Source organism: Mytilus galloprovincialis, chromosome 6 (genome assembly GCF_965363235.1).
Source record: "Mytilus galloprovincialis chromosome 6, xbMytGall1.hap1.1, whole genome shotgun sequence".
Classification (NCBI taxonomy): domain Eukaryota; kingdom Metazoa; phylum Mollusca; class Bivalvia; order Mytilida; family Mytilidae; genus Mytilus; species Mytilus galloprovincialis.
The window spans coordinates 757,703-829,791 of NC_134843.1; the positions used below are offsets into that span (position 1 = coordinate 757,703).

General features: G+C 33.4%; 1 protein-coding gene across 2 annotated transcripts; it reads left to right on the forward strand.

Annotated features, from left to right (window-relative positions):
* The first annotated feature begins 5,454 nt into the window (after window positions 1–5,454).
* LOC143078653 (uncharacterized) lies at window positions 5,455–41,493 on the forward strand. Of its 2 annotated transcripts, none has more exons than XM_076253523.1 (21): window positions 5,455–5,603; window positions 8,750–8,849; window positions 10,102–10,224; window positions 10,884–13,169; window positions 16,672–16,872; window positions 18,901–19,112; window positions 20,182–20,367; window positions 20,926–21,061; window positions 21,916–22,103; window positions 22,533–22,737; window positions 23,055–24,774; window positions 25,125–25,240; window positions 26,048–26,197; window positions 27,248–27,400; window positions 29,746–30,008; window positions 30,677–30,907; window positions 31,277–31,407; window positions 32,872–33,020; window positions 33,886–34,188; window positions 35,528–35,674; window positions 36,406–41,493. In XM_076253523.1, exons 2-21 carry the CDS (start codon window positions 8,774–8,776, stop codon window positions 36,612–36,614), a joined length of 7,185 nt encoding a protein of 2,394 aa, XP_076109638.1. In that variant the 5' UTR covers window positions 5,455–5,603; window positions 8,750–8,773; the 3' UTR covers window positions 36,615–41,493. The 2 variants fall into 2 exon arrangements, with proteins under 2 accessions (XP_076109638.1, XP_076109639.1); XM_076253524.1 differs by having other exon boundaries at window positions 31,277–31,383.
* The last annotated feature ends 30,596 nt before the right edge of the window (window positions 41,494–72,089 follow it).

The window sequence follows — 72,089 nt, forward strand, 5'->3', positions numbered from 1 at the left end:
ATTGAGAAAAAAGAATTTCTTTTTGCAGGTAAAAGGTAGTTACATTTTGGGGTTAATGTTTCTTATGATACATCAATTACTTCGTCAACTTTGGAAGAAGCATTTTATAATTAATATTTAAAGCCAAAATTTTGAGAAAAAAGATCGTACATTTTTCAGTACTGCACTGTCAGACTTATCTTTACTAAATATTTAACAAACGGTCTCTGGTTTTGTTTAGGGATCTGTCCTTTGATTTCGAGGGGGAAAAAAAGGGGGGGGGGGGGGCTAGGATGAAATATGTTATTCTGTAATTTTTTTAGTTGTAATCTCTGTCCTGCCTTTGTATTTTTTTTACTTTTTTCGGTCCTGCCTTTTTTAGAAGAATATCCGGGTTTTTTTTTGTTGTTTTTTCCTGCCTTTTTTTGCCAAGTTGATCACCTTGCCTTTTTGTTTACTCAAAACTCCTGTCCTGTCTATAACTTAAATGGTAGCTTCCTTAACTTTGAAACCTGCATAGATGGTATTGAAACTTGTGCAGAGATCAATATTCCAGATTAAGAAAAAATATCTTTAAATAATGATTGATCTTTTAACTTCTGCATGTAAAGGACTGATAAATGGATTCACTTTTTGCTGCAAGAAATCTCAGTCGAGAACCAGGGTTCTACAGAACCCTAAAAATGCAAATTTTAATATTGCACCTGAAAATTTCTGAAAATTAATTTTCAAGTTCATTAACGAACCCTAAAAATGCAAATTTTAATACCCCACAGCTCCTTTTACTCCTATTTGAAAGTAATCTGTTTGGACGACTTCTCTAAAACCAATGACCGTTAGATTCCAAATTAACACAATGAATAGATCAAACATAAAAAAAAAAACATTTTGTCCCTAACTTGGACCCACTTCCGTGCGACAGGTCCTTAGACTCCTCGCCGAAGTTCGGGCGTACACGTAAAAATGACCTAGCTACGCCACTGGTTGTGGGGTTAAACATGTTAGCGGGATCCCAATTAACCTCCCCCTTACCTTGGACAGTGTTGTAACAGTACAACTCCACCATGGAGTAGAAAACATTCAAAGGACATGAAGGATTCGTCACAATACAGCAGGAAATTTCCACACCCGGAGGTGGGTTTCAACTGGCCTCTAAACATTATATACTAGTTCAGCGAAATGGGTACAACGCTTAACAAACAGAACAAACTGATGAATCAAATAAAAAAAAAAACCACAAAAGACTTACAAAGTACTGAGGTTCCTGACTTGGGACAGGGGCAATCAAAGCGGGGTTTTGTGAGATCTCAACGTTCCCCTAACACCCGTCTAGCCAATGTGGAATCCGAATAAACAAACACACAGCAATTTGCGCAGTTAATCAAAGTGCTCAAGTTCACCAAGTCAGGAATAGTACAGTTGTTTTCTATTCGTTTGAAATGTTTGGGCGTTTGATGTTACCATTTGATAAGGGATTTTATGTTTTGAATTTTCCTTGGAGTTTGGTATTTTTCTTATTTCATTCTTTTCAGAACTGTAGTCGATATTAGAATAAGAAACCGTCTAAGCAAAACGACAACGGTCAAATGAAAATTCAATTCAATTCATTCAATTAAGTATTATATATTTACGTCTCACCATATGTATAAAATTACACAATACATTTATATAAGATGCATTTAGTATACATAAGCAGGGACTTTCTATACTAAGTATTGAAAGTCTCTGACATATGCCAGTCTGTACAAATCTATGAGAGACGATAACAATTAAAACAACATGTATGAAGATGAAGAAGAAAACGAAGGATGTTTATTTCCATTAAAAGGGCTCACAAGGAGCATAGTTACAATATAAGCCATATAAATAAGACAATAACAAAAAAGAAACAGCAATAGTCTAGTATACATAGAGTTTGAACGTTAATAGATCATATTAAACAGTTACACAAATGGTAAAATTATACAACATAATTATTCAATTATTACTTTTTACGATATAAAACTTCTCGGCGTCTTTTCAGAATAAAAATACTGGTTTTGGCACATAATCTTATAATATCTTAATTCGAAAATAAATGCCATTTTCTGACAATCTGTAAAACTATTAAAATGTTCATCAGTTTTAAGAGATTCAGTTAAAAGAATTTGTCTAAGATCATTATAAACAGGACAATATAACATGATATTTATCTTCAACAGTATACTATGCGGTATGGGCATTGCTCATTGTTGAAGGCCGTACGGTGACCTATAGTTGTTAATGTATTTGTCATTTTGGTCTCTTGTGGACAGTTATTTTTTTTGTCTCATTGGCAATCATATCCCATCTTCTTTTTTGTACGTAATAATAAAACATATAGATTGTGTAATATTATTGTGTCTTCAAGTTGTTTTTACTGAATAAATAGTTGTGTTATATTATCTTCAATTCAAACAAATTCGACAATTCAAACGAAAAAACTATAACGGCCTTATTTAAACCAGGTGCTCCGCAGGGCGCAGCTTTATACGACCGCAGAGGTCGAACCCTGAACAGTTGGGGCAAGTATGGACAAAACATTCAAGCATGATACAGCTCTGAATTTGGATTGTGATCAAATTTTTGACATTACATGGTTTTTTCTTACACAAAACAAATGCCAAGATTTTACAAATCAATTAAAGATTTCTTCTTCAAACTTTTTAAATCTAAAATTAAATAGTTGACACAGCATAGGTTTCTGACACAGAATGAATGTGGTCTAATGAACTTAAAAGTTTTTTTTTGCCTTTGAGCAATTCACTATGCTGTTGAATATTAATCCTCTCAAAAAAATGTTTGAAGAAATTTTCTTTTTATTTATGAAATCTGAAATGAGAAAAATTTAACCCCCCCCCCCTTTTTTTTCACATCCCCGTTTCCCTTTTTCAAAACTGATATCAATTCAAATTTCTAATGGAGTTTGCAACAATAACTACTCATTTAAATACATCATAAAATATTAAGATGTAAAAAAACTGCTTGTTATCACTGAATGGTAAAGATTATTTAAATTTATCAGTTGGTAGTAAAAAGTGTATATACATTGTATATTGTATATAACAAAGATTTAAGTTGATTCTGGACAAAGAAAGATAACTACAATTAAAAAAAATTCTTGCTATTGCAATATTGTGCAATAGGATATTTCTTGCTTACTATTCTGGACAAAGAAAGATAACTCTAATTAAAAAAAAATTTGCTATTTCACAATATTGTGCAATTAGATATTTCTTGCCATTGCACAATACTGTGCAATTGAAAAGACTTGCTATTGCACAATACTTAATATAATAATTTTAGATCCTGATTTGGACCAACTTGAAAACTGGGCCCATAATCAAAAATCTAAGTACATGTTTAGATTCAGCATATCAAAGAGGCCCAAGAATTCAATTTTTGTTAAAATCAAACTTAGTTTAATTTTGGACCCTTTGGACTTTAATGTAGAATTTGAAATTTGAAAACAGGACCAAAAATGAAGAATCTACATACACAGTTAGATTTGGCATATCAAAGAACCCCAAGGATTCAATTTTTGATGAAATCAAACAAAGTTTAATTTTGGACCCTTTGGACCTTAATGTAGACCAATTTGAAAACGGGACCAAAAGTTGAGAATCTACATATACAGTTAGATTCGGCATATCAAAGAACCCCAATTATTCAATTTTGATGAAATCAAACAAAGTTTAATTTTGGACCCTTTGGGCCCCTTTTTCCTAAACTGTTGGGACCAAAACTCCCAAAATCAATACCAACCTTCCTTTTATGGTCATAAGCCTTGTGTTTAAATTTCATAGATTTGTATTTACTTATACTAACGTTATGGTGCGAAAACCAAGAAAAATGCTTATTTGGGTCCCTTTTTGGCCCCTAATTCCTAAACTGTTGGGTCCTAAACTCCCAAAATCAATACCAACCTTCCTTTTGTGGTCATAAACATTGTGTTTAAATTTCATAGATTTCTATTTACTTAACCTAAGGTTATTGTGCAAAAACCAAGAAAAATGCTTATTTGGGCCCTTTATTGGCCCCTTATTCCTAAACTATTGAAACCAAAACTCCCAAAATCAATCCCAATCTTTCTTTTGTGGTCATAAACCTTGTGTCAAAATTTCATAGATTTCTATTCACTTAAACTAAAGTTATGGTGCGAAAACCAAGAAAATGCTTATTTGGGCCCTTTTTGGCCCCTAATTCCTAAAATGTTGTGACCAAAACTCCCAAAATCAATACCAACCTTCCTTTTATGGTCATAAACCTTGTGTTAAAATTTCATAGATTTCTATTCACTTTTACTACAGTTAGAGTGCGAAAACTAAAAGTATTCGGACGCCGGACGACGACGACGACGACGACGACGACGACGACGCCGACGCCAACGTGATAGCAATATACGACGAAAATTTTTTCAAAATTTGCGGTCGTATAAAAATGAACGAAAAACAAATATGTAACACATAAACAAACGACAACTGAGCCACTGAATTACAGGCTCCTGACTTGGGACAGGCACATACATAAATAATGTGGCGGGGTTAAACATGTTAGCGGGATCCCAACCCTCCCCCTAACAAATGCTAACCTGGGACAGTGGTATAACAGTACAACATAAGAACGAACTATAAAAATCAGTTGACCAAGGCTTTAAAACTCATGATCACTCATCAGATGGACAGTAAACTACTAGCTTTCTTTTCATTAAAATTTTGTACAAGTTTTTTTTTTTTAAATAATGGATAAATGTATTTTGTGTACTGTAGTGAACATAAGAATATGGATATTGCGTAATCGTACAAAAATAATACACACATATTGTGGTTCAAGACAACAATGGATCGGAGGCCCATAAACTTGTATGTTGGATTAAATTAGGTTTGTACGGAAACTTTTCATTAGTTCATTGATGAAAATAGGCGGGGCTTTTGTGCATTTTCTGGGTATGACGTATAATCTATGATTGAAAACAAATGCTGCAAATTACTAAATGCAATGATATTTTAATTATCGGAAAAAATATTTTAGCATGTCGAAGGTTCGAATGCATTTCGATACAATGATTTTTGTGTTTTTTACAACATGTTTTTAAAGTATCAAATGTTGGGAGAATTAATCAATTGACAAAATCTTTAGATGTTCTTTGTCCAATCATCTTGGAGGGTTTAGTCGACGTCATTGATGATGAACTTTTGCCCAATCGATGAGCTTGTATCTTAGGTCACGTTCTCATTCACCATTTATAGAAGTGTGCAGAATGAACCATAATAATGTAAAGAAACTGTATTATTTAGATACACACAAAAAGTTTACACAGACAAATGAAAAATAAATATAAGACAGAAAGCAATGAGTTAAATTTAGTAGAATATATCTTTTCCTTTCCACGTAAATTCTTCACATTAATAAAATTTAGGTCAATCTCGTAAAAAATATGTGCCCTTAACTATGTACACAGAGTCGTAAGCTGCGTACAACACAGTGTTGTCAGCTAGAATTTTACTACACACCATGAACGACCAAGACTACGCCACATACTTTTGTCGCCATACAGCAGTTTTACGCAAACTTTCTGGAATGTGATATCCGTATAGTAAAGCAAGGTAAAGCTTACTCAATTATTCATCTGAAATTATCATTTATGTGTCCATCGTTTTCCAAATTTCAGTGAAATTCTTTGACTTCTTGTGACATTTCTCCCTCTCGACACGACTCGACGTAGGTTACTCAAGACCTTACGGAATGTGGTCGAGGAAGTTGGTTTTATTCACTCTTTATTTTATGTGTAAATGTTGAAAACGAGAAATGATAAATCTGATTTAGAAAATAAAGAATGATTTTACTATTAATATTGCTTGTATCTTCTCACCAACAATGAATAATATGGAGTATCATGGTCATGGAAGTAGGTCACAGCTCTTAGAATGAAAAAATAAGCATCCTTACTCTTTGCTTGAAAATAGTCAGCATGTTTAGTTGTTCATGTGTTAACGTACAAGTTATCAAAGCATAAAAGTAAATCTGACATATTTTGAATACACAAATTCTCCCCCTATTTTTCATTACCTGCAAAAGCAAAAATATTCTGATGACCTGCAGATGCTGTAAAGCATTTGGTTTCACTGTTCAGTAAAGTTTATGTCACTGCATCAGCCCTAAATTTCTCTGTAGAGTAATTGGGTGTACTCAGTCAGATTGAAAAAAAAACCAGAAACTTACTAGTCTATTGTGAACTCGTATTGAGACCCTCAAAATTTCACTTTGGGCGTTGATCCATTTTATTTAAATTCACGTGCTCGACCATTGGTATCTTTGTAAATCCAGGAACAAGTTTTGGCCTACAATATATTGATCACAACTTTTACAGCACCTGCACTTGATGACACAGCATCAGCGTGATGGTATATTTTTCGTTGCTGATAATTAACAAAAGAAGAAAAATAAATATTTACCCTGGACAGTGATCCAAACCCAACAATTTCAAAATCTTATCTGTTAACAATGAGTCTGGTTCCAGTATTCATGTACCTTAAAATCTCAAAAACAATGTATTAGCTTTGGTAGGGAAATCTTTTTATCTTTTATATATGCGCCTGAAAGACCGATAAGTCGAAAAGATTTCTTGGCTTCTATGGAATGGAATGAATTGATATTTGGTCTTCAGTTTGATAGCTATGAGTTGTAGCCTGTAAGAAATTATTATGTACCTGCAGTGCAGCCGTTTCCTGGTTGCCAATAGTTTGAAATTTTTCCACATTCATTGTTCACAATAGTTTGAAATTTTTCCACATTCATTGTTCAAAGTAAATTTTCATCAAACTTTTCTCAACTTCAGTAAATGGGAATGATGAGTTATGCTGCTGTATACATGATCCTCAATGACCGGGTATTGGTATTGTATTATTTGATATTGTAATAACACAGGCACTTGTCTCAGAAAAAAATATATGGTATATAGGAAATTTTTTTCTTAGACAAGTGCCTGTGTGTAATAAGTTACATTAGGAAATTTTTTCTCCATGCATAATTTGAAGAAAGGTACTTTTGAAGGAGAAACAAATACTAGATTCAAGTACTTTCATGGTTTGCATGCCTCTCAGAAATTGCTTTCTATTTCTGATTTTTTTTCTCTCACCCAGACACTTTTCTATAATATACAGTGCTCTAATATTTTTAAATACAAATTTTATTAATCTATCAACAAACAGTTAGATATGAGAATGCCAACAGTTGGTGTATCAGCTGATTGCTGTGGACTGACAGTTATTAAGCAAGTTCATTGATGGTTATCAAACAGACAATATTCTAATGTGATCTTCCAGTTTTAAACTTATCACACTGGGAAATATTATTTCAGAATATTTCATATTTATTTTCACTTAAATAGGAAAACATCAAAAAAATTAAAATTAAATTACATAAGAAACCATCTTCTCCAAACCAAAAAGGCAATTTTTCAGAATATTTCATACAAATTTTCAAAACACACGAGTTGGAGAGAGGGGGGTACAGATTAGAATGATTAGGGTCTGACTTGAATTTAGTCCATACAAATATTTTTATTTGGGCTATATGAGCAGTTGACTGAAGAACTAGAACTTAAAATGTGAAATTGTCAAGAGTAACTGTTATCCTTCAAGGGTGAATTGACTTCATCTCCCGAAATTTGATGAAAGCTATATTTATCCAAACCATAGACCATCTATTATTGTCTGGATCTTTTTTTTAGTTTATAACATGTATATACATTCATTTAATTATGATGAGTTAGAACTCAAGTTTCTGTTTCTTCCCGGTTGACTGACTTTTAACAAAATAACAACCCTTAGACTTGAATGATGTACATGTTTTTGGTGACACTTATTTTTGACTTATGCCTGCCAATTAGGATCTGATATTCCTATTATCATGACTTTACACAAGTGGAAAACTGAAATAAATCAAAATCATTGGAAATATGTAAATATTTATTTTCACTTAAATAGGAAAACATCAAAAAAATTAAAATACATGTACATAGAAAATTAAATCATGCAAATTGGGGCTAGAAATGGTGAAGAATATAATCAATATTAGCTATAATAAGTTGGTTTACAATATAAATGACTCTCAGATTGAGTTTGATCTACCTTTTGGTGGAAGAGCTAAAGAGAGGGCAGTCGTCTCAAAAATCATAAACATCATGTTTTGTTTTTAAATAAATTAAATCGTCAGATGTATACACATCTTTTTGGAACTTTTGGTCCTCGGCAATCTTCAACTTTGTAGTTGTTATTGCTTTCAAACTTTTTACATCTGAGCATAGTTTTGTGTGGACGTAGCGTGTGTCTGGCGTATACAAATATTTTTTAACCTGTTACCTTTTGATTATTCGTTTGTTTCTCTGTCCTATATTTTCTCCCATTTATCTGTTTATTTATTGTAACCCTGTCTTGTTATGTTGTCATTTTAATGTTATAATTAACACTGCGATTAAAGCGGGAGGTTTGGCATGCCACAAAACCAGGTTCAACCCACCATTTTATAAAATGCCCTGTACCAAGTCAGGAAAAGGGCCATTGTTACATTATAGTTTGTTTCTGTGTGTGTTACATTTCGGTGTTGTGTCTCTGATGTGTCAGAGTTCTCTTATATTTGATATGTTTTCCTCAGTTTTAGTTTGTAACCTGAATTTGTTTTTTCTCTAAGGATTTATGAATTTTGAACAGCGGTATACTACTGTTGCCTTTATACATCAACTCTTTTCTAGGTCAGAATTTGAGGTGTCTATACTATGAGCAGAAGAGAGACTAGGACAAAACGTGGACGATCGGGCAGCCCTCAAACAGGATTCAGGTCTGCCAGTACAGGTTTGTTTAACTACTATAAATCACCATTCTTTCAGACAGGAAGGGGGGGGGGGGGCACAGGGGGTAAATGATTAGACAGCCCTCAAACAGGTTTCAGGTCTGCCAGTACAGGTTTGTGTAATAATACTATTATTAATCACCATTCTTTTAAGGGGGAGGGGCACAGGGGGTAAACGATTAGACAGCCCTCAAACAGATTAATCGAGGCACAGGGGTTTAAGTAAGATTTCAAAGAAGAAGGAAGTTTATTATGTTTAATTAAGAAAATTATTATTGTAGATTCATATGTCTTTGATAGAATTTCATTATAAACTTTTACAACATGTAAAATTGAGAATGGAAATGGGGAATGTGTCAAAGAGACAACAACATGACCTTAGAGCAGACAACAGCAGAAGGTCACCAACAGGTCTTCAATGCAGCGAGAAATTCCTGCACTCGGAGGCGTCCTTCAGCTGGCCCCTAAACAAATATATATACTAGTTCAGTGATAATGAACGCCATACTAAACTCCAAATTGTACACAAGAAACTAAAAGTTAAAATAATACAAGACTAACAAAGGCCAGAGGCTCCTGACTTGGGACAGGCCCAAAAATGGGGCGGGGTTAAACATGTTTATGAGATCTCAACCCTCCCCCTATACCTCTAGCCAATGCAGAAAAGTAAATGCATAACAATACGCACATGTACGTATATAACATTGTATAACATTTGGTTATTGACATATAAACATGAGAATGATTATTTAATATATATATATATATATAAACCTTTGGAAGTGCAGTGGTAACTGAATGTAATGAGACATGATTCCTATGTTTGCTGATTAAAACTTTCTTTCAGTAACTGGAATTATCTGTAGTTAAACAATTTAATGAAAATGTTTTGTAAACTGGTGAACACAAATGAAATCAAGTGTTTTGGTAAACTGGTCACTTCAAACATATCAGGGGTCTGGTCAAGTTGATAGAATAAATTGAAAACTTCTTGAAAAGTTATGATAAATATGAGGAATATTTTTTATATGACTGCAAAAAACTTTTAGATTTTGGTAAGGTTTTCAAATTGGTCTTAAGGGTCCAAAATAAACAGTAACCTATGCTGTGTCAAACACTTAATCACAATCCAAATTCTGTATCTAGCATGATTGTTGTGTCAATATTTGCACCAACTGTTCATGGTTCCATCTATGCAGTCTTCAAGCTGCTTCCTTCAGAGCATTTTAATTAGTTATACTATTTGTTTTTTAGGACGAGGAAAGAAGAGAGCTGGACAGAATCAGGAGGATCCAGCTGAGAAAATAGATGACGAAGTAAAAGATACCAGGTCGGAGCAGGGAACCAGTGCTGCTGTGGGTAGTGAGGCCCCTAAAGGTAAATTGACAGATAACATTGAAGGAAGAAGACTTTCTTATCTGTTTGGTCTTTAGATAGATCTGTATCACATGACCTAGCTTTCTTGTAACCACTGAAGAGGTCTTCGTTAGAGTAATTTTAATTCCAAACGAATGAGGATGCTCTCAATATTTTCATCAATATAAAATCCTTGAACACTGTTTTCAAACAATTATTTTCAAAAAATAAAGTGTGTGTATGTCATGGACATTTATGTAGAATGATTATTTGTAAGATAAGGGCCACTAGCAGTTATAAATTTATTCAATCAATCTTTTCAAACTTTATTTACTTACATTGTTGTAACATGGAATGAAGAAATCTAATCCAACCATAAAAAACCTAAAGACATCTTGAGGTAAAATGTAGGAAGTTAGATAAGTCAGGGTCCACCAATCAATTTCTCAATGGAAATAACATGAAAAACTGCATAAATTTCACATTTTTCAAAATGTGATGTCATCAGATATGAATGATTATATTTTTCAAATATTTTCATTGTCCCTATGCATTTTCAAACATTGGCCTATGTCTAGAAAAGTTAATATTTCCATTCATTTGTTATAACTTGTCTAGTTGAAGGGTTACTAAAATTAATACAGGTTATCTCTAAATAATCGCATTTATCCTTATTTCAGGGAAAACTGGGAAAAGTGTAAAACCAGTTGAGGAAGGTAAAACTAAAGAGTCTGAGGGTTCATTTCAGCAGCCATTACCACCACCACTATCACTGCCTCCTCCAAGTCCTAAATCAGAGGTCTTACCAACAATGCAACGGAAAAGCTCAGATGGTTCAAATCATCCAAGTGAAACTGGTATGAAAACTCCAACAGAAGAGAAATTAATTGCTATTCCTCCTAAGAAAAGAAAGAGCAATGATATGGAAAAAGAAACAGTACTGCCCTCCAAACGACCTCTAATTGACTTCAGTGAATGGATAAATCAGAGAGTGCTAGCTCGACGTGATGGAGTTTATCAGCCAGGTGTTATTAGAGATATCAAAAACAATCGTCATATAGGAATATTATTTGACAGTGATAAGAACATAGTGTATTATAATGATGTTGCTGACCAGAGGAACTTCTATGACATCATCAGTGATCATAGTCCAATGGCTATTATGTTAGGTGTAGGTTCACGTGTCTGTGTGCGAACTCATCCTGAGGAGAAGGTATATCATGAAGGTCAGATGGTGGCTAAACGTACCCATCAAATAGGTTACAGAGTTAGAACGAGAGATAATAAATATGATGATTGGGTGTCCAGGGCAAGTCTCAGGCTTCTACAGCCACCATGGTATGAAGATTTAGAAGAAGGAATTCCAGAGCAGGAGACCCCGCCTCCACCACAGTTTATATCAACGCCCATTTCTGTACAAGTTCCAGTACAACCCCAGGCTTTGCCTCCACACATGGCACATCATTCTGAAATATCTCCGTCCAGTGTACAACGATTTGAACGTTCTCCATCATTGCCTCAAAGTACAAGTAATGAAAGAGGTGATTCATCGGAAGATGAAATGAAAAGTGAAGATTTCTTTGATTCCTCAGGTCTTAGTACACCAAGGTCTGGAAGTGCAACACCTGGATCAGGGTCAAGGTCACAAGGAAATAGACAGCCACCAAAGAAGCGAGAATCTGCAAGAAGTCGAAGTGCTCAGTCTGGTGAGAGTAGTCGATCCAGTACACCTAGGTCACCCTCTACATCACAGAAATATAAAAAAGGCGATGTAGTTTCTACTCCTAATGGAATTAGAAAAAAATTCAATGGTAAACAGTGGAGAAGACTTTGTTCTAAGGAAGGATGCACGAAAGAATCTCAAAGGCGTGGTTATTGTTCTCGACACTTATCAATGAAAGGACAAAAGAATGGGCGGGGTTATCCCAGTAAAGGAGATGATGGACAGATTGACTGGGAGACCCAATCTAATAGGGATAGTGAATACGACACGTCAGCCACGCCAGTACGCTGTGATGAAGCTGAGGCAGCAAATATGTTATTATCTCTGGGAAATTCTCGATCCACCACGCCTGCCTACTCACCAACACCTATGCAGAATCCTCTATCACCGTTAACAGGAAGTGGACCATCGCCTTCAACAGGAAGGAATTCTGTATCGTTCACTCCTATATCTCCACTTCCCAGGTCACATGCACAAGTTTATATGAATTCTCCAACCAGAAGTTGGAGCTCAAAATCTGGGAGTTCTTCATCAGAGCATGTATCCCCTATTACACCAAGGTTTCCTTCAGGGTCTAATGCCTTAGGAATGATGCAGCCTCATTCATTAGAACATTTATATAAAAGTACTAATCTTTCTAAGCAGGATTCATTACGAAGTGAAGATTCTGGTATTGACATTCACACCCCCACTGGTCCAGGTTCTCAGAGAAGTCTGCCTTTTAGTGCTTACCCAAGTCCATTACAACAACAGAGAATGGCAAGTTTATCTAACATGCCAATGCAAGAGATACAAAATAGGATCAAATCAACTCAGAGTCACTCGCTCAGTTCAATGCCTTCTCCTAAGTCTGTCCAGGAGAGACAAGCAGAGAAAACATATCATCAGTTACGCAATGTGCCATTCGCTATAAATAACAGTCAGGTACCAAGGGAGGTAAATGTTACCTCAAACAATCATCACATGACAAACATTGCTATAACAACAATGGCAACTCTTAAAAGTTTAATTAGTGCTAGTCCAATGAGGACACAATCTTCGATCAGCCCAGACCCTAAAACAGTTTATGTAAACAATCACAGCCATGCTGGAAAGCCACAGAAGGTGTCCATTATACAGCAACAGTTACAACAGATTACGCCAATGTCATCAATGATATCGGCACCTGTCACCTCATTACTACCTGTCATGCCTGTCACCGATGGTCCACAGAAAGTACAACAAATAACAGACATTTCTACAGGTAAGTCTTTAGTCTTAATGGTCCTCAGAATGATTTCATAGTTTTTAAAAAGACTACATGCAAGCTTAAGCCTAGTCCAAATTATTATCACATCCTGAAAGGCTATATATTTTTTTGATGCCTTAGGTCGCAGGAAGTTGTCAAAGCAAAAATTTAAAATAGCCTTCCAAGACGTCATAATGTTTTGGACTAGTTTAAGCCTACATGTATTTCAATAGGTATTTTGTTGAATATTTCAATTGATGGTTTACTTTTACCAATGAAATCCAGGAAAATTGGTATCCCATGAATAAGGAAAAAGACATAGTAGTTCAACAGGTATGAACTAGATATAAAAGTGAGTAACTGGTCTATACAATCTTCAGACAGAAAAACAGGTACAAACTACAATGTAGTTATACATGTGCAGGTAAGAAACTTGTCTTGATGCATATATGGTCCCCATAAAGATATTTAAATTTCTAATTAGTTAAGAAATGGTTCATTGATGCCCACAGAAAATATATTTACTCAGTAGTCATGCATGTTAGTAAAATTTTAAAGAAGGTTTTCTAATTTTTATTTCAAAATCTCAAATCACAAGAACCAACTTCTCAAATCAATCTTCACTACCTTTCTTTATGCTAAATGAAATCAATTACAGAAGTACATTTGAATTTAAACACCAAATACCAATGAACTATTATTACATCTTATTATTGTTTAGTACATGTACATGTATATATGCATCTATAGATATAGAGACAATTTAAATCTTGGCCATGTAGCTAGGTGATAAATGTATACATGCACATAATACATGCACTCGAATGTCAACGCAAATATTCTGGAAAAACCCACTTATTCTATAAATAGTTGATTAATCAGCTGAAGTAAAAGACTACAAAATCTGTACCATCAGTTCTGATCAATAACTGCTTAGATTTTGTATTATATATTACAATGCTGAATAAGGTATAGTTTGTAATAATCCGAGGATTTTGACCTTTATATCATTGACATATATAACAACAGATGAGATATTGTTCATGAAGAAAGAAGGCAAAATACACAGTTTTTCATTAAAAATAAAAATTTATGAATTCTGTATTTATATTGTTGGTCATCTCATTGAGATTGATTTTCTGGCTTGACCAGGTACGGCAAAAGTGAGGAAAGCAATTGAGTTGAGATGACCAATGATAATCTGTTTATTGCTATTTTATCTATGACAACGTTGTTGATTTCATTTACAACTGGCACATGCACTTTAGTTTCTTGCGATAATTTTTCATATTACTCTACTGTGCTGCAAGGAAATTATCAGTTTGTATATAAAGATCAAAGGAAAATTTTGTTGAATAGCAATAATTAGTTTTATTGTTTGGAAGAATGTCTCCAATATTTTTTTTTTACTGGATTTAAAGCAATAATTTCATTACTTTTTTTAAGGTCTTTCAAATTCTGAAACCAAAAGTGCAGCAACCTGGTTGTTTTTGCCTATGACCCATTTTACAATTACTTAAATTGTTAAGTAAAAAATGTTCCCCTGTTTATTTCTATGGTTACCTTGAGACTTGCCTAATCATTTGTATAATTCGATAAATAGTTATGGTAGGCCCATTATGCTAATAAGTTTGTAATTTTGGATTGCTTGCAGTTTTGTGGGATTAATGAACTTTTGGTAATATGTTCTATTTCTGACTTGTTAGATTTAATTACCTTAATTTGGTAAAACTTTGTGGAAAAGCAATCCTAGTAGAATGTGTATTGGGATCAATAAATATATTGATTTCTTTTCTTTGATCTTTAATCTAATTCTCAGTACAAAGTTTGTTAACGATTATCATGATTATTAATTTTCTTTATTTATTACCTAAAGTTAGGTCAAATTACTTTACAAAGGAGTATAATTACATGAATTATATGTACACCAAAATATACCAAAACCCTATGTTTATTGGGGAATTTCAATATTTGAACAACATCTGATTTTTTTCCTACAATTACATCAATGTACTTTTCTGTCAAGTTATCAAACAAAGTATATAACTAACAATGCACTCCCTGCATTGCTCCCTGCATTCTAATTGAATAAATCAGTCTTAACCTTAAAAAATAGGGGACAGCACTCTGAATACTGGTAAAGACAAAGTTTTCTTAGAACTTGATAAAGAATCAGGGTTAAGCAGGATATAAAACTGAGTACATGATGTCCATGTCCAACTATCCTTAAGATGTTTTTAAAACTGCATTTGTTAACATATATTTGTTCTGTTTGACAGAAGTTCCCCTGGAACCTTTATTATAATCAATACTATAATATCTGTTTCAGTTGGAACAAATATTCTATACCCCTTATTCTGTTTATCATGACACATAAACTTGCAAGGTAATTAAGAAAGTATACAAAATAGTAAACTTTAATGAACAGATTTTCCTTTAAGGAATCTTCAAGCAGTTCTATGAATAAAATGAATGAATATAAATGTTGATGGGATTATATTATTTAGCAAAGTGTTAGATTGCACATGTTGCATATTGATTTAAAGAACAGTCTTAAAATTTTCCATGCTAGTACTCCATTTAAACTTTCAAACACAGACATATTTTTATTGTGTGCAATAATATATAGTTTAAAAAAGTAGAAAAGACTGAATATTATAAATGAATTATGGCATCAAATGGATATTAAATGTACTATAGTTACAGTAAAATCTGTGTTATAACTAATAATACATTATAATTTTACATACATGTAATATATTTAACTTCCAGATGGAAGGAAGTCTGGCAAACTAAGGCCTTCTGAATAGATATATAACTTAACTGGGGAAGAGGAGTCAAACTTTTGTTCTTACAATAAATATAAAATTCAGGGGAGGGAGAAGAGTTCAACCTAAGGTCTGGCCAGATATCTTGACTTGCTGATGGAGGAGTTGAATTTGAGTTGACAAATACCTACAAGGCCTAGATTAATATATTGTTTGTTTCCCCAATCCCGACCCTGCCGAGCCAGGTGTGGGTAGGTAGGTAGGGAAATAATTTTATTTTCCAAAAAGCTTGAACATTATCGGACGATCCAGCAAGCCTGAAAATCAGAAATGAATAAAATAATATTTGACTTAGTTTTGACAATAAAATTTTATGAGTAGCACCATTTTTGCAGGGTCGGTCGGGATTGGGGAAACAAACAATATTTTATTTTAGGCCTAATATAACTTAAATGACAGCTGTCAAACTTGGGTTTTCTGGACAGATGAGTCTTTTGTAGACAAAACATGCTTCTGGCACAAATACAAAATTTCAATCCTGGTATCTATGATGATAAAATTGAGAATGGAAATGGGGATCTATTTATTTATATATTGACACATGTCAACGTATATTTGTTCCGCCTACCAGAAGTTCCACTGGACACATTGTTACAAACAATGATATAATACCTATTCCTTCATTAATTTAGTTAAAATGGTTAAAATAAAAGCCTTGTCATACAACTGTATATACATGTATATTTCAGGAGAAAATTCAAATAAACCAGTGCCAGTGTTTCCCTGGCATTCACTGGTTCCCTTTCTGACTAACACAGGACCTAGCAGTGGTAAGATGGCTCCCCCTATGGAACCAGTACACCAGCCAGGAGAGTTGAAGAGACTGTCACCTGCACCACCACCACCATCACAGAAGACCAATGAACATCACCATAGTATTTCAGAAGCAGGTATAAAATGAGTTCTCCCTTACAGCAAGGAAGTTATATTGTAATTTCTCAACAAACCTCCCAGTACAAGTATGATGAGATGTGTATATAATGGCTTAAAACAAAGGTGCAATAAAAGATAAATTATTTTACAGCAAACTATGAACAACTTCATTAATGAGCTAGGGTTCAATTCTTATTGTCTTTGGCATAAATATTTTGATAGATCAGTTCTTTCCACCCTCAGTGTAAATTTGATTAAATTCGGTTCTTGCAAGCTAAATATAATTCAGGTTTGCACTCCATCCTTCAATCTTTTCATCCGTCAGTCTGGCAAATTAGTTTTCCACACTTTTTGGGGAAAGACCCCTATGGTGTTGACCAGAGTGACATTCCCTCACATCATTCATTTTGTTTTTATAGTGTGGAAACCCCCCCCAACAAATCTTACTGAGATTGATGAGAAGGAAACACACAAACGATTAGATTGACTTTAAACTCTTTTCTACACATTTCCCTTCTGTTTCTTAGATAGCGAAATTATTGTATTTTGAGCTCTCTTTTACACTATTTACGTTTCTTTTACAATCCGGAAAAACAGTATGACGAGATATTCTAAATATATCCAACCTACATGATATTTTATAATGACGTCATTGTTGGAATGCCACACCATGCAGAAGCAGGGATATCCTTCACTGGTTATTTAAATCATTCTCAGAGTTAGTGCACTAATTATAAATTGGTATTTGTTAAATTTAAACATAATTATGTTTGCTGTAGATTATTCAAACATCAACATGCAATACTTTAATTGGTAGGTCAACAACTTTCAAAGTAAACAAAGTCTGTGGGGATACATGAGATTGGGAGAGAAACGATTTTTTTCATTTTTTCTGTAAAATTCTGTTTTGTGAATCTTCCTCCAAATCAGGAGCACCTCAATTGATGAGTAATTATCCACTAAAATAAAACTTGAAAATGTGACATTTAGTATATGATTAGTTGTCTTCCATTAAAACTAAATTGTGTGTAGCAACAAATAAATCATTGTAATGGTAAAAAAAAACATAAAATAAAAAGTTGCATTTTATAGTTTAAATTTATTTATTTATGAAATTTACAAATATTTCAAAATGTAGGATCTGGAAACAAGCTTCACACAGTTTACATCAATCATACTTTTTTTTGTATTAGTACCTGTATCCCTGTGATGAGAGTTGTAACTGGGAACTTTATCAATGGAAATTTAAAATTAAATGGATTTTTCAGTCCTAACTTTCTTAATAAAAAAATTAAAAACCTTAGAGTACTGTCACAAAAAATGGAAAATGGCCTAGCCTGTAGTTCAGTGGTACACAATTAAGATTTCAGAAAACATTGTAGTTGTTTTAAATGTAAGAAATCAGTTGAATTTTACATAATTAACTATCAACTATCAATCGAATGTTTAGATTTAGAAGATGCAGATCTCTTGACCAGTTCAAATTGAATCCTATCCTTAACTAATATTGTCAACCTTTCTACATAATCTAGCTGTTCTTTTTTCATTCTTTATTTGAAGACTATCAAAAGATAACCCCCCCCCCCCCTCCAAAAAAAAAAGATACAAGGGCCGTCTTTCCCCTCAGAGCTATTCAGCTCTTTGATTTTCATTATGCTTAAAGATATAATTTGATATTTGGTGTTTTGTTTTATCATGACAAGTTAAAGATCAAGTATGAATTTTGTTCTGGTCTGATGATTTGTGCAGAGTTATGGTCCTTGGACTTAAAAAAATATTCAGTTTTCTGCTTTTTAATTGCTTTTCCTTAAAGATATTAATTTAATAATTGGTATGTAGTTTTATCATGACAAGTTACAGTTCAAGTTAGAAATTTGTTCTGGTCTGACTTTTTTTGTGCAGAGTTATGGTCACTTAGAAAATTCACTTATATAATCTTGTTTTCAACACTTTTTTTCGTATATTGACTTGATATTTGTTATATAGTTTATACCTTGACAAGTTAAGGATTATTAACCAGAATGCTTGTTTATTTTGATTTTCAGGTCCTTCAGCTTTGGAAGAAGATGACAATGATGACTATGATGATGATGTGTTTGATACTAACGATAAACTTCCTGTCCAGGCAGAATCTCCTCAGGCTGATGGGTCAGAGAAAGCAACAGGAAAAAAAGATAGCAAAGCAGCAGTAGCTAAAAGAAGGACACAATCTCTCAGTGATTTGAAAAACAAAGACGAACCTAAAAGTCCTAGAAAAGTAAGAACTTTAAATGTCACTGTAAGATATTTTTCAATGTTTCAAATTACTATGTTGACTTTTCACATGATCAGTTGAAAGAATTACAATTTTTGTCACATGAACTTAATAAGCAAGGCTGTGAATACTTTGTATGACTATTCCCAACATAGAGGTATTCCTATAACCGTAATGACAACCACAATACTTATGTTGGTAATGATACTGAATCATTTATCTCTAACTTGTTTGTCATTGGCTTTCGATAACAATGATTTTATGCTCACTCAGTCTGTCAGAGGCCTTCCAGTGGGGATTTAAATAGAATATAAATGTAAAGTTCATGCATATGCATGAGAAGACAAAAAGAACGTTAAAGTGTTTAACATTAGAATCAACAAACAAGGTTTAGTCCTCTGCTAGTTATTCGTATTATTTGATTTCTGCGTTTAGAACCTATGGCGACCCCACAGATTGAATGTCTATAACAAGTACGATGTGATAATTCAGCGTTCCAGAGGACAGTTTACCTAAACTGACCCAGTCAGTTGATAATCTGAAAGCATAAAGAAATGGTATTATCCACACTGTTATGAAAACGATACTAAAATAAGATGTTGTATAACTGCTAATGAAGATAAGGTTTTCTGTGTCTGATTTGTTACATGATCATCTTATATTAATGGAAATTAATTTCTATTATTTCAAAAAGGTTTGACTGCATGAAATCTTTTTACCATACATTTCTATATGAAATAAAGAGATGTGGTATGATTGAGACAGATTTCAATTGATGGGGGGGGGGGGGGGGGAGTCATCCAAATTCATGAATGTTCGTTACTATTTAGTAGGTATTCTGTCCGTAAATAATACACAAACTAAACATGCTAAACGACTGTGTAAATTTACAATTCCTAAACAATACATTTTTTGTTCAAATCCATTAGAATTCCTTGCAAAGAATTAATTAAAACAGCAATATAACTGTATCCTTTTTGTCTTCATAAAGTAGAATAAGATCCAACGTTTAAAACTATATATTATGTTTTAATAAGAACCAACGTTTAAAACTATATATTATGTTTTATAGACCAAAGACAAAGACCATATCAGAAGACCAATGAATGCCTTCATGATATTTAGCAAGCGTCACAGACATTTAGTTCACCAGAGGCACCCTAATCAAGACAACAGAACTGTTAGTAAAATTCTGGGAGAGTGGTGGTATGCCTTAGGACCAAAAGAGAAACAAAAATATCACGATCTAGCTTACCAGGTAACAATCCACCATGATATTTATATTTTGTTCAAAAACTGAAGGAGAGTTACTTTAGAAATAATTGTTGGTAGGCTACAGAAAAAAAGGAGATAGAATAAGAGTTACCCTATTACATTAGAAAACTCTTATTGAAATCCATTTTGAAGTACAGAAGATGATATTATTGTTAATACTAATAATGTTGAAGATGTACACTTTTATTTAAGTTGTGTCGTTCAACTGGTATTAATAACAAGGGAAGATTGAATATAAAAACCCTGATTTACACACCTTACACTCACATTTTTATATCCCGAATATGCCTCTGAATTATACCCACCGACAAATTTATCAATAAGTAATGACTGGTTCCTGTCTTGTCTCAACTAAGATATTGATCAACTTTAAAGCCAGATCAATCAAAGAGGCTTAAATTAAAGGGCTGCAAGATGTTGGTCTTCTTCTACAAAAGCCTAGCACTTTCTTTAATTGCAGTAAAAAGGGCTAATTTCAAAGGTCTTAAACATACTTGTCTGTTCTGATTCATTTCTGATATGGTCTTATTACAATTTGTAGGTGAAAGAGGCCCACTTTAAAGCTCATCCCGACTGGAAGTGGTGTTCAAGGGAGCGTAAAAAGTCGAGTACGATTGCTGAGAAGTTAAAACAGCGTAGTAGTGCAAGTCGTATTGATGATGATGTCTTTGAAGAAGGTAAACATCTTAAATAAAATGAACTGTGTTGTATGACCTTATGAATAATGAAAATAAATAGACTTCCAGATTACTACACGTCTGAAAGTGAACTGATAAGGGGAAACTGAAGAAAAAAGGTACTTATTAGTAGAATGTAATTGAAAAATAGAAGCCTTAGAACACCTGGAGATTACAAAGGATAATTTCCACTATTATTTGGTTTGCTTGTGTAGAACTACTGTGGATTCACTAGTATTGGGTGGATACACATTCTTGTGGATTCACTAGTATTGGATGGATACACATTCTTGTGGATTCACTAGTATTGGGTGGATACACATTCTTGTGGACTCACTAGTATTGGATAAATACACATTCTTGTGGATTCACTAGTATTGGGTGGATACACATTCTTGTGGATTCACTAGTATTGGGTGGATACACATTCTTGTGGATTCACTAGTATTGGGTAGATACACATTCTTGTGGATTCACTAGTATTGGGTGGATACACATTCTTGTGGATTCACTAGTTTTGGGTAGATACACATTCTTGTGGATTCACTAGTATTGGTTGGATACACATTCTTGTGGATTCACTATTATTGGGTAGATACACATTCTTGTGGATTCACTAGTATTGGGTGGATACACATTCTTGTGGATTTCGTGGGGATAGGTGAACCAATGTATTAAATGTTGTACCAAAAACAAATTTTCTATAAACTGCAGACTTCGGCAAAAACACAAAGTGAATATCCATGAATATGTAAGTTTTCCTCAATCCAAGAAAAATTGGTACCCACAAAAAAATAAATACACAGTAACCGTAAACATATTTAAAAACTTTAACATTTGTCAACATTTTTCAGAAGAGACAGTAGAAGGTTTACCTGATGTGGATATGGCAGATGATGAAGACCTCAATAAAGAATTGTCATTGTTTGAAATAAAAAGGGGGAGATCTCAAAGTTTATCAGCAGTGCCACAGGACGGAGATACAAGATCTGCATTCTTTCCAGCAAGTCAGACGGGAGAGGATAGACAGAAATTTGCTGAGGTAAAATCATCAAAACAATCTTTTTCCCTTAGTCAAACAGAAATTTACTTAGGTAAATAAGATATCTTGATATATAACCAGTTGTCAATTTAACTACTGTTTTCTTCCTGCCAAATCAGACTCAGAAACTGGACAAAAATTTGCTATGGTAAATAATTAAAAGGGGAGATCCCAGTTATTAAATTTAGTTCTTTGAGAGGGAAGATCTTCAAATATTGTTTTTATTTCTTGGGTTACTGCATTCATCCAGCCTAATCAGCCCAGCAGAACACAGACATGAAATTGCTGCATTGAATATTACAATGAAGAGATCTCAAAATATAGTTTATAGTTCTTAGATTTGAAAGCTGGGTCCTAATGTGATAGCTCAATCCATAGCTTCAGTATCATTATTGACTTGAGTGATGAGAATATACTTATCTTTGACAGGCATTAAAAAGACAGTTGTCTCAAACATTTGGTGAGCAGGATTACCATCAATCTGAGGACAATAATCATCCCCCTCAACCAATGATGCAGCCACAACATCTACCTAGGCCACGCCCACGGTACCAATCTGTTACCAGACAACAGGACCAAGAGGAACCAGTCAGTGATGATGAAAGAATGGTCATAGATGAATCGAACAAAGAGGGTAATTTTACTGAATAAAATTTATGTTTAATGTAAAATACAATATTATGTTTAAAAAACAGTTTGAATAACTGAATCAAATAATCAATGAGGTTTTTACAAATATTTCTGTAGTAGTTTTGCTTTTATGACTGTTTTATGCATACAATTTAAATAATTTTGAAATGGAAAGGGAAAAATAACTCAACACTATACAGTCAAGGTAAATAAGAGATAAAACCAAAATAATATTTGATGAGGTTTAAAACATTACATTTTACATAAAGCAAAACAAACTACATTATTTAACTAATAATACAAAATTTTATGTCTTTCCAGCTGAAGGTAATGAAAGTGAGAATGAGGCTAGTGACCTTATTTGTAAGGAACATGTATCTGATAGTGAAACTGACAGTCAAACAGAAGAAGACAACCTCATTGAAAACAAAGCCTTTCCACAGCAACGATTTTCACCTGTTAAGCATATCAATCCTGCAGACATCACATACCGTCCGACTCCTATACGCAAAATACCTGAATCTCCGGTTAAAACTCCAACAAGGACAGTGGGTAATGTGGATGTGGAGCAACTAATTCCACGTCCTTCAAGTGTTGGTTCTAGTTTTCAACCAACCGGGGCAGTTTTCCGTGCCAAAGTGAAGCCCAATCGTAATATGTCTATTGGTAGTATGCAGGAATTAAAGCAAAACTCTCGCATTCAAATTACCCAGCATCCAACTGTCAAAATGGGGCAGATGAAAATTCACAATATAACAATGACAACAAAGCCTAATGAACAAATCTTAATGTCTTCTAATACAGAAACGATACTTGGTGATCAAAATGGGCAAGGAGCAATGATGAGGAAAACATCGCAAAAAATGAGAGGGAAACCTGCTCCCTTACATCAGAATGTAACGATGGGTGTCAACAGTAATAATATGTTCCCTGTCACCTCCAGTAATATACAAATCGTTAATTCTAACCAGGCGTATTTAACTAATGCTCATTATGCCATCAGTACGGTAGCCTCTACTTTTTCAACCATGGGTAAACCCATCTCAACTCCAGTACCGATAGCCTCTAAGCCTATTGTGTCAATGCAGCAGGGAGCCATGTTAAAACCTACAACCCTTTCTGGGATGAACCTACAGCAACAACAAGCTCTTTATCAAAATTCACAGAACAATGGTACCATAGTCTTACAACCTTCCAATCAGCAGTATGGCATGACCATCCTGAACTCTGCAATGCCTAAAACATCAGCTATACAGACTAGTATGGGAGGAGGATATATCACAACGTTACGTAACATTGCCCCTCCACAGAATCACCTAGCTCAACAGCCACACACACCTACACAGAGTGTAGCTCCACAGACTGTTCTTACAAACGTTGTACTCAAAACAACCCAGCAACAGATGGCAGCACCTCTTACTGTGCAGACATCTCAGTATCAACAACATCAGGCATTCACTCAGGCAAATCTACAACCTGCACAACTTCAATATATCCTGCCCTCAGTCAGGGTGGCTCCTTCTGGTGGAGGCAAAGTTCAGAATATTTTACAGATGGCTCTGCCAGGGACACCAGTACAGCAAAGTAATATTCAGTTGACATTTACAGGGAACCAGTCTCCACTTCCTCAACATTCACCATCCCCACATTCAGCACAGGCTGGTAAATTTCAAATTGCATCAGGAACAACTGGACTGAGATTAGTAGGACAACAAGGGAAAGTTTATCAACAGGCAAATCTCATGTCTCCAAACCCTAATCTCAATTCACCCATCTTACTGAATACCATGGCCAATAAACAACAGACTGTTCTCACACAGTTCCCAGCTCTTAATCAAGGTGTTGCTAATGTGATGGCATCACCCTTGACAACAGTATCCTTAGCTCAGCCAGTAGTCTCCCTTGGGGCTCTCCAACAACAGCAAGCACTACATACTCATCAGTCCTTACCAACACATATACAGATACAGCAAGGAACACAACAACAAATATTCCAGCAGCCATCAACACAACAGAAAATACTGTTGACTTCTACTCCTAAGTAAGTACCACAGCACCGTATTACTGAAGAAAATTCTGTTGTCTTTTAAAAAAAAAAAAAAAAAATTTTTTTTGTTGGGGGGGGGGGGGGGGGGGAGTTGCTGTTTCATTGAATAAACCACACAGCTTTCTTAAATCTTCAGTAATTCAAATTTGTGATATTCTAAAATCAACTTTCTTTTCTGTGTAATTACTTTACAATAATTCTTCTAATATTTTTTGTATCTCGTAAACTTGTCTTAGACTTGTGCACACTGTTTCATTCAAATTGACAAAATAAGATATATTTTTCTGAAAGGGAAATGAAATAATTCACACAGTTTTTAATGGTGATGTTTATTCTAATTTCAGATCACATGATACTGTGCAAACAATAAACAATGTTACCATGGTAGCAGGATCTCCCTCTCCTGTATCGAAGAGTATCAGTTCTCCTGCATATGCATACGTTGGATCTATACAACAAGGTGAGTCACATGGTACACTAGAAACAATAAACAATGTTATATAAATAAGGAGATGAGATAACTATATACATCAGAGTTGAAATCATCAGGATGCTAGCAATTATAAGTCATCATACAACCTTTGGTAAGAATAAGTCAGCAATTGACCTATGGTTAATCTTTGTGTCAATGGTTCTAGTCACAGAGACCAATATACACTATAAATATTGTACATTTTATGGAGAGACCTTCTGTTTATTGAAGGTGAATTAGTTCATAGTAAAGGTCATAGCAGTTATTTATAAACACAATTTGGCTTGAAACCTGAACATACTAAAACATAAAACTGTACACTACACACAAAACTGCCTTCTTCAAGTTAGCTTCTTTGCATATCTTCTGTACTTAATTATTTTTATGCCCCACCTACGATAATAGAGGGGCATTATGTTTTCTGGTCTGTGCGTTCGTTCGTCTGTCCGTCCGTCTGTCCGTTCGTCCGTCTGTCCTGCTTCAGGTTAACGTTTTTGGTCAAGGTAGTTTTTGATGAAGTTGAAGTCCAATCAACTTCAAACTTAGTACACATGTTCCCTATGATATGATCTTTCTAATTTTAATGCCAAATTAGAGTTTTTACCCCAATGTCACGGTCCACTGAACATAGAAAATGAAAGTGCGAGTGGGGCATTCGTGTACTGAGGACACATTCTTGTTGTACATGTTTTTATATGTGATATTATGTGTGAGGTATCGGTATAAATTTTTTGAATGGAACTTAAAACAATGTATGGCAATCTTCATTACATTGAAAGATCTGACTGTTTCTAGGTTCACAAGGAGCAGTGCAACAAGTGTTGATACAGCCTCAGGCAACGAGATCACCGGCACCAAGTCCAGGGGTTAGCCAACATAATATAGCCCCCAAACCTATCACACAACAACAGACAGTTCAAAGTCCACCTCAGAGTCAATATCAAGGTAAAGTAACAAAATATTTATTTTTCTCTAATTCTTCGTCAATTTATCCCTTTCTGCACCAATTGTATAATAAAAAATTAATCAACATGTGGTTTGTTTGATCTCAGTTCTTCATTGGTTAAAATCCGATTATGACGTCGAGTTTTCTTGCTTTCCTCTGAATTTCCTATTGTGACGGCATGAAAAAAGGCGACCATGCCTGATGACGTCACAAAGAAAAAACACATGTTTTACAGATCATTCAAAAAAAAGGAATACGTTTGTCTACATATTGTTTGAAAAACATTAGAGAAACAGATTCTACCACCACATCTTGTGTAATACAATATTTATCCACTATTGACAGTTAAATTTTAAATATTTAAAACGCTTGGCAAGCCTTGCGTTTTAAATTTGAAAATTTAACTGTCTCTAGTGGATAAATATAGTATCACACTCGATGCAGTGGTAGAATCTATATTTACCTGAAACTCTAAGCATTTAACTCTAAGCAATGTGTATACAATAATAGATTATGAAATATGTAAACAAACAGAGGATTAATAACTTTGAAGTTCATAGTTGTATATTGAATCCATGTAAGTTGTGACCACTCTCTTCATTTATATCATTTTCCTTAAGGTGGTACCTAACACTACAGGGAGATAACTCTGTAAAATCAGCCCGACGTTTTAATTACGTTGTGTTGTTAAGGGAATATCAAGCTTCTCAATGATCAAAATAAGTGTTTGGCAAACTGCTATATAACCAGTGTAATTTTTTTAAAACGGTTGGTTCAAATTTTTTGAAATTTTTATATTTTTGTAAAAGGGTCAAAGTAAATACTTTGTCAAAATTTTAAGAAAATTAAACGAGCCAAATTAATTTTAGTTAAAAGTGTTGGGTACCACCTTAAGAGAGGAATTAGGTTTGGTTACTGTCTGCCTAGGCCATAGTAAGTAACAAGCACACAAACCCATCTACAAAAATACAACACTTTGAATGGCAATATCTTAGTCACCCAATTCATTGACCACCGAGGAATATTAATATTTAATTTTGTTTTTCCAGGGACTTTCAAGTCACCCAATACAATGACCACTGAGGCCAAAGGAGATATAGGTTACATCTCGGGTGGCAATCAGAAATCTCACAAGATAAAGGCCACCATTGCCACTATTCCTGTTGCCACAGAAAGTTTACAAGTTACCACCACCATTCCAGGTTTGTTTTAGGGAGAGAAATAAAAGTTCTACTTTATGTTCGAAACGAATAAATCCAATCAATCTGAATGACACAGGAGGTCAAGATTATGTAGGATTTAATAATGTCCTCCATGAAAAAATGTCCACCGGACACATTTTGACAACATTTACTAATTTAAATGTGTCCTGGACACAATTTCCTATGAAAACATGTCCTCAGGTATGAAAAAGTGTCTCTGACCATGGACATTATATACTACCATAATGTTGTCCAGGTGGGCAGTTTTTTCACAGAATATTGTTTCCACCAGGGCATTTTTTGATATGATTAAAGTATTACCGGGTAAATGATATCCATTGCCTTGTTAATACTGGAAGCATTTTAACTTTAATTACAAACTTGAATTAATTGTTACTTTGACATAAAAATTGTCTCATTGGCACTCATACCATTCTTATCTTCATATCTATATCTTTTAATATAATTACATACATGTATAATTCAAACTCAAATAAGTAACAGATGCTGTTCAGTTTTATTTTCCTTGGAGGACACAATTTAATAACATTGTGTACGAAAATTTGTTCTGCAGATGGACCATATTTCACAACTGTTGCTGTAAAATGCTGTCCACTTAGGAGACAGTATTTCGTGGCAATGGACATGATGTATTTTCTATTGCCTTCTTCTCTGACATAATAAATAGAGTTGTTCTTAGAACTTAAATTTCTCTATATTTACTTCCATCTTTTATTTATTTGTTTAAATTCAAGTGTAATAAAACTTTGTGATGACCTCTGTATTACTTCCCTTCACGGACACAATTTAATAGCAACTACTATGAAAATTTGTCCTGTGAGTGGACACTATTTCATATTGTTGGCAGTAAAAATCTGTTTCTTTGAGGGACACCATTCCATGGCAATGGACATTATTAAATACCAAATTTCAATGAAAAACTGTTCACATGGACACTTTTCCACAGGACACTATTATGTCTTACAATTATACACTTATTTTCATCTGGTAGTTCTTTGATCATTACTTGTCTATATTAATTAAATATTTCTTACACAATACTGTTGACACGTAGAGTGGGGTGATAATTTTCGCCATATCTTTCCATGTTTTCTTCAGTTTATGTTTAGGTCTTTATGTTTTTGAAGTATACAGATATTTCTATATGAAGATAACTTCAAATGCAAAATATTTTTAGCTTGAAAACGTGTTTGTTTTGAGTAAAATCATCTGAAAAGTTGAATTAAAGGGTGTATGAAATTTCCTATTTTTTTGTCAACAGGGGACACATATTCGCCGTTTTTACATATCTATTTAAAACCAAATAACTGCAGCTTTAAACAATACTTATCAAATAAATTTCATTATAGACGAATAGCTGACATTTGAAAGGTGTAAAAAACTGAAATTTAGGGCAATCAGTCAAAGAATTACTAAGGAATGCTTCTTTGAAATCGTTTTTTTCATTCAGGAAATTGGCTGAAAATCGTTGTCCATTTTTCGGTCCTTTGCCGTAAGTGCCGAAAGGAGTATGTTCGATAAAGTCCCAAAATGGCCCCCTTTTTTAGCGTAAATTTAAAATTCGTATTTATCGACCAATATCACGATAAATTATAGCTAATACATTGACTAGCTAGGATATAACCCATTTTGTTGAAAATTTTACGTTTCTGCGTTTCATTATGACGTCACAAGTTGTACTCAACGAATATGGTAGAATTTCCATAGATTATTGGACAGGAAACATAGAGCGCATACGTCGACAATAAAGATCTTTTAAAATAATGTTTGTGAAGACATTTATCATGTCTTATTTGAATCTTAAGCTTGTAGACGCCTGCGCTCTATGTTTCCTGGTTCTTTATTTGGTTGAAATCTAGCTGATTTTGTCACATTTCACCAAAATCCCTTATCTTGACATTTTTGGGATGTAAAAATCAACGTGTTAGAATTAAACTTTGACAAAAAAAGTTCTGTTTAACTTTCTAACATGTCTTTAGGGCAACTTTAAACATGTATTACATTGTAACTATGAACTTTATAATTGGGGCCAAATATGGCCCTTACCGAACTTACTCCTTTAGTTTCATTTTCAAAAATAATCATATTTGTTATAAAAATATAATTTAACGGCATATTTCTTCCATTTCAACCATCCTTTGAAGTTTTTACACCTCAAAATCATAAAACGGCGAAATTGTGTCCATGGCGAATATGAGCGCCCCACTCTAGTGAAGTAATAATAAATGTACTGAAGTCCATTCTTTAAAAAATCACAATTATTATTGCATGCAAAATTTGTGAATTAACCATAAATGATAAGTTTTTGTATTATTTGTTTCCAGCCTCACGGATGAATTCACATGTACAGAGTCCAAGACTCTCGCCTGTCCAGCAGTACGGCAGAACACAGCAGTATGGCATGCAGCATAAACCTACAAGACCTTCACCTCTTGTCTTGACCTCTGAACCTTCAGAGGTCAGAGATCAGATCTATGATAAAAAAGAAGAGTTATTACAAAATTCAGATATAAAGCCACAGAGGGCATGTAAAGGAAAGAAATACAAAGAGCTTGTTGAACAAGGTGGCATAAGGAAAGAGAGAAAAGTAAGAGATAAAAATGTTTTGTAGACGTAAGTTTTCTATGTTTAAGGTTCAGAGAAGGAAGTTTATACAGTGTGTTACATACATAGAAAACTAAACATAGATCATTGTATCTGATTATTAGTCACTCAAGTTTCTTTTGTTATGCATTCTGTAGATTTCCATGGGGTAATTAGATAAATAAGATGATAACACATAAATAACAGTCAAACAATTCATGAATATCAGAAACAAAATGGCAGGCATATAACTAATGATAAAATCTCAATGCTTAAAAGATTTGTCATAACATGTATTATAAAAAATAAGCATGAAAAGTTGAGAATAATGTATTTATCTACAACAGGTAAATCCTTCCCCATTCCTTTTTAAAATCAAATTTCTTGTCATGACAGTTGATTTGATTTATGTTCAGTTTATAATGACCACATAGTTATGTGTGTACTGTTTATTTATGTTGCACTCTACAGAATGTACTTACCAATGACCCCATTGACTATAGTTTTGGTAAAGAACAGTTGTTGGCTGTACCTTTAATCTTACCATTTAAACTCAATTCACAACTATCATCTTTGATGCTATTGTAAATTATTCCCACTCAAAGGGATACACCTATATTTAAGGGGTCTACCAAGATATATGTAATGATTAATGATGTTGTTTGTTTCCAGTCATCTAAGGGGAGTACAGATTCTAGTGAGGAGAAATCACCGACCCAGATGACACCTCTACAAGACCCTCCTGATCCTGCCTCTCTATTGACAGATCAGACCCCGGAGCCTACACCCACAAGTGAAACAAAAACTGTAACGTTTAGTAATTCTCCTAGTATATGTATGCCTGCTCCACTCACAACCACCATGCCAACAGCTGCAGACGGCAAGCCTCCAGAAAGCCCTAGGGTAATTTCTAAACAAAACATTTATGGACTATTTGATATTTGAAATACAGCAGCATTTAATTTGCTGTATTAAAATTTATTGATAAATTGTAGAATTAAGCCATTAATTTAGATAATCTTCTTAAGTTAGTCTATTATCAATTGATATCATTGAAGTCAAACAGAAATTCCTAGTGAGCTTTATACATTTAAAAAGACTTGTTACGACAAGATTCATTAACAGCATTATTTGAGTTAATTTTTCATTGACAATTTTTCATCATGAAATGAGAACTTTTTATTTATGTCTATTTTAAAGTTTTATGGTAATTAAAAAGAAAAAAAACAGATAACTTGATGTGCATTTTACATGTTATAATTTGTATTTCAGAAGACAAAGATCAAGCCCCCACCCTTACCTGTTAATGTTTTACAGCAAGCCTCCTCGATACAGTCCCCCAGCAGTACCAATAGTCCTAGGAGGGTAACATTCAAAAAGTCAGTGCTAGATGGCATGGAAAAGTAAGCTTCCATCGTTGTCTGTATAAACTTTTTGTTGTATTATGTGTTTTTATTAATAAGATAAGATTTTAGGTACTGTAAATTCAAATATTAATGCGAGGTTTGTATTATTGCGAAAAAATGAGACAGAGTTGCAAACGCAATAATTTGAACTTGCATTTTGAATTATTTTATATGAATTAAACAGGATTTTTCTCAAAATCGTTAAATTTAAAATAGCTTTAAATTCTAAAATGACAAAATCGCAATAATAAATGCACATTATAATTTCTGAATTTACAGTACATCTTTTTGAGACAGCAATATCTACAACAATATTCAGATTTCATCGTAAGACTAGATTCTATAAAATATGTTCAACTTCAAAAACTCTTAAAGATGTAGTGGGGTCAGGTTTAGGAACTTCTGTCAGATGTTAGGACTCCTTTGGCTTTTTCATAGAAGACTTCAATAGCTCATAAAAGGCTCACTGCCAAAAATCAGATTCTAGATTGTTTTCTCTATATGAGACTTAAGTCTTTAAGTTAGTTGTGAAACACTCACCTACACCAAATTTTTCAAATAATACAAAAATAGTTAAAAATGACAACAACCACTGAATAAGGATGATTATATAAAAATATAGAAATACAAATAATTGTGGTATGGTTGCCAAAGAGACAACTCTTCATCAGAGACGATGCCAATAACTTATTACAGAATAAGTATGAGAAATGTTATTTATTTCTATGGAGTACTTCTAGTGACATAAGTAGAGAGTTAAACTATCAAATAACATTTCATGGTATTAATAAGTATATGTGAAATTGAATGATGATTTCAGATATTTTCCCAGCCACTTTCAAAAATGACCTTTAACATTTCTAGTGCTTGAAATGAAGGTCTGAACTGGCAATCTTCATTTCTGCATTCTTTAATTTTTTTAGGCATTTTTCTTTATTAATATTTTTGCCCATTATTCATATTCTCTATTTGTAATATTTTTTACCATTCATTCCTTAATCTTTATATTTTATTAACATCCATTTCTTATTCTGAAAACCCAATCAAGATACATTCATTTCAGCTATATTAAGCCAAATGGGGGAATTCTTAAGGAGGTACCAAACACCATTACTTTAAGTTAATTTGGCTCTTTTAGTTCTCTTAAAATTTTGACAAAATGCTTACTTTGGCCAAATGACAAAAACTGTCTGAAAATTTTCGTTGGACAAATAGCAGTTTGACTAACACCAATTTTGATCATTGAGAAGCTTAATATTTCCTGAACTATACAACGTAATTTAAATGTTCAGCTGATTTTCCTGTAGTGTTATGTGCCATCTAAAAAGGAAAATATCAAGTGAAACTATACTTCTTATTGGTTTATTTTTGTGGGAAATGATTGTATTTAACATTGTAATAAACAAATGCTAGGAATATGTATTCTTCAGCAGAGTTCTAGAAAATGTCTTTCTTTAACAGAGTACTAGAAAGAGTTGATTTTGACAGAAGATTTGAACAACTACCACAGTTTGTTCCAGAAAGTACAGATATGTCTTCTCCATTACCGCAGAGTCCCAGGGGAATTATAAGTAACTACAGGAAGAGGGGCAGAAAAGTGTCATCTCTAGGTAGGTCTATATCACCGAAAAGTCCCATGGATATAATAAGAATTAAACAGTACATGATAAGTATTACCTATATAATTGCTATATTGCATATAGATAGTTATTCTTTATTGCAAAGTCCAAAGGCTATGATTATTAGTTATAAAAATGGTAAGAAATGTGTAATCTTGAGTTACAGCTGCATAATCAAAAAAATTTCATATCACAGAGTCATATGGTTATAATTAGGCAGAAAGCTACCCCCCTGATTAGAAAAGTCATGTGGCTTCATTGGAGAGTCATGTGACTACATTAGAAAAGTCATGTGACTACATTAGAAAAGTCATGTGGCTACATTAGAAAAGTCATATGACTACATTAGAAAGTCATGTGACTACTTTTATATAGTCCTCTGTAGGTAGGCGTTTCCAGATTATATACAGAACTATTTATATGTTTCGACAGACAGTTTGTCCTTGTTACAATATTTAGCAAAGAAATTTTTTATATTTGGTTTATTGTTCTGTTATATTATATTAATTAACTGAAGTACTAAGGGCTGTTCCATCAAATTACAAACATCGGCCCAAGGGACTGCACTTTGAAATCTGGACTATGGGATGGTGTAACAAATTAATAATGCTGTGAACATCTAAATTTAATAGTAATACTAAGAGAACTATTTTGAACATTTTTAACATCATAGAAAATGAAATGACTGTTAATATATCAAATAAAAATGGTATGCCTAAAAAGTGCTGACATCAGGAAATGGCTATATTGTATTTAACCTTGCAGGAGTCCTAACAGAGCATGCTCCAAAGTTAGTAAACATACAAACATATTTATATTATACAGAAAGAATGTATTTTATATCTCTTTATTTCAGCTACAGGTGAACTGACTCCTAAAGATATAGAACTGTATGAAGGACAATCTCCCAGTTACAAGAAAGTATCCAGTGAGTCAGAAGGAACACCAATGGGAACTCCATTAGGAACTCCATTAGGAACACCATTAGGAACACCTTTAGGGACACCAATGGGAACACCATTAGGAACTCCATTAGGGACACCTCGCACACCAATGACAGGAACACCTAGAAGTGCTAGATTTAATGATGATAACATGTTCTTTGGTAAAAGTTTCAATCTGGAAACTTTAGCAGATACTGCAGTCTTGACCAAACCGGGTAAGAACTCTTTTGATTAATTGAACAGCTAAAGATTTTTATACGACCGCAAACATTTTTTGCGTTCGTATAATGGTATGATGTCATCGTCTGCGTCATCCGAAGACACATTTGGTGTCTGGACAATAACTTAAGTTTAAGTGAGTGGATCACTATGAAATTTAATAAGAAGGTTCAATACCACAAAAGGAAGGTTGGGATTAATTTTGGGGATGATGGTCCCAACTGTTTTAGAAAAAGGGGCCCAAAACAAGCATTTTTCTACTTTCAGTATATCAACTTATGTTTTAGTATTTCATTTGCTCTGAAATTGTACCACAATGTTAAATACCACAAGTAATAGGATTGGATTGATTTGGGGGGTTATGGTCCAAAAGGTTTAGAAATTTGGTGCCAAAAAAGGGGCCCAAATAAGCATTTTTGTAGTTTCTGCCAATAACTTGTGTTTAAGTGTATATTAATCTCTGAAATTATTCCACAATTTTCATTACTATAAAGGGATGGTTGTGGGGGTGGGGGGGGGGGGGGGGGGGGGGGGGGTCATGGCAAAAATCATTTCGCAATTAGGGTATAAAAAGGGGGAATACATGGTTTTTCTGGTTAAAGGACAATTTAGATAATTTAAAAGCAGTGTAAGGGAGGTAAGCCAATTCCATTTAAAGAATACTGTTATATATATGTTTGATTACCTCATTTCAACAGCTTGAAAATTATGTATTAAGAAATGATGATTGTTTGAGATGATTAGCTGTAAATTTATATTTAGACATGTTAGAAGTTACTATTAATTAATATTAATTTTAACCATGACTGTATGTCATTTTATATTTTAATATTTTATGATGTATTAAAATAAGTAGTTATTGTTGCAAACTCTTTTTGAGGGAATTGATATTCAACAGCATGGTGTATTGCTCAAAAACAAAAACAAAAAAAAGTTCATTAGACCACATTCATTCTGTGTCAGAAACCTATGCTGTGTCAACTATTTAATCACAATCCAAATTCAGAGCTGTATCAAGCTTGAATGTTGTGTCCATACTTGCCTAAACTTTTCAGGGTTAGCCTCTGGGGTTTTATAAAGCTGCGCCCTGTGAAGCATCTGGTTGTTGTTATAACCAGATACTTTTTCTGATTACCTTTTACATTTTTTTCAATTGTCTGTTTTGGAAGCTAATATTGGCTGTGTGAGCTAATCCCTTTTTCTTGTTTATTTAGGATATATATGTGATGGTATATTAACTTTATACCAGTATACAGGATTGTATATTTACTTGTAACAGATGAGTTTGGTGATGGTATATTTTATTTATATAATTGTATAATAACTTATTTACAGATGAGTTTGGTGATGTTAGTTTAGGATCACCAAGGACACCTAAGACACCAAGTTCTCCAGGACAGTTTTCCTCGTTGAGAAGGATCTTGGATCAGAGGAGACAACTTGTGATGCAGCTATTTGAGGAGTATGGACTGTTTCCATCTGGTTGGTATCTTTTTCTGACTCATTAGGGAAACGAGTAATCAGTGCTGCTCAAGAAATAAATTTTTAAAGTGCCCAACTATGAATATAATAACTTTATTTAATTGTTCTGGATATTAATCTTGAATAATCACCAACCTTCAACTTTACTGTCTTCCTATCAGTACTTGCTATCAACCTTTCAATCGATTTATATAACAGCCATCATAAATAAACCATTGATCACTAACTTGTACAATCCTCTCCAAACCATCTCTGCCAAAATTGTTGCATTTCATTTTTAGAAGGAATGTCTTGATAGAAGGGGATAAATCTTTTAAATTTTCCCTCTGACACAAGAAACCACATATTTTAAGTTCATAGTTATGCAATAAAAACAATAATAAAAGATTTATGGTATAGCTATGGTGATAATTAGAACACTGACATGACACAGACCATAAATATAATATAGATACTGTCAAAACCAGACCAAATCTCCCAAATCTCTCTTCATTATAATATTGGACACCAATTTTTGTGGTTTTCATGGGTAAAAGTAACGACAAATTCAAATGTTCAACGAATCACTCCTTTTCTATAGGATATGTATGCAGAGATTAGTAAAACCACTAAAAAGCTTTCCTTTATCTGCCAAAATTGATACCCACGAAAATAAATGAATCCACAGTAATTAATTTAAGGATGTTTTTGTCTTTTGGAATAACTTATTTAAATATATAATTTGTTTACAGCACAAGCAACAGCCTCATTTCAATCAGAGCATGCAAGTATATTCCCCACCAAAACTTGTCTACAGTTAAAGATACGTGAAGTCCGACAGAAAATGATGGCTCAGTCAGCAGCAGTAGAGAGGGCAGCTACAGGAGAGGATTCTAACTCTATAGGAAGTACTGGCAGCATTCAAGGGGGAGATAACTCGGGACAGGGGCAGTCAGAATGATGTCAAGGGAGATAACTCTGGGCAGGCCCAGTCAGAACGATGGCAGCAAATTTGGAGAGAATTCAAAAAGGCAGGTCCTTTTTGGAATGAAATATATTTTAATTTTAAAATATGATATTTGTTACTTTAGATTTTAGTTGTTGTAAGTTGTGTATATAAATCAGAATCTTGTAAATATGTACAGAAGTGGAGAACAAACTGTTTATAGGTTTGGTCTTAAAATGAAAAGCAATATTTTAGCTTGGATTACTAACTGTATTAGAATATCAGAAAAAGAACGATTGCCCTTGGATTACAAACTCTACAAATAAATCTCAAGACAATGTAACAATGAAATAGTTGCTCAAATCTTAACTGTTTATGATTATGGAGTTTTTAGATTGAGGTTTTCTAGATGGAATGACTGAATTAGTTAATATTGCAATGATTTGAACAAATATTTAGTTGAAAGTAATTTAATGTATAAGTTATTTATATAGGCTAATAAGACTTCAAATTTTTTATTTGAAATGCTAGAATTATTATCTAGAAAAGAAAAAAAAGTTTTTTTTTAATCATATTTATTTATCATATGGAAATTATTATACCTTTTGACAACTTTGGAGGATAAGGTTTTGCCGTCTTTATGTTTGTCCTTCTGTTTGATAGTCTATCTGTTTATCTATTACATACTGAGTTAAGGTTTTGAATGGGGTTAGTGCACAATTAAAATGTGGGCACTGCAACTTGAAACTAATTAGACACATATTCATTTTGATATGACCTTTTTTTTATATGCAAATTTAGTGTTTTGATTAAGATTTCACAGTGAAATGAACAAGGAAAAAGGATATCATGAGTTGCCCTGTAATTAATACATACATCAAAATACAGTGTCCATATGCATGCATTGGATGTTATTAGAATATGTTTTTAATGCATTTTCTTCAAAGCTTTCATGTTTGAATATTATTATTCATTTAAAGGAAATATTATTAACTATGAAGAACAAGAGAAAAATGTTTTAAGTCTAATGAAAACAAAATCTGAGATTATTATTATGTTTAGGATGAAATATTGTATTATATATTTGAAAATTATAATCACTCGTAATAATTCAATTAACATTATGAAATTTAGTATGATAATAACAGCTATTGCAGCAGAAACTGAAATCACCAATTTAACCTGTCTATATAGACCACTTCTACAGTTACCTGTCTATACTGAACAATTGTTTTATTTTTTAACAAGATTCAGTTGAAGTGGTATTAAGAGTTCAGACGATAGTTACTTTCAAACTTTTTACAGTTAAGTTTAATTCTTATAATGAAATGTTTAGAGGGAGGGTGCAGTAGAAAACAGTTAGATAGAAATACTGTACTTTAAAGTTATTTGAAGATGGGCAATCAGAATTTTTCAATTAAAACTGATTTTAAATTGATTTTGTGTACATATTTCTGGAATATGATGTATAGTGTAAAGAGATAGATATATTTATATATATAACATGTATAAAGTGCTTCTCCTTTTGTTACCCCTAGTATGAAATCTCCTGTTGTTACCCCCAGAAATATTTGTTATTTGTAGAGGGTGTTTGTTTGTTATAGTGTTAATTGTTGATATCTTACACTACTGCAAATTAAATTGTTATTTAAAACACAAGGTTAGTAAAATAACTAGATTGACCGCTATATTAAATTGTATTTTTAAAATCATTCTCCTGACTAAAATATGAAAACACAAATGCTGTTATTGAAATACTTGTTTGGAATATAAATGTAAGTTGAAAGAAATTCAGGCCTTAATTTGTGAATTTAAGGTGACCATTGACCAGAAATTTTGGCCAACATAACTGGTTGTCTGATTGACAAACACCAAATGGTAAGTCTAGACAAACTTTACAAATTACATATCATAACTTGCAAAAAAGATTATGGAAAGTTGATAATTACTTGTGACGCAAGATTTCAATAATTTTAATAGTATGGGGAAAATGATAATGAATCAAAAAATGTATGCTTATGCTGCCATTTCCCTTAAAATAAAATGATGGATGTTGTAACATTAATATATTATGTAGGAAATTAAAAGTAATTTGTTGTTAGTCTTGAAAATAAAATCATGTTAAACAAAAGGTTGCCAAGAGAATACTCTTGTTTTATCATTGTACTTTACATTTGGTATGTTAGGGACGACATCAAAAGATCAATCTTAGATAAAAAACTTAAATCAAATAGTTTGGGGGTGGGGGGTTGAACTGCTGCAAGATTACATATATCCATATGGGTCAATCAATTTTTCCCAAACTAAGTTAATAGGGGGGTAGGGGGTCAGTGAAAAAACTGTTTGAATTAAATTTTTTATCCTTCATTGAACTTTTGATGTCGTCCCTTATACTGTTGTTAAATAGGAAACTTTACTTCTTGTATTAATGATAAAGTAAAGAGATATGTTAAAAGGTTAGTCATTTGTTTTAGAATGGTTAGTGTATTTTATTAACATTTTCCTGATTTTAAACGAAAGTTATCTCCCTTTGATTTGAGTGCTATATTTTTTATAAATGTAAAATGGGTCATACACAAATTTATGTTCAGTTTTTCTTGTATTTAATGTGAATGTTAAGAATTTTTTGAAGGTCTGTAGTTCATGAAGATTTATTGTTGGCAAGCAGAATTAAATTAGCTTTCATGTGTTTAAAAACAAATAGGATCTCACTTCTTTTATGTGCAATATTTTGATTACTATGTAATGTAGAATGACTTTTTAGTTGTTGTTTTTTTTTTTTAGATTATCTCCCTTTAGTAAACTGAAATGCGCTCAGAATATTTGTTGTTGTTTGTTTTTTAAGACTATCTCGCTTTAGTAAAATTAGATACCTTCAGAATCTATGGTTTTTTTTATTTGTTTTTTTGTTCTTAGAATATGAGAGTTGAAAATACCTTCCCTGGATCCCATGTATGCTATAATCATGATAATGGAACAGCCCTTTAGTTGATGGAGAGACTTTATGTGTCAGAGGTGTGTGAGGTCTTAAATTTTTTTTTCTTCTTCAACAAACACATTATGATAAAATATAGTTTCTTCACTGTTTAGTTAAGACACAAAATCAATATTATACAAAACAAGTAGTAACCCCCGGTTTATGACTAAGAATTTTCACTTCTGTCATACATTAGTATTGACAGATAAGATTGATCTAAATTAAGAATATAAAGTATGTATAGAAAGAATAAATTCAGAAATTTATTATGAAATTTGGTATTACTGTTCAAATTTCTTATAATATATGTTGTCTTAAATGTAGCTTCATTTATCACATGCCCCTTCAAACTTTGATAAGTCAGACTATTTTGAGGAGATAGTTTCTGTCAAGCAAAATTTATCTTTCTACGTGTTGCAATATTGAACAATTTTGTGTTTGTTGTTGTTATTGGTTTTGATAGGTGGCTTATTGACCAACTTTGTTTGTGGTTATTACACTGTAATAATTTTAACAAGAACTTTGTTTTTAGCATAAAATACAAGTTAAAACTGAACTTAAATTTGGATGACCAAAGGAAATTCAATTAATGTAAATAATGAATATATGTATCATACGTGTTGTGTACCATTGATAGTGTATATATGTAAACATGATATGTGTAATGTACCATTCCTACTTTTTTGTGAATCTGTTGTAAATATTGTAAATATTTGTTTAAAACACAGATCATCCATTTTTAAATATACAATTTTTTTTTTAAATATAAGTGAATAATATAGAATACAGAAGACTAATTCATGATATAAAATCCTTACATTTACTAGACTAAACCCAAAGACCAGTGATATTATCGCTATTCCTTATCTTAAACTCCTAATTAGTGTGTGTACTATTTCTTTCCCAATTTTGAAAGTTTAAAGTAGATTTCTTGGTCATAAATCTGCATACAAAATGATTTTAATGTACAGAATAACCTTGGCAATAATATCAGCCTGATTGACTGAACTCTGTAAGATTGTTTATCTATGATTAGCAAAATAATCCAAGACCAAGCAACCTAAAAACCACAAAAATTATGCGTGAACTGAGGTGCACACCAAGTGGAGCAGTTCCTACTTCACAAGTGGCACCCTAATTGAGAATTTCAAAGAGTTATTAGATAAGTCATCTACATGGGAAAATTTATGTGTCGAAATATGGAAATATTTGTTTATCAAAATTACTTTACACGAAGCCTCCTCTTTGTCATTTTAAGGCATAAGTTCTTTAAATTAGATAACACAGAATATATTTTCACCATAATACAACCCTAGAAAAATAATTGAATAGCATAATTTCAGTCATTGATATTGACTTAATCCCTTTTCCTAGGTAACATTTGCATCATATACATTTATTGACCTGCACTTTTCTGATATAAAAATTGACAGAATGCTAATCTCCTACAACTAAAACAGAAGAATAATAGCAGTGGCGGATCCAGAACTTTTCCTAAGGGGGGACCGCTCCAGTCATGCTTCAATGATTCCCTATATAATCAACCAAATTTTTCCCACGAAAGGGGCGGCCCAGGCACCCCAGGGCCCCCTGGATCCGCCTATGAATAGGTAAGTAGTACAATTAGTTGTATAAACTATCTTTCTCTTCCCTAGAAACATACCATAGTATTGATTTAAACACTCTAGTTTCTGATTTAATAGCCCACACAATTTTTACAGTTCAAAGGTTTCATGTTATGAATATTTAAAACATGGATGATCTTATCAGTGTCTGTGATAGAACTCTCCTTCATTAGAGGTACAAAAGTTCATGTGATCTCTCTGGAGATATGTATATAAGTAGAATTGACAAGCTTACATAATACATGTTATATCTTTACTTATTTGTAAAGAATAAAAACAACTTAAAAATGTGTTTATTTTTATTTGATTTCAAAAATTAATTGAGAAATGTTTGTGCTATACTTATTTTTCAATGTGTTCGTGGTACTTTTTATAGCAGAGGTGTTTTGTCTGTTTCCCTCTGCAAACTTATGTTTTTACTTGTGTCATTTCATCTATATTTGATATTTCAAAATAGTCTTAGGCTACTGTTTGCTAAAAAAAGGGTACTGATACATGCATTGATGCACATTACAGAATTACACTATATTGCAGGCATTCGAAAGTAATTATATTTGGGTCCCTTAAGCCATAAAATTGTCAAATGTTCAGTTACTTGTACATTCTTGTATTTCAAATGGAAGGTGTACTAGACTCAAATCTTAATAGACTAGGACTATCAGCTTAACTACTGCAGGTTAGATGTTCTCTGTCAGCAAAAAAGGCTTCCTCCCCCAATTCAAGATGATCGCCACAAAATAACACAGCAGTACTGAAAGTAGCATTGGCCACCAATCAATCAATCACTGTAACAGAGGAGAAAGATAAAGATGTTCAGAATTTGTGTCAGTCTCTGACAAACAAACATCTCTATGGCAAACACGAAAAGAGAAACATAAGCCTTTAAAACACAACATAGAAAACTAAAAAAGAATAACTAATGTCAACAGAGGTATCATCTTTGAACACAAATTTCACATAAAAATTCTCATTTCCAAACGAAGCTGGTCAGAGATGCAATATATAATGGACATGTGCATTGATATTGTAGTGAGGGCAAATTTGTTTTTAAACTGAAGTGAAGAAAATAGTGTTTTATGTAATGCAAGTTCATGTGTGATATTGCATTTCATTCAATTATCAGCAAGACACGTTCTTCAAATACAAGTTCAGTCGTAGAAATCGTCAGCCAACCTCTTATTAGAGATATTGCCCTTTTACCACTTTTTTTTGCATTTTAGACTTTTACCTTAAAGATTAAATGTAATAACCATCATCAGGAACGCTCTAAGCCAAATATTTGATGGCCAATAATTTATAAGAGCTGAAACAATTGGAGAGCTAGTATGATTCATCATAGGCCAACTTTGCCTGAATGAGTAGACACCTTAGTTTCTTTATAATTTCAAAATTTATAAAAGGACAACTTTAAGAGAAGCTTGTTATAAATCATGCCAGCACCGAAGTAATTACTAGTAAGCTGTCACTCTTTATAGGAGTAATTGTCCAGCCCTAATAAGGATTTTTTGTGTTTTGAGCCAAACCTACAGAAGAAGGAAAGAAACTAAACAGACTAAATGATCAGCAATACAAGATTAACAAAACAGATCGTTTTATCAAAAATTATATTTTCGTCTTTAGTTTTGGAGTGTTTTGGATATGCACATAGACCAAGGTGAGCGACACAGGCTCTTTAGAACCTCTAGTTTATGTGTTGATTTTCTGGGTGTCTTATCAAATGTTTGTAAGAGATGTAAATAAAGGTACTACTGTCTTATTAGTTTTATATTGAAGAGGACGAATTAGTTTTTAATAAATAAAAAAGTAAAATCACAAAAATAATGAACTTCGAGGAAATCAATATAGCTTAAGCAGTTGTCTGTAAGTAACATCGTTATATTAGCTTTGTCTGTAATATGGATACGAAACAGACAAATGACTGTTAACTAAGGAACACCTAAAGTACAGCCTAATCTCAGTTGTTATCCACTCGTTTGATGTTTGAGCTTTTGATTTTGCCATTGATTAGGGACTTTGCTTTTTGATTTTTCAACGGAGTTCAGCATTTTAACTATTTCTATTGTAATTTTAATTTTCACATTTTTTTACTTCGTGTTCATGGCGAAGTTTTCTTAAGAGCGTGTGGCACTGTGTCAAATTCTAAAATTTCACTTTCCTTTTCTTAAGAGCGTGTGGCACTGTGTCAAATTCTAAAATTTCACTTTCCTGGGACTTGATGATGTCCTATCACTGAATAACTCATATTTCAGCCAATACTTGCATCTCATATATCCCAATGAACTTGAAATTAAGGATACTACTGATACTAGAAGGACTGCTTCATACCTTGATGTTTTCCTCAATATTGACACAGATGGACGACTTCACACAAAAATCTATAATAAACGGGACGATTTCAACTTCCCAATTATCATTTTCCCATTTCTCAACAGTAACACACCCTCTGCCCCTTCGTATGGTGTTTACATATCTCAATAAATACGTTATTCTCGTGCATGTTCGCACTATACGGACTTCATATACAGGAGTTTACTCCTAACGCAGAAACTGCTCCAACAAAGTTATGAGGAGGACAGATTAAAAATGACACTCCGTAAATTTTACGGACACCATCACGAATTGGTTGATCTATACGATGTATCTTTGTCCAAACTAAATATAGACATTTTATTGTGTTAGATTGAGGTTTGTCATTACAAAGCAAGAAATATTGTCCCATTTTCAAAATTGGTCTACATTAAGGTCCAAAGGGTCAAAAATTGAACATTATTTGATTTCCACAAAAATTGAATATATGGGGTTCTTCAGTATGCTGAATCTAACCATGTGTTTAGATTGTGGATATAGGACCATAATAGGTAAATGCCCAATTTAAAATTTTTAAGTTTTTAAGTTTAAGTTCTTAGACCACATTCATTCTGTGTCAGAAACCTATGTTGTGTCAACTATTTGATCACAATCCAAATTCAGAGCTGTATCAAGCTAAAATGTAGTGTCCATACTTGCCCAAACTGTTCAGAGTTCGACCTCTGCGGTCGTATAAAGCTGCGCCCTGTGGATCATCTGGTTATAGTTCGTTCTTATGTTGTACTGTTATATCACCATGTTAGGGGAGGGTTGTGATCCCGCTAACAGGTTTAACCCCGCCACATTATTTATGTATGTGCCTGTCCCAAGTCAGGAGCCTGTAATATAATTCAGTGGTTGTTGTTTGGTTATGTGATACATATTTGTTTTTCATTCATTTTTTTTTATAAATAATTAAGGCCGTTAGTTTTCTCGTTTGAATTGTCATATCGGGGCCTATTATAGCTGACTATGCGGTATGATCTTTGCTCATTGTTGAAGGCCGTACGGTGACCTATAGTTGTTAATGTGTCATTTTGGTCTCTTTTGGACAGTTGTCTCATTGGCAATCATACCCCATCTTCTTTTTTATATGTATTATTCTTGATAATAATGTTTTTGTCCCAGGCAGATAACCCTGGCCTCACAACTTTTTGGAACTTTTGGTCCTCGGCGATCTCCAACTTTGTATTTGTTATGGCTTTCAAACTTTTTACATCTGAGTTTGTGTGGACGTAGCGCGCGTCTGGCGTATAAAAACATTTTTTAACCTGTTACCTTTTGATGGCTATTATTCGTTTGTTTCCCTGTCCTATATTTTCTCCCATTTATCTGTTTATTTATTGTAACCCTGTCGTGTAATGTTGTCATTTTAATGTTATAATTAACACTGCCATTAAAGCGGGAGGTTTGGCATGCCACAAAACCAGGTTCAACCCAGCATTTTGTCATAAAATACCCTGTAACAAGTCAGGAAAATGGCCATTGTAAATTATAGTTCGTTTCTATGTGTGTTACGTTTCGGTGTTGTGTCTCTGTTGTGTCGTAGTTCTCTTATATTTGATACGTTTCCCTCAGTTTTAGCTTGTAACCCGGATTTGTCTTTTTCTCTATCGATTCATGAATTTTGAACAGCGGTATACTACTGTTGCCTTTATCAAATACATTTTCGATAAAAAAAAATCATGATGTCTATTTGTCATTTTAAAAGTTAAGTTGCATAGCTTTCATGTTTTCCCAAGGACATGTCGTCGTTTTTTTTTTTAGATTTGTTTACGTTGCTTTTCAAATCCTCTTGCTTATATGACAATCTAAAAATACCGTTTAAATGACAACATTAAGAAACAAGAATACAGTACAAATAAATGCAAGAACACTCATTAAACGAGTAAGAACGACCTATAAATTAAAATCACATTAGATTGAACTTTCGTAATTCAAAGGTTGTGGATAAGTTTTGACACTCAGCTGGTGTGGTTCTATATATTTATAGATTGCTTAAAGAAGCGAGCTCAAACTGTTTAATAACAGGTTATTTAACCATTCTTTGAGGGAATATTGAATGTACCAATCGCTTTGGCAATAATCAATATTGTACATTTTTGTTTACTTGTCTTATCATAATAAAGTTGGGGCCTTCAACTTTGTTTTCTTTGGTTAGTATAGATGGAATTCCTTGCTGGTGGGACTTTTTGTTGCATTTCCAAGATGGTTAAGAGTTCTCCTCTATAAGGTTTGGGTAAAGGTATAGTTTGCGTTAGTCACTTCCTTATTAACCAATCGTTTAATTTCCTGTCAAGTTTCATTTAATATACTGCTGTTTGTCCCCATGAATTTTGAATTTTTTTTTTAACATCTTCTTGAGGGTCTACATATCGTTAGGGTATAGGTAGTGTCTTTTTATCTTTTGGTGTTTGCATTTTTACGTTATTTCCAGATGATTCCAAAATTAAGGTTTTTATCATTTTCCATTTATCTGCTTTATATCAGCATCTGAGACAACACGGCACCCCATGTTTTGTTGGATGTCGTTCAGCTCTATCTTTAGTAATCTATGTTGGGGTTTGTATACTGTTTCTCTATTGGTCTTTGTCCTTTTTGTGTCTCGGTGTAGATTTGTTGTGTTGATGACCGTCGAAATTTGTTATTGATGACATTTGTATTTCCCTGACTTGACTGTAGTCCCCTGGCATATTGATAGTTCGTTCTTTCAATTATCTCCGCGCTGTACCTTTAAATGTGTCCAAAGATATTCCCGTGCTTGCATTTCCTTTCATGATTATCTTGATAGAGGGTTGCTGCTCAAGTAAGCTATTAAACCAAGAGTTCCAAATGGTGAAGTTGAAATCATCCCTTCGTAAATTTTACGGACGCCATCATGAGTTGGTTGACCGTTATGGAATAACCGTTTCACAAATGATATCGGATATGTTCCTTACGTCGTAAATACAATCCCCTTCCCTTTCATGAATGTAACCTACCGAATAAGACTATTTTCCGGATTTGTTACCATATAAGCAACACAACGTGTGCCACATCTAGAGCAGGATCTGCTTACCCTTCCGGAGCACCTGTGATCGACCCTAGTTTAGGTGGGGTTCGTGTTGTTTATTCTGTAGTTTTCTATGATGTGTCTTGTGTACTATTGTTTGTTTGTCTTTTTCATTTTTAGCCATCGTATCAATTGGGAGATATTTACCCCGTATGCAGGTGCTGCTGGAATGTTGCTACTTAGAAATGGAAAGTTCACAATTGGAAAGCTGAAATCATCTCTTTTGTCGTAAAGTTTTGTTTTCAACCGACCCTCATTGTCAATTTCTAGATGTAAGTCAAGATATGAGGCCGACTTAACTGTATCTGTAGTATCCTTTATCTCTAGCTCGATGGGATAGATGCGTTCCACATAGTCACCAAATTTAGAATATTTAGTGAAAGAACATGTATGCATAAGTGTTGATAAAATTATCATTCTGTACAGTTGGACTTTAATTAACAAACTATTATTAGGTAGAATGTCAGCTGGTCTTTAAAAGCTCTAATTTATTATGTAGCAACATTGTGCTACCTTCATTTCCACTTTAAAATTCTGTTATTTCGATGTCGTATTCATGAATTTTGAATATAAACTTCAGTGACTTGATGTTGGAATCAACTATAGATTATTGTAGAATATATGCTAGTTGAGGAGTTGATAAATAAATATGTAACTCTTATCTTTTCCTCTAAAAACAGTGATGCACTCATTTTGATACTGTTGATGTCGAGACACTTCTTACAAGTGTTTCTTGCATGTGTTGGAAGTTGTCACCAGTATGTATTTAGTACGGGATGCTGTCTTAAATTTTAGATGAAGTGATTATAAAGGATTCAAGTAGGTCTCCGTTTTCATATGAAGGACATATCCAAGTAAAGTTGGTGGTTTTTTTTGTCGTTCAGTGGCTTTTGATGATTGCTATACACGTTACATGTGCATATGCAACAGCTGTACTTGACATGACCAACCAGATTTTAACTGACAGTAATTAGATTACCCTGATGAGTTGATGAGTGTACCAGACAATAGTAGGAGATATTGAGTAAAACAAATGCTTCAATATGTTTAACAGCACACTCAATAATACAAAAAAATAAAAGAGTACATACCTTGGTATCTGTGTGCGAATACAGACCTTTGCTTGATAGTGACAATTGTACACTTTTCATATTTTAAACCTATGTAATGCATATGTTTAAAACCACCATGGTACCACTTAACAGTTTTTGGATACATATAGTTATCAAAGGTACCAGGATTGTAAGTTAGTACGTCAAGCGCGCGTTTCTTCTACATAAGACTCATCAGTGACGCTCATATTAAAATATTTATATAACAAGTACGAAGTTGAAGAGCATTAAGGATTCAAAATTTCAAATGATTGTGCTAAATACGGCTAAGGTAATCTATTCCTGTGATAAGAAAATCCTTAGTTTTACGAAAAATTCAAAGTTTTGTAAACAGGAAATTCATAAGAATGACCACATAATTGATATTCATGTCAACACCGATTTTCTGTATTTTTGTTTTGTTTCCTGACAAAAGAATGGCCAAACCCACATAAACACTCGGAAGTAGTTCCGTTTTAATCCTGACAGCACAATAATGAACCCAAAAGGAGGCAAGGTAAATTTTATGAAGATCAACCTCTTCGATTATGATCAAAAGGCTATAAAAACAGTTAGTAAACTAGTATCTCAATTGTTTGTAAAACAATGGGAAGGTCTTTCCTGTAATAGTGATGTTTTCGTAATGTTCTTTGTACGACCTTTCGTTTGATATACGACAAGCATACCTTTTGAAACTTTTCGCTTTTTACACTTAATGACCTCATCCGCCTACATTTTTGAGATCGGAAGTATGATATATGTAACACAGGGTAGATGAGCTTTCATTTGATATGCGACAACGCCATGTTCTAAAAAGTTTGATTTTTGCACTTAATAACCCCATCCAACCAATTTTTGGAGGTTGGTTCATATTTTAAATTCGAACTTTGAAAGTCGTTTTTATTGTAATTTCACATATAGTTTTAAAACCAACAAGTTTTGAAACTGTTGTCCATGTCACGCGTTACGATTCAGTTTCATAAATGGTTGAAGACTTATGATGTCCTCTTAATATCTGTTAGTTTTGTATCTGGATAACTGTGTCATGGACCTATAACCCCACTTCTCCTTTATTCATCATAAACTGGTTAAAAATTAAAAAAAACAAAAAAAAACAAATGTATAGTTTTTTAGGAAAAAATGTAAAAACAAGACTGTCAAGAATTACTTTTTGAATAGCTGCCACTTTTAAGTAGAAGTCTTTAGCAATTTGACTAGTGATGCCGCTCACGATATCCTTGGCAGAGTCAAGCATGGACATACGGAGAAAAGATTCTATGTTAAACAGAAGCAACGCTTTGTATTGATTTGTATAATCATATCGACAGCTAGTTTAAAAGAGCAGTGACTTTTAAAAATCTATTGTAGAAAACTTACGATAAGTAACATGACATGTTTAATTTGCGCTTTGACAATTACACCCACTAAATTTGGTTTAACAGGCTTTTTTCTTCTTAGGCAGTTAATATATAGTGTAACTTCGTTCAATAACAGGCGCTATCAAGAAAATTTTCAGTATTAAAGTGGACCACATATATATTAATTTCGATCTAAACCATGACAAACTTGATTAAAACCATGACGAATTTCTAGACTCTTAACCGAACCATATCAATCGCTTAACCGATCCATAGCAATTCCGATATCTTGCTTATTTTGCATTCATTTCGTGAAAGAACAATTCCAATGTAGATCGTTTGACCTCAAATAGCTTTTCATCTGCTCGTGTAAATAGAACTTAGGCAATAGTTTAGGAAAGTAACATAAATTACCCATGTTAAACTTATCCAAACTATGACAAAATTACTGTGTTAAACGTTCCCCGATATGACGACCTTACTACCCGTTTGTATGGTATAAATAAATTTCATTGTTAGTTATTCAGAAAAGGTTCTGAATATAACTAATGATAATAAACATTGTTTATGTAACTGGTGAGGTATCAGTTATTACTATGTTTACCAAACAATCAGAAAGAGGTCTTCTGATTAAATTCACTTGAAATTAGTATTTTCTCTTAGGGTTATTTATTTTCTTATTAAGATAGCAGGACTCGGACTTTTTATGTATTTTTCACTAATTAATTATCCAACTTTCCCCCTAGATAATAGACATAATGAATATGTTTAAAATAAAAAGCATTATTCCAAAAATAAACTTAACAGTTAATAATAGGTTAATAGTTTATATTACGAAAAAAATAAATAATAAAAGAACTCTATAACAAGTTATCAATAATTATAATATACAACGCTAGCACCTATAAAATTATTAATGACAGCAGGAAAGATAATTATGTATTACTTGTGTATTATAATTACTCAGACTTAAGGTACATGTGGTTTATGTGGTTCATGTGGCTAAAATGGCTGCATTTTCACCTCAAAGTTTATTCACAGTACAGACTAACATGTGCATCTGGAAAAGTTTTGAGGTATAACGTCATGCCCTAGATAAATAAAATACAAATATGTTTTATGTTTTAGAAAAACAAAATCTTAACAGGATTTGTCAGTGCACTTTTTTTCATTCCTTCAGAAGGTTCCAAAATAAACTAAGTCGGGAAAGAGGGTTGAGAAATCACAATAGGGTCCACATGAACCTTAAATAAAGTGTCTACTCACTGGGCTGTATATTCTGAAAATTTATGATGCCTTTCTACTGGTCAACCATTATGGATTTGTCATACTTAATAAAAAGGTGGCGCATGGTTTAAGTAGATATTTCTGTAATCACTAGCCAGTCAACACTGCGGTTGCGAGTTCGAACCCCGCTCGTGCGGGTGCACTCGACTCCAATCTTAATCGACTAGGATTGACAGTTTTCCTATCGATGGTCGGTGGTTTTCTCCGGGCACTCCAGCTTCCTCCACCAATAAAAACACCAAAAAAAAAAAAAAAAAAAATGAAAAATCAAATCAACTGAGTTAAACGAGTCAAAAGTAACAGGAAACTAGATAACGTCTTTTCACGTGTACAGAAATTTCACTTATGACATTTGCATAAATGGATTACATCTTTCTTATTGATCTTGCATGTTCAGCACGAGTTCAAGTATGTGTGTGTAGCTTTTAATAATAATAATAAAAAATTATAAAGCGCCCTTTATAAAAAAGAAAAATAACTTTAAGGCGCTGTACATTCACATAGTAATTAAAACAAATCAATGACAAAAACATAAAACATAAAACATACATCGTGTCAGATTCAACTACTGAAATGAAAAAATGCCTACCATATAAAAAAAGTTAATACGAAATACATGTTAAAACAAAGACTTAAAAATTAACAATATAGGCTAAAAGCATGCAAAACAAGCAAAAACTCTAAAACGAAATACAAAAAGTAAAAAAGCCCGTAAAAGAAAAAAAAAGCAATTTAATTTAATTAAAAATCAATGCGATACAAATGAGTTTTTAGTTGAGATTTAAAACACTCTAGGGACTTGCATTGTCTGAAACTGTTCGGGAGATTGTTCCATAGAGATGCCGCTGCCCAATCAAATTGTCTTTTCTTTTCACTTTTTACTAAATAGGTGATGGTCTCACACAATTAGTACAAAACTTGGCGACTATGTTGAACGCATCTATCTCATCGAACTAGAGAAACAGGATAAAACAGATACAGTTAAGTCTTCCACATATCTTGAATATCATTTAGAAATTGACAATGAGTGTAGGTTGAGTGTCGATTGAAAAGCAAAACAAGACTGTACGACAAAAGAGATGATTTCAGTCTCCCAATTGTGAACTTTCCATTTCTATGTAGCAACATCCAGTAGCGCCTTTATACGGAGTATATATCTCCCAATTGATACGATATTCCCGGGCTTGTACTTCCTTTTAAGATTTCCTTGATATGGAGTTGCTGCTCAAAAGGAAATTATTAAACCAAGAGTTCCCAATGGTGAAACTGAAATCATGCCTTCGTAAATTGTACGAACGCCATCACAATTGGTTGGCCGTTTTGAAATATCCCGTTCACAGATGATATCGGATTTGTTCCTTATGTTATAACAACAATCCCGTTCTCTTTTCACGGATGTGACCTCCCGAATTAGACTATAAACCGGGTTTCTAATAACATAAGCAACACGACGGGTGCCACATGTGGAGCAGGATCTCCTTACCCTTCCGGAGTTCATTAGATCACTCTTAGTTTTTATTGGGGTTAGTGTTGCTTTGTCTATATTTTTTCTTGTTGTACTTTGTATGCTGTTGTTGTCTTTTTTTTCTTTTTTAGTCATGGCGATGTCAGTTTAGTTTTGATCTATGAGTTTGAATGTCCCTCTAGTATCTTTTGTCCTACTTAATTGCAGACCCGATAATGTCAAAATAATGAAAATGTTCGAACAAGATGTCAATCTTTTACAGAAATGAAATATGCAAAAGCAGGCCGACACTCAGTTGAAAATATTGTTATTCAATGTTTTATAGACTAATTCATGTAATTATTCTGCCTAAAAGAAAAGATGCATTTAATTTCTTTAAATATGTTGTTAATTAAAAAAATTCTAGTAATTTCTTAACATGCTTAAATAAATGGCAATCTTACTTCATATGATTATGTGACCACTGATAAAATTTAAGTTAAAACAATACTCTTCATAAAAAAAAATAATAGCCGAGTGCCTTAAATATAATAACTGAGACGTTTTTTTCAAATATGTCACTCGCCTATATTTAAATCAATGAAAAAATAGTCTGTAGTACTTATATCAATGAAATGTTTGAATATTATAAATAGCACATTACTAAACAATAATGAAACAGGATGTTTAATACACTTATTGATAAATAAGGAAGATAAATTAGACAGAAAAAACTATTTTCGGTAAAAACAATAAACAAAACTAACATAATGTCAATCGCAAGTGATGTTCTTGAATTATATTTGAATGACGTATACGACAAAGAATGTGTATTCCAAACAGATAAAGATGAAGTCGAATTCGTTCAGAATGGAATAGAAATGATTGTACAACGTATTGGTAATACAATACTACAATATAGTCCTTCCGATGATGACGACGATGTCGAAAAGACATTTCAAAACACCCTTGATGAGGATATCCAAATGTTTGCTTCAAGTGGAGGAGAAGTAACAAAGTACACAGAGTGTAACCTGATCAAGGTCGGTAGTTTTTACGAAGGAACAAGGAATAAGTTTCCAGATGAGTTTGACTTTACCTTTCCTGTATATTGCTTTAAAGAAACTAAATGCATGTCACTTGGAAGTTTAATTTCTTCTATTCTTGCAAAAACATATGGCATTATTAATAGCCAAACGACAGACCCCGTTTTGAAAATTCATGACATAGAACTGTCTTATTGTGATCCTCAAGACCAAACAAGAAAGATTTATTTAGATAAGAATGTTGGCAAAACAGGACCTGCAAGACACTTTAAATTTGTTTATCTAAACAAAAGTGGCGTGAAAAGATATATACATGTAGACTTAGTTCCATCTGCAGTCATTAGAGATAGCGAATTCGAACGGATTGTAAATGATTATTGCAAGTTGGAACCATTTCGAATTGAGGTTTTGAAAACTGGTACAATTCAAATAGTTCAACAAAGACTTTCATTTACAGAGACAGAAGTATTATTCATGAAGGATATTTTGTCACACGATCATAGAAAAGTGTACCGCCTCTTGAAATATTTTATCAATGGCCACAACGATGTTATCGATGATTGTGGTGATTTAACACGTTTACAAAGAAAAGGATACTCATCATATATATTAAAAACATTCATCATGTATCATCATTTCAAATGTCGACTAACTTCAACAATAGGACAATGTGTCATCGAAGTGCTGAATGAAATGTGCAAATGCAAGGATACTGATAGTTTACCTACGTTAGTAAAGAAAACTAAATACTGTTTTGAACGAAACCGTAAACTATTTCTATTAAAACATCTTCAATCTCTCACATCTGATTTGAAGTCAATGAAAACATCAAATGAAAAATACAACTACGAGATATGCAAAATACCAAGATCGGTGGCAGGGCGGTATTTATATGAAACTAAAAGGGTTCAATTGACAGATGACGAAGAGACGGATGAGGAGTTAGGAGAAAAACTTGCTGAAATGAGCAATTTTGTAAGCTCATTAACAGAATAACCAGAGGTTAATGAAGCAGACTTCATGCAGTACTTTCTGTACAAGACAGCTTTATTTTATATTTATAGCACAAAAATCAATTCATAGCCAGGATATACATGATTTCTTCGCATTCAGTGTGAATACTATGTGTGCATTTAATATTTTACGATTCTTTAAAATAATTCCTTTTCCTTCTGGTTTTGATTTTTAGTTATTTGCACGATAATCTATCCCTAACATTATCTGCTTTGTTTCATCATTATCATTTATGTTTGGAAAGGCGTTTTAACGGATGAAAAGTAAACCAGCCACAAAGAAGTTGTAAAAAGGGGATTGTCGCCTTCAAACTGGTTAACCCCAGCTACATTTTGTATGTGCCTGTCCCATTAAAGCCAACAGTAGTATACCGCTGTTCGAAACTCATAAATCGATAGATAAAAAAACAAATCCGGGTTACAAACTAAAACTGAGGAAAACGCATCAAATATAAGAGGAGAACAACGACACAACAGAAATACAACATTAAAATGTAACAGACACAGAAGCGAACTATAATATCAATGACCATTTTTCTGACTTGGTACAGGACATTTTAAGAAAAAAATGGTGGATTGAACCTGGTTTTGTGAAATGCCAAACCTCCCTCTTTTATGGCAATGTCAAATATAACATTAAAATGACAACATTACATGACAAGACTACAATACAAATAAATGGGAGAACATATAGGACAGAGAAACACACGAATAATAGCTAACAAAAGGTGCCAGGTATAAAATTTAATACGCCAGACGTGCGTTTCGTCCACACGTCTGGCTTGAAGCCAGGAACCTATAATTCAGTTGCTGTCGTTTTTTTATGTGTTACATTTTAGGTTTTTTGTTTATTATTTTGTAAAACGTTAAAATTGTTTTACATTTGTTATTTCGGGGCCTGTGATAGCTGACTATGTGGTATGTGCTTTGCTAATTGTTGAAGGCTGTTAGGTGACATTTAGTTGCTAATTTCCTTGTCAGCTGGTCTCTTGTTGAGAGTTGTCTCATTCTTCTACCACATCTTCTTTTTATAGCCCCTCCTCGAGAACAGAATTCCGTTGATTGTAATGTTTTTGACTCGTTCGTTCATCAGTTTGTCAGTACGTCCGTAAGTCTCTCCGTCAGTGCTGTTCTTGTCACTTGAACTTAAAAATTTCAGATATACTACTACAACTGCAACTCCTCGAAATTCCATTTGAACCACACAACAGAACTTCCTGCAACTTTTTAGATACTAAGGATATTTTATGAATTAAATTTATCCAAATCACAAAGAACACGATGCACATTTATCTAATTTTAAAAACCACTATTGGATGGAAGTGAAATTCTCCGGTAAACATGAAATCATTTAAAATATTGTAATATTGTATTGTAACATCAATTTACTTTTATTAGATATTCTCCCTGGATACCTAATAACTAATATACCAGGGTTACTTAGTGCAATGCTGTACACTAAGTAAATTGTTAACAGCAATAGAGTGCAATAAAATATATTAGACACGTTAAAAAAAGGGATATTTTATGTAGTAACATTAACAGTACCAATTTTCCTGCACCAGATGCGCAATTCGACAATACATGTCTCTTCAGTGATGCTCGTGGTCAAAATATTTGAAATCCAAAGCTTATATAAAAGATGAAGAGCTATAATCCAAAAGATATATACTGTACATGCAATTTATAAAAGAGGGACGAAAGATACCAAAGGGACAGTCAAACTCATAAATCTAAAACAAACTGACAACGCCATGGCTAAAAATGAAAAAAAGACAAACAAACAACAGCACACACGACACAACATAGAAAACTAAAGAATAAACAAAACGAACCCCACCAAAAAACTAGGGGTGATCTCAGGTGCTCCGTAAGGGTAAGCAGATCCTGCTCCACATGCGGCACCCGTCGTGTTGCTTATGTGATAACAAATCCGGTAAAAAGTCTAATTCGGTAGGTCACATTCAGGAAAGGGAAGGGGATTGTAGTTACGACGTAAGGAACATATCCGATATAAGATGTGAGAAAAAGAATATATACAAATGAACGATACTTGTTTCATGATAAAATGCAAGTGTTGATACACCATGTGCCTTGAAAGTACTAAATCAAATGCAGACAACTGTCATGACAATCAACAAGAAGAGTAATCTCACCGCAGAAACCTATATGGCCATGTTCTCCAGAGATTATTTATGTATGTGCCTTTCCCAAGTCAAGAGCCTGTAATTCAGTGGTTGTCGTTTGTTTATCAGTTACATATTTGTTTTTCGTTCATTTTTTTACATAAATAAGGCCGTAAGATTTCTCGTTTGAATTGTTTTACATTGTCTTATCGGGGCCTTTTATAGCTGACTATGCGGTATGGACTTTGCTCATTGTTGAAGGCCGTACGGTGACCTATAGTTAATGTCTGTGTCATTTTGGTATTTTGTGGATAGTTGTCTCATTGGCAATCATACCACATTTTTTTTAGAATATCTCTAGAGTATCAACTAAGGGTTAGAATGGTAACCGTCACTCATACAAACCTACATGGCCAGGTACTTAAGAACATCAGCTTCAATAGTTATCAAAAGTACCAGGATTAAAATTTAGTACGCCAGACGCGCGTTTCGTCTACATAAGACTCATCAGTGACGCTCATATCAAAATAGTTATAAAGCCAAACAATACAAGGAAACTGACCGTCCCGGAAACCTCTACTGCCAGGTACTCTAATCAACCATAAAACATTGAATAGTACACATCAAGGAAACATACACGGTCAGATTCTCCAGAAAATCAGCAACAAAACACTGAATACTAGAAGTTACCATCACAGAAACATACACGGTCAGATTCTCCAGAGAATCAACCTCAAAACACTGAATACTAGTAGTTACCATCACAGAAACATACACGGTCAGATTCTCCAGAGAATCAACCACAAAACACTAAATACTAGTAGTTACCATCACAGAAACATACACGGTCAGATTCCCCAGAGAATCAACCTCAAAACACTGAATACTAGTAGTTACCATCACAGAAACATACACGGTCAGATTCTCCAGAGAATCAATCTTAAAACACTAAATACTAGTAGTTACCATCACAGAAACATACACGGTCAGATTCTCCAAAGAATCAACCTCAAAACACTGAATACTAATAGTTACCATCACAGAAACATACACGGTCAGATTCTCCAGAGAATCAGCCACAAAACACTGAATACTAGTAGTTACCATCACAGAAACATACACGGTCATATTCTCCAGAGAATCAACCTCAAAACACTGAATACTAGTAGTTACCATCACAGAAACATACACGGTCAGATTCTTCAGAGAATCAACCTCAAGACACTCAATACTAGTAGTTGCCATCACAGAAACATACACGGTCATATTCTCCAGAGAATCAACCTCAAAACACTGAATACTAGTAGTTTCTATTACAGAAACATACACGGTCATATTCTCCAGAGAATCAACCACAAAACACTGAATACTAGTAGTTACCATCACAGAAACATACACGGTCAGATTCTCCATAGAATCAACCTCAAAACACTGAATACTAGTAGTTTCTATTACAGAAACATACACGGTCATATTCTCCAGAGAATCAGCCACAAAACACTGAATACTAGTAGTTACCATCACAGAAACAAACGCGGTCATATTCTCCAGAGAATCAACCGCAAAACACTAAATACTAGTAGTTACCATCACAGAAACATACACGGTCATATTCTCCAGAGAATCAACCACAAAACACTGAATACTAGTAGTTACCATCACAGAAACATACACGGTCATATTCTCCGGAGAATCAATCTCAAAACACTGAATATTAGTAGTTACCATTACAGAAACATACACGGTCATATTCTCCAGAGAATCAGCCACAAAACACTGAATACTAGTAGTTACCATCACAGAAACATTCACGGTCAGATTCTCCAGAGAATCAGCCACAGAACACTGAATACTAGTAGTTACCATCACAGAAACAAACACGGTCATATTCTCCAGAGAATCAACCGCAAAACACAAAATACTAGTAGTTACCATCACAGAAACATACACGGTCAGATTCTCCAGAGAATCAACCTCAAAACACTGAATACTAGTAGTTTCCATTACAGAAACATACACTGTCAGATTCTCTAGAGAATCAACCTCAAAACACTAAATACTAGTAGTTACCATCACAGAAACATACACGGTCATATTCTCCAGAGAATCAACCTCAAAACACTGAATACTAGTAGTTACCATCACAGAAACATACACGGTCAGATTCTCCAGAGAATCAGCCACAAAACACTGAATACTAGTAGTTACCATCACAGAAACAAACACGGTCATATTCTCCAGAGAATCAACCGCAAAACACTAAATACTAGTAGTTACCATCACAGAAACATACACGGTCATATTCTCCAGAGAATCAACCACAAAACACTCAATACTAGTAGTTGCCATCACAGAAACATACACGGTCATATTCTCCAGAGAATCAATCTCAAAACACTGAATACTAGTAATAACCATTACAGAAACATACACGGTCATATTCTCCAGAGAATCAACCACAAAACACTGAACACTAGTAGTTACCATCACAGAAACATACACGGTCGGATTCTCAAAAGAATCAGCCACACAACACTGAATACTAGTAGTTACCATCACAGAAACAAACGCGGTCATATTCTCCATAGAATCAACCTCAAAACACTGAATACTAGTAGTTTCCATTACAGAAACATACACGGTCATATTCTCCAGAGAATCAACCACAAAACACTGAATACTAGTAGTTACCATCACAGAAACATACACGGTCATATTCTCCAGAGAATCAGCCACAAAACACTGAATACTAGTAGTTACCATCACATAACATACACGGTCGGGTTCTCCAGAGAATCGGTCACAAAACATAGAACAGTTATCATCAGCTCAGACTTACACAGGAGTACACACGTCCATAACATCTGACTAAAAGCAAAATCACATATACAACTATTGGGTTCATGAGGCCGAAAACTGTCAGGAGAAACAACTGTATTAGGAATACAGACAAGTCATTAAAACAGCATAATAAAATGCAAATGCAATATGTGCAAGCATATCAACAAAATAACAAGAAAACAAGCGAACTAATACCCCAACAAAGAGATAAGGTCTGTCATAAATAAATACTGCAGTACATAATCAATGTAACGATGTCAGCAATAAGCAGAAGAGGGAATGTCAACTAGTATATGTGTATGATGTACAAAACCACGAATGCACTTGTTAGTAAAGATGCGCCTTTTAAGTTTATTCTAACAAACAAACATCAATTTCCCTTATGTGTGACAAGTAAACGGAAAATGTCTCCCTTCCCTAAATTCTTGAATTGAGTGTTAAACCACAGACAAGACTCATACCAGAGGTGTATATTCGTAATTATCATTATAAACTTCATGTGCAACACAAAGTGTCAAAATAATCAGACATGTGATTGTGTCAGCTGAACAGGAGTGAGAAGTACCTGCTATCACCCGCTGAACGACCTCGAAATGAATTTGCGTGAGTGAAAGATGACATAGAAGAAGAAAAGTAAATATTACACAAAATCTAATTTTACATTTTGGGAAAGACTGATCTTCTCAACATACGAAGCAAGAAAATACACGAGCATACAGATTATAACCAATTTAAAGCCTCGTCGAAGGATAATATAAGTTTGGAAAGTTGACATGCAAGAGAGAAGGGTTTGAAAAGTTGTGGAGAATAGTGTGTATCCTCTAAATAACAGCACAACAATGTTAAATTTACAGACATATTAATCAAATGAATATAAGAGATAAATCATCTATGATAACTAATGCAGACAAGAAGTACATTAAAACTCTCCATTGTGACCGATCTGGAATCAGATTTCCCAACCAGTCTGTAACACATATTTAATGTAGAATCCCTATATAGATTGACATCCATAAAACTTGCAAATCACGAGACTCAAAATCCATAAAACTTGTAAATCAGATACTCCGACAGCCATAAAACTTGACAGGCAACACCGTTTAACCATTGTTGTGACGTCAGCTTATTCATTTGCTGTGGATTCTGTTTCATTACATCTAAGATCCGTAGGACAGAGTGTGATCTTACACTGTTTCAATAAGTCCGAATAGGATAACTATTTTACATCCCAGCATTGCATACACTGGCAAATTATCTAACTGAAAATATCTGACAAACTGTTCATTTTCTGAGTATGGTAGTAAACCGTATTTTGTAGAATATTGTCTCTAGACAAACATGATAAACTTTAAAGACATTCTCTTGAATTGGGCGTTATTTTCAGCAGAATTAATGCGTGTATATGTTGATATTAAACACGCAAATTTAATCTAAGACGGATTTGACTATTCTATTTAGGTCTTCAGTATTTGCTCTTAAATATTTTGTCTGTTCCCATTTCAATGTATTTGTTCTAAAGTATCCTGTACCGGTCAGCGTTAATGCTGAAGAGAAACAAAGTGTAAATATACAATCCGTACTTCCTCTAGCATTGAACTTTATTAATTGTCAGCAAAATCAATACCCGCATAATTGGATTCAAACTGTGTCGGTCCCAAGGGTTCTACACCTAAGTAGGCATTGCTTCGGTACACATCCATTAGTTATTTGGTCAATATGATTATACAGACAGTTTTCGATGTTCAATAAAGACTTTCGTGTTGTTTAATGGTACTATATTTTAGCTTTCGAAACTTTTGGTCTAGAGCGTACCTGATTAAGGTTTTCCCACCCCTGGTACCTTTGATAACTCTTTACACCGCTGGCGCGATGTCACTGCTGGTGGATGTTTCTTCCCCGAGGATATCATCAGCCTAGTGGTCATCACTTCGGTGTTGACATGAATATCAATAATGAGGTCATTTTTATAATTAAGATTATCTTATCCCAGGAATAGATTACCTTAGACGTATTTTGCAATTTTTGGGGAATTTGGGGTCATCAATGCACTTCAACTTTGTACTTGTTTGGATTTATAACTATTATGATCTGAGCGTTACTGATGATTCTTTTGTAAAGGAAACGCGCGTCTGGCGTATTACATTATAATCCAGATATAAACAAAATGACCATTGCTAATGGAACTTTTGTACCGATCTTTAGCAAGATTTGGCAACTGAAAGACAGTTTTGTGAAACAACCTTTTTTATTGATTTGAAAAGAAATGATATTTCGATTATTGTTGATTTCTATATTTCATCGATTCGATTTACCTATTGCACCACTTAAATTTCTTTTGCATTAACAATTGGCTAGAGAATGGAAAAGCAGAAATTGCATAGAACTTTACCTTTGTCTACGTACAAAATACTTTGATTCAAATGATGCAATGTCATCGACAACGTACTAGTTTGTTACAGTGTTCCAACTGTCTATATATTAAGTAGACAAATTCATGTATTTGGTTTTGATGTTATATTTGTTATTCTCATAGGATTTTGTCTAATGCTTAGTCCGTTTCTGTGTGTGTTACATTTTAATGGTGTGTCGTTGTTCTCCTCTAATATTTAATGCGTTTCTATGGAACGCCATGACTGTCTTCTGATGTTGATTGTTTAATATGTTCGGTTCTTTATGCATTATGTTCAGTAGTATGTCTATTATGTTCAGTAGTTATTACATTATGTTTAGTAATTTTTACATTATATTCTGTGCTTTGGTTATTATATTCAGTAGTTTCATTATTATATGCAGTGGTATTTAAATTATGTTCGGTACTTCTGACGTTATATTCAGTACATTTTTCATTATGTTCAGTACTTTCGACATTTTGTTAAGTAGATTGAATATTATTTGCAGTATGGCGTTCCATACGTTTCCCTCAGTTTTAGTTTGTTACCCCGATTTTGTTTTTTGTCCATGGACTTATGAGTTTTGAACAGCGGTATACTACTGTTGCCTTTATTTAAGTTATAACTGAAATATTTAAAATGTTTTTGGGATTGATTGTCTTCAAACGCATCAAATAATAGTCAAAGTGGTGTTAACTTCCATAATTACAGACCGTGATGGCATTGAATTACTGTGATTTTCAAGTGAAATGAAACTCGATAATTTAACTCATCCGACTTAAAAAAAAAAACAACCTGTAGGTGTTGTCAAGACGCGTACGTTGTCGATAACATTGCATCATTTGAATCAAAGTATTTTGTACGTAGATAAAGGTAAAGTTCAATGCAATTTCTGCTTTTTCCATTCTCTAGCCAATTGTTAATGCAATAAAAGGATAACTAATCAAACAATTCAAATATTGAAAAATATTCAACTGGGACCAAACAACAATGATAACCCTAACCCTAATTGGTAGCTGGATCACACGTTGACAATTTTTCTATATTTGAAATCCTCGATTAGATATGAATAAAGCGACTTTAAACAACCAAATATCCAATCTAAGAAATCGAGACCAGCACTGGCAAAACATGTGTACCGTCGTCACCTCTTTGTGTTGTTGATTAGACAAAATAGACTGATATACCACCCTCCTCATAAAAATAAGAGTTTTAATATTGGCAGATGGCACTGACGTGCCACCTCTACGTAGAAAATAAGATTATTTTGACGGATGGCAAATATTTATATTACTGCAAGCATTCGTATAAGATTGTGTTTGTATTAGAAAGAATATTATGAATAATTTGAGGAAAGCTGAAATACCCAAAACTAGTTTGTTACAGTGTTCCTAGAGTCTATATATTAAGTAGACGTTATTGGTCCGTCATCAAATATCTTCTACGTAGAGAGCTGGCACATAATTGCCCTGTCTATGTAATCTGGTTCTACAAACATGGGCGAGAAGCAACTGGACAGATGGCGAATATGTACACATATTTTCAAAAAACTTTTATTTAACAAAATAGATATTAAAACTGATATCTATTATAAATTATCTATAAAGTTACAATTTATCCACATCATACTTTAAAAACGCTAGATGTGCCACATAGTAGAAATATCATTTCATAAACTGATAGTAGTGGTTGAGGGAATATTTATATATATATAACAATGTTATGGAATCTGGTTACTATAGTTATCACTCGACTGGTCCTTGTATGACTCCATCTAGCGCTTTTGGAATGGTCAAATATTCTATCACTTCAAAATAATCAATTAAATCTTATAAAGAACAATCATACATGCACATTTAACATACAATTTGATTCAGAACTTTATAGTACATTTCATTTCAAATTAATGTCCCCCTTAAATGATATCACCTTATCCTTTATTATGAATTTATGAAACTATGTCTTTGTATGAACTTAGAAGTCTTTGATGAGCTCTTAACTCAAGTATATGTTATCATATATAGGTATTCTAAAACACTTTGTTTCTTCTCAAATACAATTTTGCTATTTTAACAATATAAAAATACTCTGGAAAATAATGTCTCTCTGTAGATGTCTCCACTTGACAATAAAACAACATCACTTTCTCTCTCTATCTCTCTCTCGCTCTCTAGAATGTTCCTCTAGACAATGAAACCAGTTATTATGGTTCTCACTTAATAAAAAAACCAATGTAGAGTTGTTCCACCAATTCGCTCTGCTGTTCTAAGTTTGTTGTCGAACACTCGCCATAGCCATAACTGTTTCTGAAGAAAAAAATCAAGACTTTTCAACAAAAGGTTATTTCATCTGAAAGTGCAATGTAGAATTTAGCGACAGTTTTGAATGGTGGTTTTCATCAGGTGTCGGATTTATTAAGTTTATAATGCAATTGTATTTAAATGATCGTATATTGCCTTTAAAGAATAAAAATAGAGAACGACATGGTGTATTATGTTAAGATTTATTTCTATTTTAAAATATTCGAAAATAATTTTATGATTAACTATAGGCACTTTTGTTAGTAGACTGCGAATGCCAAACAAAATCTACTAGGACATAATCCATAAATATCAATCGTATATTTGGGTTGCTGTCTTACAACTTGTCTTATTTGTCCTTTTTTTTACACACTTGATTCTTCATTGTTTATTCGCTACTAATTTTTTTTTATCTATAATTATAAATTCAAACGACATATAGCATAACTTACTTACCTTCAAAGCTTAGACCATTGTCGCCGTTTATATCCCCACGTTCAATCATACTCTCTCCTACAAAATCAGCCAGTTCTTGCGGGAACTGTAATGCCTTCTTGTAGAATCGAGAAATCTCTGATGCTTCCAGTCTTTCGTTATGGTTACTATCCCCTATACTGAATAAGGTCCAAGCTAAATCGTAGTCACTTACCGGGTCTTTACATAGAATTGACTAAAAATATAGAATTAAAACATAAACAGTGTCAAGGAAAATTACCCGATCTATTTAAAATGTGATTTTATTTGGACGTACTTATAAAATAACGCAGAGAAAGCTCATGAAAGATACCAGGTTTATAATTTAGTTGCACAGACTGGGGCTCGAATGAAAAAGAAGTTAGAAGGCTAAACCAAACTGTGATACGAATGTGAGGATAATTGAAAACCAAGCAAGTCTGTATAAATCAATCATAAACCCATCTTCTTATGTTCCGTATCCGGAGAACTCCTCCAGTTTGTGGGTGGGGCTGGTGATGATCAGGGAGAACTCCTCCAGTTTGTGGGTGGGGCTGGTGATGATCAGGGAGAACTCCTCCAGTTTGTGGGTGGGGCTGGTGATGATCAGGGAGAACTCCTCCAGTTTGTGGGTGGGGCTGGTGATGATCAGGGAGAACTCCTCCAGTTTGTGGGTGGGGCTGGTGATGATCAGGCTTTAGTTTTTCATGTTATGTTTTGTATAGTATTGTTTGATTGTTGTTCTTTTTCTTTTTTTATACATTCTGATTCATACTAGGAGTCTGGTTGTGTTTTTTTTTGTCTTACGCAAAAAAAAAAAAAAAACAAGAATGTGTCCAAAGTACACGGATGCCCCACTCCCACTATCATTTTCCATGTTCAATGGACCGTGAAATTGGATAAAAAATATAATTAGGCATTAAAATTAGAAAGATAATATCATAGGGAACATTTGTACTAAGTTTCAAGTTGATTGGACTTCAACTTCATCAAAAACTACCTTGACCAAAAACTTTAACCTGAAACATGCACTTTCATTTTCTATGTTCAGTGGACCGTGAAATTGGGGTCAAAAGTTTAATTTGGCTTTAAAATTAGAAAGATCGTATCATAAGGAACATGTGTACTAAGTTTCAAGTTGATTGGACTTCAACTTCATCAAAAACTACCTTGACCAAAAACTTTAACCTGAAGCGGGACAGACGGACGAACGAACGAACAGACGAACGAACGAACAGACGGACGGACGAACGAACGAACGAACGGACGCACAGACCAGAAAACATAATGCACCTCTACTATCGTAGGTGGGGCATAAAAAAGAAGAAATATTTGCCTTTTCTTGAGTTGATTGGTTTTAAATGTATTCATAAAACAGGTTCTAGATCTTTATGATAGCAACTAAGCAAGAATAATTGAAACCTGAAACTTAATTACAGCCGATTTCAATGAGTGTGTTGACAAAGGTAATGTCTTTGTTAAGGCTGCTTGCAAGCTGAACCGTGGAGTTATTGCAAGTTATGTTAGGTAAACTACCCTCCTTTAAGAGTAGACTAGTATGACAGATAACCATTCTATCTGTCTATAGGACTAGGCTTCTTCGAAAGGAGGGTAGCACACCTTACCTTTCAATGACTTCACGGTTAAGCTAGCAAGCAAGCTAACCAAAGATATTAGATACACACTCGTTTAAATCGGTTGTAATGTATTTGTAAACCTTTTCTATTTAACGCCTTTTCTACCTCTTTTATCAGAAATATGAATAGACTTACCTGAAAGTATATACACAGAGCTATAACTAGTAAGCAGGTCTTCATTTCAAAGATTAATGATCTGAAAAGAAATGAATAATATTTATTTCAAAAGAACAGCCGGACATGCCATAAAAGTTAACTCTTACTAAGAGAAAACCTGTCTTGCCTTGTCCAACTTTAGTTATACCTAAGGTGTTGTAATCTCAAGCAACGTTGTCACAGCCCCCTCTTATAGAGTCAGTCACATGTGGTCCCGAGAGTGTCCTTTATACACATCTTTTAACTGTATTCATATAATGGTTTTTTTTTCGCAGATAATATGGCATATTTTTTTTAACTTGTTTTTGTTTTAAATGATCCCAAATGTTACACTTTATATTTGTTCATAACTACGGATAATAGTTTTTAATGACTGCTACATTAACTCGCCCGGAGACTATGAAGAAAAAGGAGGAGCAACGATCCTATCTATGTGTTGATAGCCTAAAGAATTTAGAGAGAAACCAAAAGCAACACATCAACTGTATTACCAGGGTTATTTCGATTAGGAAATGTGAACTAAAACTGTTGATTTTATGATGGCGCTTTCTTATTAAACATGCATGCCTGATTTTACAATCACGTATATCCCACACGATTTAAATTGATTGAATAGTTGTACAATATTGAAACAAGTTTAATTGAAAGCTTATACATAATTAATCAACATCTAACACCCTGGGTCCTAACATTTAAGCAGAGAATGTAAAAATAATGATCCTACATCGATGTGATTGTACACAGATGTATAATATGTCTGAATTAATATTTGTAAAAGGCATAAGGTGTTCATACTTGGGTAGAATACATATTTTCATTTATCGATATATTGTCGATCTAGTCATTATGAACTCGGTGAAATGTGAAGGATCTTTAAAAAATATGTATTTCTGTAAATAGTTTCAGAGGCCACCTTGAATCTCATATCTACCAATGAGACTATGACACAAGGACTACAAAAACGGACAAACTTACACATAACCATGAAATAAAATTAAACGACGAAAAACCGAAAGACGGATATCGCGTTATCACTATAATTCTTACCTCATGAGCACAGGCACTTGTCTCAGAACTTTTTCCCCTATATATCTTAATATAGTGTTATAGTAAGGTATATTTATTAAAAAAAAAATCTGAGACAAGTGCCTGTGCTCATGTGATAGATTTGACTGTCGACACAAACACCCACCGAAAAATAAATAAAAAAACTCCACAAAGATAAAAATCCATGGAGTGAAACAGATTGCAATTCTTATTTCTACTTGTTTAACTGACTAGCATGGTGATGAAAGTTAAAAAAAAAAAAAAACAAAAAAAACAAAGTTACCGAAGCAAACGTTTGATGGATTCAAATATCCCAAAAACTGATAAACAAATAAGTATAAGTAAATCAGGTAATTAAAACAAACTTTTATAATTTTAGTCAATTTTATTTTGTTGTTGGTTAAATCATGTAATTAGAATGAGTTGGAAGATACTAAATGGGACACTCAAACTGTTCATCAGATGACAAGCGACAACGCTATTGAGAAAAAAACCACACACAAAAAACCGACCAAAAAGAACACTTATTGTTGAACGCAACTTAAGTTTATCGTAAGTGTGGAAAACATATGTGAGGCCCCTCATGGGGGGGGGGGGTCCTAGTAATCACATAATCACCATTTTTTTGCCAATATAATCACATAATCATTAAATATTTGCTTATCTTTAGTAATCAAATAATCATAAACTAAAAATACAGTCCTAGGTAATCAAATAATCATGAAATATTTGGCTTAATAATCAAATAATCATTAAAAAAACGGCCAAGTAATCACATAATCAAAAACCCCATGAGGGCCCTCATATGTAACAGTTACATTATCAAAATATTGAAATTGTAACAGAAATTAGATGTTCCGAAGGTATATAGACTCGAGTATCACTATCACCCGTCAAGATTGGAATTTGATCAAATATTGAAAAGCATGTTTCTTTTTGCAGCTTTTAAAAGAAAAATCGCACCAATTTTAGAACATTAATTGAAAAAGAGTGGTACACTAGTGACACTCACTCAGGCTGTACGTCCTTCTATTACCATGTGACAATGCCACGAACAACTGAACGTCAGTATTCATTATAATTTATGTAGACTTATGTAATATCTGATGATATAATATAATAAATACAACACGAACATTTTAAAAAATCAGAATGACATAGATTCCTTAAGATGAGATTTAGGTTGGAATCAATTTGTAAATTGTTTTCTAGTCTTAGCTTTAAATAAAATTGTTTCAAAATGGTGACTTATTTTAAAAAGTCATTACGTACAAAAAGCAAATGAACAATGAACATTCACCTAGTTTTAAATACAAAAATTCACTGTTAGATCTTTCTTTTTTGGTTTAATTATATTGTTTAAATAATTCATCCTTTCTTCCTTTTTTGGGAGGAATTAAAGTAAAAACGTATTGCCAAGATTTTTGATGGACGAAAAAATGTCCGTCATAAGCATATTTTTTTTCATTTTTAATTTACTGGAAAATATATATAGAAATTAACAAAAAATCATAAAATTATAAAAAAAAAAAAAAAATATATATATGAATTATAAAAAGTAAATAAATGTTTTAGAATAAAAATAAAAATGAGTTAATGGGTAAAATTTGGAAAATAATATTTGGAAAATTGATTTCTTATTACAATGAAATAAACAAACAGATAAACAATACCTTCTGTAAATCACTTACTGGAAAGAAATATTAATCCAACTGCTAATCTCTAAACTAAATTTTTGACTAACAGAATGAAAAGTTGGATTATATATAGATAATTGTGGGATAGTTCAGATCTTATCAAATACAATAACCTGTCTAAATCTATCATGAAGTAAGTCTTGAGGGAGGCTGCGTACTGATTCATACCACAGTTAATACCTGTCCCAAATGAGTCTTTAGACAAATACACCTCGTACATTTCAATTCATTTATCATGTCATGTTCATCACATGTTCATCGTCTCGTACAATTGATTTTGGCGGCAGAAATCGTCACAAAAGTGCTTTGAATGGTCTAGTTCTAACCTACCATCTTGTGGGAACATGTGGATTCAAAACTAAAATTGAGCGGAGATTAGCGTACTGTCCAAACTGATGATCATACTTCCTACGAATAAAACAAAAGTAATTTTACAGCGATAAACGGAGTCGTGGACATGTCAGATTTAATGATTAATCTGGGAATATCAGCCATAGAAAACAGAAATACATGAAGATGTCAAACATTTTAAAATTTAAGTTTGATAAGATTATTATAAATGTAAATAGACTTGTTACCAAAGAAGTCAGGTCTACAAATAAGACTGATACTATCCACAACTACTTAATGGCGCCATATAGGAATTAAACAAAGGCCGTTAAGCAGTGTTTGTACCATAGACAACAACTATGTCAGCAATTCAATACTGAAAAAAAGTGTGTAAATTATTGGCCTTATATGGCGATTTTGAGCATTTGCCTTATTATATGTTTCTGCTATATAGAAAGACGGAAATTATAATTTTCAAACATTATCAGCAGTACAAGATCTACGATTATGTCAAATTGCTAAATACATCAAATGACTTTTTATTGGAGTTTTTTACCTTTTGTTTGTTGCAATTTTTAAAAGATTTCCTCTCTTTCGTTAGTAACATTTCAATTTTTTGAGAACTTTGAAAATGTGGCAGCAGTCCTTTTGCGCCAATTACTGTTTTTCAGGGGTATCATTTGCGCCAAATTTTATTTTCAAAATGTATCAATTGCGCCAATATTCGGAACTCATTTGCGCCAATTTACCTGTACATATATCTATCATAAATATTAATGATTACTATATATGTATTCTTATTTTTGCCCCAAAAGGTATCACATGTTTTATTATTATGAGGCTGACTTCATGCAGGAACTTCTTAGGAAGAAAGACAAGAAGTTAGCAATATCCTTTAACTCTACTTTCCGCTATATAGATGATGTTCTTTCACTAAACAATTCAAAATTTGGTGACTATGTGGAACGCATCTATCCAATCGAACTAGAGATAAAGGATACTACAGATACAATTAAGTCGGCTTCATATCTTGACTTACATCTAGAAATTGACAATGAGGGTCGGTTGAAAACAAAACTTTACGACAAAAGAGATGATTTCAGCTTTCCAATTGTGAACTTTCCATTTCTAAGTAGCAACATTCCAGCAGCACCTGCATACAGGGTATATATCTCCCAATTGATACGATATTCCCGTGCTTGCATTTCCTATCATGATTTTCTTGATAGAGGTTTGCTGCTCACAAGGAAGCTATTAAACCAAGAGTTCCAAATAGTGAAGTTGAAATCATCCCTTCGTAAATTTTACGGACGCCATCACGAGTTGGTTGACCGTTATGGAATAACCGTTTCACAAATGATATCGGATATGTTCCTTACGTCGTAACTACAATCCCCTGCCCTTTCATTAATATGACCTACCGAATTAGACTATTTACCGGATTTGTAATCACATAAGCAACACGACGGGTGCCACATGTGGAGCAGGATCTGCTTACCCTTCCGGAGCACCTGAGATCACCCCTAGTTTTTGGTGGGGTTCGTGTTGTTTATTCTTTAGTTTTCTATGTTGTGTCGTGTGTACTATTGTTTTTCTGTTTGTCTTTTTCATTTTTAGCCATGGAGTTGTCAGTTTGTTTTAGATTTATGAGTTTGACTGTCCCTTTGGTATCTTTCGTCCCTCTTTTAGGAGATATTTCACCATAAAGACGAGATTCTCAAGAGAATTAAATAACTTAAGCAGCATTAGACAGTCAATGTACAGAGAGAGAATAAAACTTATTGCTTTGCTTAACAAAGATATGCCAATATAGAAAATAGAAGTTTTTGCTCTTTATGTTTTAGCCTGAAATGTTGATGACACAGAGCTTTGTTCCCACCTTGCGTATGGGCTTTATTATTATTATGAACTATTATTAACTATTTTATGGATTTCATCCTTCAATGTTTGTGTTTTTGGACAATAAAAAGAAGTTTAAAAGCTACTACATACATTAAATTGGGAAGTACCCTTGCAGCAGCAGTAATAAAAACATATGTTTCAGAAAAGGAAACATGTGCCGTGTTGCACTGCCGGTTCCAAGTCCGAATAAAGGAATAAGGAAGTAATTTTCCTTTAACTGGCGCAATCGTATGTTTTATTTTTGGCGCAAATGAAACCATCTAATTTTAAAACATGTGGCGCAATAATATATATACTGGTTTTATCATAGTGTCAGAATGTCAAATATTTTTGTTGCATTCATATGAGCATCTGTTAATAATATAATTTTCACGATTCCAGTGGAGGTGTATATTTGTTTGGTTTTGAGCAATGTATGGGTTTTGGCGTAACCATATTCACAATATGTACTAAAGAAACATCGATTTATTCATGTTCTTCATCTTAAAGCTTGTTTGTTTCTGCGAAAACGGCGTTTGTGTCATATAAAATCTTTGTAAACAGACATGTTGATGGTTTATTGAGAATAAAGATATATGTTAGACAAATTTATTAACCTGATGAAGGACGAAAGAATTCAAAGCTTCTTTTCCCCAACACTTATGAACGGAATATAGAAAATAAAAAATAAATTTTTAATATTATTTTTTATGAATTTCTGCCTGTTGTACATTATTTCTGTAATTCCTCTTACTTATCTATCAATCGTATTTTCAAGACGTCATGTTATCATGAAATCCTTATTTTGTTTATATTATTAGTTACATCTTTTACAATTTGCAAAACGAAATAATAAAAACGTTTTTTTAAAGACCATGCAAGCATAATTCAAATAATGTTATGTTTCATGTTTTCATCTTACAAATGTTATCACACAACTTTTGTTATAATCTTTTGTGGATTTTTTGTATAAATGCTTTATTTGAGGTGTGTTCTTTCTATGGATTTCGAATAAGAGAATTATTGTAGCCTTTAATCTTTATATCAGTGGCATTTTAATAAATAATTTCATTCAATTTGTTTTGTAAAAGTGATTTTTTTTAATATGTATTTTGAGTTTTGCAATGATATTATAAGTTATCTTCGTTCATATCCGTAGATATGGATATTTTAACACCTTGAAGTATCCAAGTACACCTTGAGGCGCATGTAATGGGTAGAAACGTCAGGGGACACTCAGAGGCTATGGGTTTTGTAACGACGTGCGTTAACCAATCAAATCATAGAAATATACTAAGCCGGGGATAATAATTTATTAGTCCCATTCGTTAGAAACGTTTCAATTTTTGGAGAAGTCTGTAGATTTACATCTTTATCGTAAAAAGATGAATTA

Coding starts and splice junctions, on each gene's coding strand:
- LOC143078653 (XM_076253523.1), top strand. CDS start 8,774: ATGAGCAGAAGAGAGACTAGGACAAAACGTGGACGATCGGGCAGCCCT. Junction 8,850..10,101: donor ATTCAGGTCTGCCAGTACAG/GTTTGTTTAACT, acceptor TTTGTTTTTTAG/GACGAGGAAAGAAGAGAGCT. Junction 35,675..36,405: donor GTATGGACTGTTTCCATCTG/GTTGGTATCTTT, acceptor ATTTGTTTACAG/CACAAGCAACAGCCTCATTT.